The sequence below is a fragment of the Ziziphus jujuba genome, chromosome 7 (assembly GCF_031755915.1).
Source record: "Ziziphus jujuba cultivar Dongzao chromosome 7, ASM3175591v1".
Lineage (NCBI taxonomy): Eukaryota > Viridiplantae > Streptophyta > Magnoliopsida > Rosales > Rhamnaceae > Ziziphus > Ziziphus jujuba.
Window position 1 is genome coordinate 27,184,025 of NC_083385.1, and position 72,089 is coordinate 27,256,113.

General features: G+C 31.6%; 2 protein-coding genes across 2 annotated transcripts; both read left to right on the top strand.

The window, feature by feature from the left end:
• Window positions 1-3,047: 3,047 nt before the first annotated feature.
• On the top strand, window positions 3,048-22,337 carry LOC107407342 (DNA topoisomerase 3-alpha). The gene is made up of 24 exons (XM_048479740.2): window positions 3,048-3,419; window positions 3,544-3,722; window positions 3,917-3,989; window positions 4,129-4,251; window positions 4,347-4,468; window positions 4,560-4,632; window positions 4,710-4,826; window positions 5,480-5,563; window positions 6,761-6,940; window positions 7,078-7,206; window positions 9,242-9,316; window positions 10,464-10,553; window positions 10,692-10,796; window positions 11,767-11,801; window positions 13,057-13,186; window positions 13,841-13,893; window positions 14,253-14,352; window positions 15,329-15,367; window positions 16,196-16,274; window positions 17,698-17,769; window positions 18,540-18,611; window positions 19,159-19,410; window positions 20,717-20,837; window positions 21,736-22,337. The coding sequence occupies exons 1-24, from the start codon at window positions 3,123-3,125 to the stop codon at window positions 21,974-21,976; spliced, it is 2,841 nt and encodes a 946-aa protein (XP_048335697.2). The 5' UTR covers window positions 3,048-3,122; the 3' UTR covers window positions 21,977-22,337.
• Window positions 22,338-41,661: 19,324 nt separating this feature from the next.
• On the top strand, window positions 41,662-45,633 carry LOC107425669 (protein kinase STUNTED). Its single transcript, XM_016035687.4, has 10 exons — window positions 41,662-42,118; window positions 42,232-42,314; window positions 42,569-42,818; window positions 42,938-43,618; window positions 43,713-43,961; window positions 44,059-44,222; window positions 44,303-44,379; window positions 44,452-44,599; window positions 44,696-44,845; window positions 44,974-45,633. The coding sequence occupies exons 1-10, from the start codon at window positions 41,920-41,922 to the stop codon at window positions 45,211-45,213; spliced, it is 2,241 nt and encodes a 746-aa protein (XP_015891173.3). The 5' UTR covers window positions 41,662-41,919; the 3' UTR covers window positions 45,214-45,633.
• The last annotated feature ends 26,456 nt before the right edge of the window (window positions 45,634-72,089 follow it).

Here is a 72,089-nt window from a genome sequence, read left to right on the forward strand (position 1 = left end):
TCATTTTGTTTACATGGTCTTTTATCTCCTCATACTCCATATCCAAATATTTTGTACTGATCTCATAAGGGGTTGGAGGTTCTATACCTGGCCCTGCTTGTTGGCATCCTGCTACCAAATTCTTGAAATGATGGGATGATGCTTTATTTGTTGGTAAATCTTCATAAATAAAAAATTTACTTATTATTCTTCCTATACCTTCTTTTATTTTTCCTTCGGAAAATTTTTTTTTTTATATTTTTTTGCTTTGTTTGAAAGGACTTGTATAAGCTTGGTGCAACAAATCTTAATTGTGGATCTTTAAGACTCTGTGGTCGATGTACTGCAGGTTTAGCACGACTGCTAGATTCGCCTCCTTCAGCTTGATATCGAACTTTGTGGAGATGATTTCTTTCCCACTATGATTGTTTAGAAGCACGAATTGCCTCTCGATAATCATTTTTCTCATATGGATCCATCCCAGGTGGATATGCTATGTCATCATCATCCTCATCATCCACATCATATGTTTCAGCATGTAGTTATCCTCGTAAATCTGCATGAATCTCTTCCATTCTATTTGCTTTTTTGATCTTACATTGTTGTTTTCCTTTTAATAAATCTATTATGAATTTTTTAACTTCAGGAGGCACTTGATCACAAGGTTATACATTGTGTGAAGGATCAATACCACTAAGGTGGTATTTTAATCGTGTTACTCCACCACTCTTCATCATGCGATAACAATATTTTCATATTGTTCCACTTTTATTACCTTCAATTGGAAAACCATGTTCCCATGCAGGATCAAGTTTGCTTCCTCCACTAGCCATTATCCTATCATAATAATAATAATAAGAGTAACAGTACTAGTAACAATAACAATTTTAATATTTGTCTATGAATATATATATATATATATATATATTTGAATTTTTGATCGGAATTGGATAGAGATATTTGATTAAAATATTTTCTTATAACTATGAAAAATAATTTAGTATAACAAAAAAATCAAGATCTTTGAAATTAAATAATTCGTTTTTAATTAATGTACCTGGTACGAAAATGATTCCTTACAGATCTCCAATGCCTTGAGTATAGATGTTTACAATTGGAAAAGGGACAAAACACTACATAAAGAAATAACCAATAATTTCAAAGCAAAAAAAAAAATAACCAATATATTTAGGCAAATTTAATATACTTTAACAATGTATATTCTAGCCGACATATATATATATATATATATATGTATAAGATTTATTTTCTAATCATTGTAAATCTAATCATTTATGATTACTACATATAAAAAAAAAATATATATATATATATATCTATACATATATACATGTTACATTTTCACCATATATAATTAATTAGCTTACAATTAATAATTCAAATAACAATAATACAAGTGAATTAAAGAATTTAGATCTTAAAGTATAAAAGTAAATATAAACCTATTTTTTTTTAAAATAAATAAACTAACCTGTAAAAAGGATACCCAAAGAAATTGTATGAAAGAACTTGAAATTTTGTGAGAACCGAAAATATGTATAAGAAAAAATGTTAAGAACAAAGTATCAAACTTGCTCTTTAAATAAAATAATAATGTGAATTTTTTTTTTCATGGAATATTTTATAATCAAAAGCACACTCATGACTCATGAAGAATATGTATTGGCTCTGGTAAAATATAAAAGACACGTGAAATTATGCAAAGATAAGAGAGTGGACAACCAAGTGTAGTATATAGAGACAAGAAAGTGCCCAAGCAATGGCCAAACACACATTTATGAAGAATATTTTTTAATTTCAAAACTACATAATGATGTACTAATATAAAAGACACGTGAAATTATGCAAAGACAAGAGAGTGAACAAGCAAGTATAATATATAGAGGCAAGAAAGTGTCCAAGCAATGGTCAAACACACATTTATAAAGAATATTTTTTTAATTTCAAAACTATATAATGATATACTAATATAAAAGACACGTGAAATTATGCAAAAATAAGAAAATGGACAAGCAAGTGTAATATATAGAGACAAAAAAGTGCCCAAGCAATGGTCAAACACACATTTATGAAGAATATTTTTTAATTTCAAAACTCTATAATAATGTACTAAGATTCTCTAGCATAAAAATATTTTTTCTCTAGCATAAAAATATTTTTTCAAAACTATATAATAATGTACTAAGATTCTCTAACAAAAAAAATAATTTTTTAATTTTAAAACTATATAATACTATTGTAAGATACCCCATGGTATAAGAAATTCATGGAGAGTATTTGGTTGATTGATATAATTGAATGATATATTATCTTCTTCTTAAAAGAAAATAAAAAATAAAATTTATGAATTTTTAAAAAAATTATGAATTGTCTTCTTCAATAATATTTATGAATTTTTTTTTAAAAAAAATTTCATATATATTTTTGAAATTTCCATGGAAATTTTATGAAAATTTTGGAAATTTACATGAAAATTATAAATTTTTTAACCAAATTATTAAGGAGTTTATGTAGATATTTTATGGAAATATTCGTGAAATTTCAAAAATTTCCATGGATATTAAAGAAGTTTTATTAATTTCCATGTCGAATCTAAATTTTATATCAACCTCTTCAAAAAATAGAAATATCGAAAAAAATTTAAAAAAATATCAGATATTTTAAACTTTGGGTAAAATATTTTAACAATATGTCATCTTTTCTAAATACAGGCTTGTCATTTCAAATATTTCAAATATATAATAATTTAAAAAGAAAAAAGAAAAAAAGAAGTGTGCTAAATAAATCAAGATTGCTCGGATAATTGTTATTAATCATAGAGAGTACAATAATTAATAAATTACCATTGCCTTTAAAATAAGTCAAATTTTGAATTAAGGACAATTGATAAAAATTGATTAACTAATAAAAGAGGGAATCTGATTGTATTTATCCCTAATTCCTAATTCACCTAAAAAATAATAATAATAATAATTCCTAGTCCAGTTAAAAAAATAAAAAATAAAAAATTTATCTCCCAAAATATCCATGTGGGAGGTTTTGGGCGGGAAAACAAAATCCTCCTTTTGATCTAATATATCCACAGTCCACACCTCAGCAAAAAGCCCTAGGCTGAGCGAGCGATGTCGGGTGGTGGCCGGAGCATCAGAGTTCTGAACGTGGCGGAGAAACCGTCGGTGGCGAAGTCGGTGGCCACCATTCTATCTGGGAATCAAGGCCTCCGAATCAGGGAAGGTCGGTCTCGCTACAACAAGATCTTCGAGTTCAATTACTCCATCAACGGCCAACCTTCTCTCATGCTCCTCACCTCTGTCACCGGCCACCTTATGGAGGTCGAATTCGAAGACCGCTTCCGCAAATGGCACTCCTGCGACCCTGCCGATCTCTTCCACGCTCCTGTCCGCAAGTTCGTCCCCCAGGTCGCTCTCATTTCACTCATTTCTGTCTGTATATTAACTATACATGTATATGTATATATGTATAAATATATGTGGATGTTATACTGAATTTTACTGTTGCTTATTCGTGTTATGTGTAATTTAGGACAAGACTGATATAAAGAGAACGTTAGAGGAGGAAGCTAGGAAGTGTCAGTGGCTTGTGCTGTGGCTTGATTGTGATAGAGAAGGAGAGAATATTGCATTTGAAGTTATACAAGTTTGTACCGCTGTTAATCGGCATCTTACTATTAAGAGAGCTCGTTTCTCTGCATTGATTGATAGGTTCTCTCTTATCTTATGCATATAGCATATAATTTACACTAATTCTACGATAGGCATGAAAGCCTCACCATAATCCAGGCATTGATGCCCATCATAGAAAAATTATATATTATTTATATTATGTATGTTTCAAGTGGAGTATTTCTTGATATTTCTGATTTTTTTTTTTAATATAATTTTTCAATGGTTTTCAGGGAAATCCATGCTGCTGCACAGAACCTGGTTCAGCCGAATAAGGGGTTTGCTGATGCAGTAGATGCTAGACAAGTCAGTACCTTTCCTCAACTCATATTTTGCTATTTCTTCCATTGTGATTCTGCCGCTTTTTTTTTTTTTTATAATTTTCCTACCATTCCATTGTCGTGGGATTAAATTTTGTTTATTTATGTATACTTTCCGGATGTAGGAAATAGATCTTCGGATTGGTGCTTCTTTCACCAGGTTTCAAACTATGTTGTTGAGAGATGCATTTGTTATTGATGCTGCTACAGATGACAGAAATCTAGTTCTAAGTTATGGTCCTTGTCAGGTATATCATTGGTGTACACTAATGAAAAAGTTGATCTCAATTTCAAAAGTATGAGATGCTTATGCATCATTTTTCAACCTCCTTTTCCATTACAGTTCCCTACACTTGGCTTTATTGTCGAACGTTACTGGGAAGTACAGTCATATGTGCCGGAAGAATTTTGGACAATCAACTGTTCATATAAATCAGATGAAGGATTTGCTTCATTCAGTTGGATGTAAACTCCAAAGACATTGCTTTATAACTTTCTTCTTTTTTAAAACTTTGGGAGCCTCAAAGTTAGTTTGATGATATTTATAATTTTGTAGGCGTGGCCATTTGTTTGATTACACATGTGCTGTTGTAGTCTATGAGATGTGTGTTCAGGAACCCAATGCAACAGTGAGTGATGCTCAAAGGTTACATTTTCAATATTCCTGTTGCATTATTATGCTTTTAATATTTTCAATTGCATTCAGGTCACAAAGGTTAAAAAGCAGGAGAAACTGAAGTATCCTCCCTATCCCCTGAATACTGTTGAACTTGAAAAGCGGGCTTCACGATACTTCCGGATGAGCTCTGAACACACCATGAAAGTGAGTAATTGGACTGAAAACATTCTTTCGTACATTTCTTAGTCTAAGTCGGTTGCATCATTCATAATGCATTTCACAAATGTGTCTGCTTATTTGCTTTAAAGCAAAAGTGGATAAAAATATAAACTTCTGCCTAGCTATTGTCTTAAAAGACCAAGTTAGCTGTGGCAAAATATAATCAATTTTCAGTCATAATTGACTTGTGGTTCAGTTGCCTTAAAGTTCAATTAGTGCATGGAACTTTGGAACTCAATTACCATATATGGTGGAGGCAGAAATTAATTTCTTGTGGGGGCCAGACTATAATCTATATAATAAATGGCTTTGCAGTTGCTGGAGATTCTTCGTAATTTGTCTTTGGATGTATGGCATAGGTAATGTAGGTTGTTTATGCTAATTTTTAGTGTAAATAATAGGTCATCATTATTTTTCCTTTTTCAATCTCAATATCTGCCTCCCTTCGCTCCGCCCACTGGCTGCAAGGGGGAAAAATGTGGCAGTAAGAAATTGCCATTATGTATTACTATTGCTTTTGAAAATATCCAATTACTTAAAAAAGCTAATTTTTTAGACATCATAGCTGATACAGTCTTAATGGTTGAGCAATTTAAATTAAATTCCTAGCTTGAGGCTTGTTCACTTTTGGTGTATAGGTGGCAGAAGATCTTTATCAAGCTGGGTTCATCAGTTATCCTCGCACGGAGACTGACAGCTTTTCTGAGAGGACTAATTTGCATGTTGGTAACCTCTTTAGTTCACAATAAATAGTTCTTGAAATTTCCATGTACCATTACAATCCCAAAGAGTTTATTATTTTTTTACAACAGTTTTAGCAAATAACGTTGAATGATAGTTATAGAATAGATAAAGGAATGAAGTAAGTATTAGAAGACATGAAGCGATTGAAATGAAGAGAGAATAAATAGTGAGAGTATTTTTAGAATGAAATGGAAATATACAAAACAACTCTTTGAAATAAAACAATGTTAGATTAATAAATATATTAAAACCTGTATATATGAAACCTTTTATGAGACCTTTTTTCTGAGGTTTTAGAGGGGAAAAAAAAAAAAATTGAACAGGAACAACCAAATCTTAAGTATGAATTTACTTTAAAATATAAAATATTGTTTTAACTTGCTTTGATTTCCTTCTGGTTGGATTATATCTTCTTTTGAAGTGCATGGACTCATTTGCTTCTAATGGCCTTCTAATTCTGTTAAAACTTGACACTGAGAGTACAAACATTTTTTATTTATTTATTTATTTTTTTGATAATGAACAAATTTAGTAGAGAAGTTACAGAACATAAAAAGGTGGGGCTGGCTGTCCAACTTAATAGATCAAGATCAAGTACAAAAACAGTGAGGATACACTTAACAAAGAAAACCTAGACCAAACTAAACAACATTTTTCTGGTACTTTAAATGCAATCTCTGTAAATAAGATTGATGCCCTCACAGAAGCAGAAACTTATTTCTCTGCCAAAGGATATCAACATCCTCTTGTTATTTTTTTTTGAAAAAATTATTCAATACATGCCACCAAAAACAAGGCTATTACCATGCATCTTGATGGTATTTTGCTCTCTTGCTGCTTCCTTCAAAATATTATATAAGAAGTTTGGAAGATTGATTGGATATGAACAAAACTACCTCTGCAGAATATAGCTGGATTCTTACCAAACGTGATGCTATGATCTTTTGGGATTCATACTCATTATTGTCTCCACTTGTTTATTTGATTCATCAGTAAACTCTTCTGTTTATCACTTTATTACATGTTGGCAGGGGTTGTGCTTGTCAGAATATAGCTGAATTTTCACTGAATGTAATGTTGTTTATAGCTCTGTTTGTTGTTATCAGTTTTCACTTTCTTTTATGATGCTTATAGCTTTTGTCAAGTACTTCAACATTCACTTTGATTTGATGCAGGCAATTGTTTTGGAACAACAAGGGCATCCAGTCTGGGGACCATATGCACAGAGATTATTGGACCCTGGTTCTGGACTTTGGAGAAACCCTGGTAATGGTGGACATGATGACAAGGCCCATCCACCCATTCATCCGACAAAATTCTCTGCTGGAGAAGCAGGATGGAGTCAAGATCACCTTGTAGGTGTTTTCGACATTGTTGAAATGTTGTTTTCTTGACAACTACAAATCTTTAGTAAACTATTTGTGTCCTAGTTTAGATCGCTTACTGTTTTTCTTCCTCTCTTGAACATAATGTTATAACTTATTTCTGACAGAGATTGTATGAGTTGGTTGTTCGCCATTTCTTGGCATGTGTCTCACAGCCAGCTGTTGGGGCTGAAACTACTGTTGAAATTGATATTGCTGGTGAATTGTTTGCTGCATCAGGGAGGGAAATAATAGCGGTGAGTTTTCATTTGTCTAAAATTTTTCTTTACTATTGAAGTGCAAAATTGTTCTCATTTCTTTGTGGATTTCTATGTAACAATCTAATTTTAGGCAGATAGTATTGGCAGTCTTAAATACAACTTTTGGAGAAACTGTAACCTTTTACTATTTGGTTGAATTTTACCAAATGTAATGTTTGTCATCCATCCACAACCTGATGATATATTCTTCTTGTGAATCAATTTTTCAAATTCTACAGCCTAATAATCTTAGTCCTTCCCTCGATATACATGTTGAGGATAGAATAGAATTGCCATTTCTAAGATTTTGGTTGTGATCTCTCACATCTGCTCCATAACGTAGTTCTGCCAACACATTTTTATTTTGCTTGAATTTCTTCTTAAGAATCTTACATACCGGTTTATTGATCCTTTTGTTTCACTGTTTGAGTTTTGTTGATGTAGGACAGGTATAGAAGGGGGGGAGAAAGGAAATTATAAGATAATGCTCTATTATCACACTAGTACAATTTTAGGAATCACTCTTAAAATCCCTTGGCATCACACCTAGTTTTGTTCTTTTCACTAGGCATCCTAGCTTTGGTTTGCATCACACAAAACCAGAGCAAATAATCTCAGAAAAAAAAAAAATACTTGTATTATTATTAACTATATCATAGGTTATACAAATCCCTATTTATAATGAATCCACCTAACAACATAAGGAAACTAAAATAATAAGAAACCTAATTGAATAAGGAAACTAACTAATAAAAGTTCCTAAAAACATAAGGAAACTAAAATAATAAAATAACTCTGATTAAATAAGGAAACTAAATTAGACTAAGGCTACTGGGATCCTTGAAAGGTAAATAAGCCCATCTTCGTCCTCGATCATTCCAAATCAAAGTTTGGGCTTTAGAATCTTGTTTTCCTCTCCCTTTATAAGTTTCCAAAAGGTTGTTTCCATTTTGCAACAATTTCTTGTTTCCATCTTGCATCATTTGTACAACACTTAAAGTCCTGTTTTCCTAAATTTATTTAAGCCTTTACTCAATGCCTTCATGTGTGTTTTGTAGTGTGTTTGTAGAAATGGTTTTATGTTATAGTGCTTTTCATCCATAGTGCTTTTGTCAAGGAGCACTTCACCAAAAACCTATTATGTGTTTGGTTGAAAATTATAAAAATTAAAAAGCAAAATTTTGAGCATTTAATATTTTAATTAAAGCAAGAAGCAGTGCCTGTTTTGGAGCACCTAATGTGCTTCTTCAAAATAGTATTCCAAGTGCCTTTCTAATATAAAAAAAGCACTTCTATTTTTTCTACCAAACACCGTGTAATGTGTTTTTCCCCCTCTTCTGTTGGAAGTGCTTTTAGCCAATAAAACGCACTAAGTCGATCAACTTTATGAATCTAATGGTGAAATGAATTTTAACATATCAAGTATTTCTAACTTTAAATATGTTGACGATGATTATGGTGAAATTCAGGTTTTTAATAGGGATGATAATTATGTGCATTCCATGTCTCAATTCATTCCTTACTTCTGTAATCATCAAAAGCCTGCAACCTGCGCTGTTGATCTTTTTGCTAAATCACTTATTTTCCATCTAATGCTATACTTGTTGTATCTACAAATCTTACTGTTGATGCAGTTTTAATTGTGGTAGATATATGTTCTTACCAAAACACCTTTGAGTCTGTTATAGATGGAAAAGTAGAAAAGCAATCTCGCTACCTAAGACCTCTTGAGGCTTTAAATTTACCTCTAGGTTTTCCACAAAAATAAGAGAGAATTTTTTTTTTTTTTTCCCCTGATTGGTTGATATAAACATTTGGAGAAGCTTTTGATGGAAGCAATGTAACAGCATCTCAAGGGTGAAATCTATCTTGCTCTGCTTATTTCAATTAAGATATAATACACAATACGTGAGTTCTGACTTGTGTTTATTTTTCTTCTAAAACACCTCTAGATGTTAATTTCACATTAAGTTTGATATTATGATTTTTTTTTTTTTTTTATATTGGACTTACTTGCTTCTCCTTTTACCAGAAAAATTACTTAGATGTTTATCGTTTTGAATCATGGGGAGGTTCATTGATACCAACATATGTCGTTGGACAACAGGTGTGCTCCTAACCATCAAAGTATGCATTGCATTTAACTTCAAATTGGAGTTGATTTTTGGTTTTATACTTACCTGTATGTCAGTTGTATTCTGTTACTTATTTAACAAGTCATTTCTTTGTCTTATAGCATAGATGAATTTTAACCTATTATGACATATATCCTTTTTAGAATTAAATTAATTGATTTAATTGCTAGATATATGCCTGAAGAGAATAAGAGGTGCTTGCATTGTGCGTTTTTATCAAGTACTGTGTCAATATATTACAGAATTTGGAGTTTCGCGCAACTTCTGGTAATTCATGGTTGGAAAATATATCCAACACTTTATAATGGTCTCTAATAACTTTCATGATTGGCCTGCTTTAAAAATTTGATTGGGTTGTTCCTTAGGATTTCTCATACTGTGTTTGGTATGAATTTTTCTCTTGAAGATTTTGGCAAAATTTCTTCTTAGTGGTATCCATGATTTTCAGGTGTTGTTTCTTGCAAATGCTAAGTTTATAATCAGCCTGGTATAGCATTATGGTTATTTGAGTTTTGCCATAAAAAGTCCTGTATTGAGACTCTAAAATGTTATCTGCAATAAAGTCCATTGGAAATGAATTGTTCCACTGAGGTGACTCGAGACTCTAAAATGTTATTTGCAATAAAGTCCATTGAAATGAATTGTTCCACTGAGGTGACTCATTATATGTAGTTGGAAGAACCATTTCCCACAACAATTATGGGTATGGATTTGAGATTTCTGATGCAGCTTTCATTAGTCTTGTTTTTCGTTTGGAAGTTACCCACCCTTTAGCCATGGATCCTTGCAGTGACAAATTAAGTTAGGATTTTTGATAATATGAAGTATTGAGTACTAATAGCATGATGCAGTTTTTCGGACAGCATGGTGAAATGGTGGAATTTCAAAGAAAGTCTGAAATATAATTGAAACTATTACTTACGTTTAAATGAAGTTGGTTGAGTTATTGTATAACATAGTAAGTCCTCCCACCTTTCAAAAGAAATAAGACATATTAACTTCAATACAAGTTTAATGTTTTCAACCTGGAGTAAATGTTCATTTGAGTTTGTTGAAGCATCTCATAATGATAAAAGGGCAAATTTTGTGCATTTATTTATCTATTTATTATTCTTGCAGTTTGTTCCAACTACACTGACTCTTGATTCAGGAGTCACTAGGCCTCCACCACTTTTAAGTGAAGCGGATTTGCTGACTTGTATGGACAAGGTGATAAAACAGATACTCTTTTTCGATTAGTTTGACATTTATTCATCATTTTTATTTCTCCATTGAGTAGTTTCTTATAATGTGATGAGTTAAGGGTAAAGGTTTACTTAATTTCCTCTCTCTTTATTCATATTCTAGGAGGGCATTGGGACGGATGCAACTATGCATGATCACATAAAAAAGCTGCTTGACCGATTTTATGCAACTAAAGATGCAAACACTCGTTTCTCACCAACCAATCTTGTACGTTTACTCTTGCTGCTATTACTTATAATGGAAATTTTCTTGCTATTATTTTCAGCTTACGTTTAATCATCTTCTTGTCCTTCTAAGCACCATTTTATGTTTAATTTTCTTCTCCTTATTCTTTACTTTAGGCGTCACCTTTGAATTCCTACTTCATGTCTTGTTGAGCTTAGGGTGAAGGGACAGATAGAAAGGTTAAGAGAGAGATGTGAGAGAAGAGTTAATTTTTTGAATTTATTTAGTTTTCTAAACTTATATATTCTTTTTGACCGATCTAGTTTGGCTAGGTGGTTTTTTCTTTTTCTTTTTTTTCCCCCCTAATTTTGAAGAGGCACTTGACATCTATTAGATCACATAAATCTAAAATTGGATTCTTTGTAACAAATAATTTGCCTGATTTAGATCTATTGCTAAGGTAGATTATAGACTAGATACCTAAATTAGATATTTGACTAAATCTATACAAATTGCAAAGCATGGAAATCCTTAACCTTGGCACTTGAGTCAGTTAAAAGCATTTGATTGAAAAATTGAATTGTCATTTTTGAAATTAAGAAAAAAAAGTTGTTGAGTTTCAGCAGTACCTGGGTTTTGATCTCTTTTAGTAGGCCTTTTGCCGTTGCATTGCCTAAGAACCTTCTCAGAAGTTTACTTTGTCCATACACCAGAGCTAACTAGTTGACATGAGATCTTTATGAGATTATATCATGATCAAGTATAAGGATGTTCTAATGTGTATGATTTTCTAGGGTCGGAAGCACATGATGTAATTTATAATCTTATTGTTTTAAATACATGACTGCGGAGGAATAATTAACTGACCCACAAAGCTCAAAAATATCCTTTCATAATTACAATTATAAGCGACTCAAAACTAGGCAAAGTGGAGGGATATGAAACCGTTTCTCTATTGTGTCCTAACTGAAAGTCACTTTGAATCTTTATTGATTGATTGATATGATTTCAGGGTGAGGCACTGGTTATGGGATATGATGACATGGGGTAAGTATCCATTTTATATGCAACTTTTCAACCTATTATTGATTATTGTCTCAACCACCATGAAAAGTTTCTAATAAATGTGTGACCTGAAATCATATTAATTTGGTGGCACTTTTCCTTTAGACACAGTTATTTTTCCTGAAAGAAGAAGATAGGTTGGTGTCATGAGTGCGTGTTAGTGTGTATGTTTTCATGCAATGTCTGCTTTATATATGTACTTAAATATATATAATACAACATATATCTACGTTATATTGAAACATGGATGCTCTTATATTTTTGTGTAATATTTGCCCACCGTATTGGTTTGTATAAGTATTGAAATATGCTAAATTAGCACAATCCTGAGGTCAGTATATCAAAGGGTCTATAGGCACTAAGACAATCAAACTGTTTTTGTATTTAGTGTGGTTAACCCATACAACGTATACCGAGTAAAACTCATTAGGTATGTTTGTATGGACTAAAAGAGATTTGGGATTGACTAATTTGACAAACTTACTCCTGGAAAAGGCTCTTTATATAAATTAGTAATCAGAAATAATAAAAATAATGGTAATAATAAAAAGGACAATAATTAATGCTAAAATAAATAAATATATAATATAACAATTATAACACAATAATACCAGTAGATAATGATGATTATGATGACATCATTCATTGCATGGTGTAGTTACAGGAAGTCACCAATACTTTGAAAGTTTGTCAGTTGATTTCCCTATTGTCAAAATAAAATGTTTTAGTTTGTAATTTGAAACAAATTGTAGCCAGCAATAAAGAGGACCAATTATTCTTGATTTCCTATCAATGAAAGGTTGTTTCTTATAAAAATAATGGTAATAATAATAAGAGGACGAATTATTGAGTTTCAAAAGTATGAAGGAACCTGTTGATGGATTTTAAAAACAAGCAGTGGCTTCTAGTATTTATGCAAAAGCTTGGGAGAGAGCAACAACTGGAAACATCATGTTATTGTTATTGTTTTTATTTTTATATGGTTATGAGCATGAAGTTTCTGGTCTACAATTCAGTGTTGGAAACATCTTAATGGTTTGGAGATGGTAACTATTTTATGCCATTTTTTAGACATGGGTAGCTCACATGATTTTTGATGCCTTGGTATATAAATACTAAAAAAATTTTAGTTACTGATGTATATATTTTATATTATTAGTTCAACATATCTTTTTATTTTATTGTTTGATTTTCACAAGTTATATTGGTAAAGTTGGAATAGTTTTGCTTTTTTCAGATACAAACTATGGAAACCATACCTCAGAGCTGTAATGGAAAGGGACATGAAAGCAGTTAGTGAAGGTGCAAAGAGGAAAGCTGAAGTTTTAGAAACTTGCTTGCAGCAGATGAAAGCGTGTTTCTTGGATGTAAGTTTGTATCTATTGAGTTTTCTGTGACGTTCTGCTATTAATTTAATTTGCTTGATTGAGTATGTATCATTGTAAACTTGTTTTCTTGAGTTTGTGAAACTAAGCATGTAAAAGCAACCACAGAGGCCTAATGTTCTTTCTTGAAATTGGTTTTTTAGGTTAGCAACTCCCCCTCTTTTTTTTTTTCTTTTTTCTTTTTTTGAGGATTCGTTGATTTCATTATTGTGCAACATAAGAGCTACATTTTGACAAAAGGGAAAAGAACAATATTTGGTTAGAGGGAACAAGAACGGTAGCTCTAAGTTTGAGAGCTGCTGGCTAGAGTCCTAATTAGGGGTTTTGCTTTGATGCCATCTTGAATGTTAGTGTGTGTGTGTGTGTGTGTGTGTGTGTGAGAGAGAGAGAGAGAGAGAGAGAGAGAGAGAGAGAGAGAGAGAGAGAACATATAAATGATTAGAGCATGCACACATCTTCTAAGAACCAAGTCAGAAGATTATAAAATTTCTCTTTCATTAATATGCATAATAATAGTTTACACGTAACATCTACATGCATATATATAATATTTTTGTGTATGTAGATCTGTTATATATGTTTGTATATGTGTATGGATATGGTGACTACAAATTATTATATTCTGGACATTCGCAGGCAAGGTTGAACAAAGTTAAACTCTTCGAAGCCATGGCAATTTTCTTTGAAAGGTTAGTTTTTGCCTACCCCAATCTTGCACACAATATCCCCTGTTTGGCCATGTTTTCTATTTTCAGTTCTCAAAATATTATTTTAAAAATAGAAAATAGAAAACTGTTTTTATTTGTTTCATGAAAATAAGAGATGTTTGGTCAGTAGTGTTTGAAAACAGTTTTTAATCTAAAAAACAGACAACAGAAAGCATTATTTTATTGTTTTCTAAAACTGTTTTTGAAAATTGATGGCCAAACCGGTTTATTTTTGTTTTAAAAACAGTTTTCTATTTTGTAGAGCAGAAAACTGTTTTAAAACCAATTGGCCAAACAGGCTGTTTTTCAGCATCTTTATAGGTTCTCCATCTTTTATTCAGATCTAATAGATCCATTGGAGATGAGCAACATACATCTGGAGAAGTTGTTCGGCCTTGTGGACTTTGCCTGGAATCCGATATGGTCCTTAGGAAAAACCGGGTAATGATTTATGTAATAGATTTCCCTTATTCAAATTTCTTACTAGTAATGTTTTACTTTAAAATTAATTCAATTGTCTTGTTAAGTCCATATAAATATCTTGATTCAAAGTCGCTTATGTATTTTATTGTTGTACTTTCAAATGGACTAATCAGCTAAATATTTATATTTTTTGTTCTCACTTTCTGGTGATAATATCGGTCTTCCATATTTCTTGCCCCTTTTCTTTTATGATCTGTGAGTATCCTTGATAGTTCCTCGATGTTATCTAGGAGTCTTTCTTTGTTCAAGTCCAGGTAACCCCATTTTGATGGTTGCCTTTTCATTTTTTGACCTTTGATTCAAAATCAACGAGCATTCGATGCCCCATACACTGCAGCTTTTAGAACATCTGAAAAGTACTTCTGCTGCTCTGTAGAATGGCTTTTACTGCATATTTCCTGAAGCTTGGTTTTATTGTATTTGTTCCTACTTATTGCCGCATGAGATGTATTAGTTTAATTTAATTTTGAGGCATTACATTGCTGCGTTTTCCGTCTGGAAGGAATTTGAATTATATCCACAAGACAGTAGATCTTATCAAGATGTTAATAAAAAATAGAACTTGGTGGTTTGTAAAAATGTTTCATGATGTAACACAAATTAATTATATTTTACTGAGGTTGTATTTTTAGTTGTACTTTCGCTGGATCTATGTCTGTATCAATTAATTTCATATTTAATTAACATTTTTTAATCTAATATGCATACTGAGAACTGAATCTTTGAAGAGTTATTTTTATAGTCAATTATGCATACAGGGATGTGGTTTCTTTTTCTTTCTTTTATAGGTTGTGATTCATAGCAATCTAGATTCTAGTAATTAGTTCATTTATAGTAATCGCTATATATACAAATTCTTTATGAGTGCTTTTGTTTTATTTTATTTACTATTATTTTATTTTTCTTTTCAAACTGTTGTGCTTCGTTTATGCAGGATGGCAATTTCATGGTTGGATGCCTGGGATTTCCACAGGTTGGTTTATATATTTCTCTTTTGTAAATCCCATTTCATCCTTAAAATCTGTTATTTTTAATTTAAGAAAATTAAACAGTTTATTAAACCACAATGGGTAAGTTGGATGGTGAAGCTACTCATCGATTGACGCAGTCTATGGTTTTATTTACAATTGTTTTGAACTGAATACTTTTGAAAGACTAATTATAAGTCAAGATTATAGAAATATTACCTTATTTTCCACAGGAAGAAGTGACCATAGGATAAAGCAAAAATGCCTCTGCATTTGTAAGCATGAGCATAGTTTTGGGAGACACACATTACTAAACAAGCACTTTTTTCAACTTCTTGATGAAACATCTTCTTTCTGATCTTCTATATCCACTTTCTTATCCCTAAAATGCTAATTGGTTAAATATCTAGATGGTTGCATTATAGATCTCTCTCGTTCATGAACCAAATAAGGTTAGATATATTCTGCCAACCTGTGTCTATTTGATCTTTTGTTCAAGCAAGGTTCTTCCCAATTATGCTTTTTATAGTTTCCTCTTTATCTTTTTGTTTTATCTCTTTCCTCGATCATGGCATCACTCAAATTTTTTTCTTCCACTACATTAGTATCGTTACTTGGTGAAATCATCAGGTGGCTCATTTGAAGGTGAAAAGAAATTTAATCCACTTCATTGCCAATTTTTAATATTATATATATATATATATATATATTTTGGGTTTTCATTTTTCTATCTGAAATTTTAAAGTTGATGCTGCTTCAATTTGCCTTTGTCATGTTATCCGTTGTCGCTTGAGTTACCATGTTTGTAACACCTATTTGTTACACCTTTTCAGTGTAGGAATGTTGTATGGCTTCCTGGATCTGTATCAGAAGCAGTTGTAACAACCAATGTTTGCAACTCTTGTAATCCAGGTTATTTTTACTGATTTTTATGATCAAATTAACATCAACTTGTCTAGTTTTGATCTACTGAAATGTAGTTACTTCTAGTCTGTTACTGCAGACACAACATTTAGTCCTCCGTGAATCTTCAATATATATGGAGATTTTCTTTGTTTTTTACCTCATCATCTTTTTCCACTATTTCGATATTGTATTTCTTTATTTCTGGGTAGATTTTACTTTTCCTTTTCAGATTCTGGATTCTGCCATGGGTATTTCAAATTCTTGATATTCGTTTTGTACATCTTTCTTTATGTTTCAATGGTATCTTGTTTTTTCCATTGGGTTCTAGTCTTGGTTTTTCAGTAATCCAGTCTAGATTGTATTTATCTCTTAGTTTTCCTAGATTGTATCAATCTCTTTCTTGCTTATATGAGTGTAGTACACCTTTTGGCTGACTTGATCAAACAAATATTCATGTGACTATCCTTTATTCACTGTTATGTATCTAACTCCCAACACTTTTTACAAAACTTAATTGTAAAGTACCAACATTTACTTTTATGAAAAAATAATCAGCTAATATCTAGTAAGGACTATATCAAAAATTAGGTTTAATGTATGAAATATATTATTTATATTGATATTATAATTTTTATGCGATACACGATACACGATACATTAGGATACATGATAAACCTTTTTAGCAAAACAATACAAATTCTGATACGCGTTGTGACAACCATGCTTAAGATAGTTCGTGTTTTCTAATGAGAAAAGAGAATATATTCTGTTGGAAAATGAGAAAAAGTTTGTTGGGAAGATTTATGTCCATCGGGGCTTTTCTGTATGTTTGTTGTCCATGTAGAAACATCTCCCTCCATAGTGATGTAGCTCGCCACAACATGAGCAATGTTTCCCATCATTAGACGAGTAACAGCACCGGACAATTAATCTTCTACTGTGTGCATAGCATAGTAATTCAACTTATACATTTTACAGCATTTGTGTAAAATATATATCATGGTATATGGTACATATATATATAGTGGATAACAATATTATAAAAGAAATTCAATTACAAGTACTTTTACTGTCACATCAGTGACATATTAACCTCAAGTGGGGCTGTTTAGGCTGGGATTTTGACCACGTGACAAAAAATTGGCACAAGGCTTTCTTTACTTCCCTTTTGGCTCAAATATGATTACATGGTATTTATTTGGATGGTGTAAATCCTGGACTGTAGAATTGCTGGCACTTTCACATACTTTTCCTCATTTAATTCATGATCTCCCTTTGTGTGCCTTTTGTTTTGTCTGACTTGGGTACATCACCTCAAACTCCCTGCAAACTAACTTTCTGCAGTGTTACTTGCACCATTTACTAGTAACACGTGTGCCTTCATGTCTGGGATATCTTATCTGGTTTTATTTTTGCCATTCTTTTTTAGGTCCTGTCCGTAAGATTCAATTTACATTTCGCCGGCTGGAAATACCATTAGATTACAATTCTATCCATTTGGGTAAGCACAATTTCCATGGTAATATTGGGATTCTTGTAAAGTTAATTTTGCAGTTGGTTACTGCTGCCAAGATAAAACAGTCATTATAGATTTATTGTTCAAAGTTTTTCATTAATGTTGCAAACTTGTGACTGGTTATTAGATGTCCTCGTTTTTGTTAAGACTTATAACCATAATCTGTGAGCCCTTTATGATCTCTTTTTATTTATTAATTTTTATCTCCCACAACATCCATTTCTTTATTTTGAGTTGTATTTTTGTATATTAAGGACTAATAGACATAAACTGGCTTCAGTACACTGTATTTTATTCAATCATGCAGAGAAATATAATAATTTTTTTTTTCTCTTTGGTTAGTTATCACAGTTGATTTGGAGCTAGTTCTAATTAGTATCACTTAAGGTGTTTTACATCTGTTTAGTGTGACCTAAGGTTATTTAGTTGAATGTTAAAGATCATACTTTTTATCATGTGCATTGTAAACACACTTTATGTTGTAGATCTTTTATCATCTATGCTCTATTTAATGATGTTTATGAGTACAAGACAAATATATTTTTCATGGTTTAGCAATTGCTAAAGTTTGATTGAAAAAGTACTATATTTCAAACAAATGTTTGCCTTTTCTCTCACTTTTACCAAGATTTCTATAGACAACAAGACTTACAGTCAGTGACATTTGCTTGCATGATGCATGTACATTCAAATTTTTGAGTTGGTTAATCTGTAGTTTGAATGAACACTTAAATTTTGCACGTATTCACGATCAGGTTGCATCGGTGGCTGTGATGAGACTCTTAGAGAGTTAATTGAAATTTGTGGAACTGGTTCGCGCACATCAGGTTTGAATGCCTTCAGTAACTGCATTAGTATGTTAAGATTTTATTTTTTTATTTTTCTAAAGGAACCTGTTATGTTATATCAGATTTACATGAACATGTTGAAGTTGTCATTTCATTTATTTGTTTGTTTTTATCAGATTGATTGCTGTGGTTATTGTTGATTCAACTTTTTATATTATTTAGTAATCTTAGCTGGATTTTGAATTAATATATCACTTTCATATCATCTCTGTTTTGTCTTTTATGTGACATGTGGAAATCGAAATACCAGATAGAGTTTACAATGAGGAAAGTTTAAATTTTAGACCAGGCTTAAGGAAAAGAAAAACAAGACTAAGTACCCTGCACATCCTCTCCCATCTAAAATAAAAGACAAAGAAAAGAAGAAAAAAAAAAAAAAAAAAAAAAAAGCATGCTGTCTTGGAGAGAGTGAGAAAGAAACTGTCCTAGTATTCTTCTTCTTTTTTTTTTTTTTTTTTTCTCCTGTTTCTTGTGTTGCTACAAACTATCTTCTGACAGTCTGATTATCATCTTAATTGTTCTCCAGCAAGAGGGAGAGCAACACCTGTGGTGTCTGGTAGTGTTCAACGGAGCAACATGAGGCAGGGTGCTTGCATATACTGCCATCAAACAGGGCATTCTTCAAGTGGTTGCCCTTCCCAGTTTTCGGGCCCTCAAAGTGCAAGGTCTCGTGGAATGAATGGACAAAACAATAACACACAGAGTGTTTGCATATACTGCCATCAATTAGGGCATTCTTCAATTAATTGCCCTTCCCAGTCTTCAGCCACCCAAAGTGGTATGTCTTGCTGCGGAATCAATGTACAGAGTGGGATTACTGCTAAAATTCAATATTTATTATGACTTTTATATATTCTAATCTTATAATAGGAAGTGAGTCCAACCCTGACGTTATTTTTTTGCATTTGTTTAAAGAGCATCTTGAAAGTATTTACAATTCATTTTTAAATTCTCTTTAGAAAATTGGTTACTAGGTTTGGCCTCTTCTTAGCATGTCTGGATTTGGAAAATGACTACATGAAGCCATCATGATATCTGTCAATTATTTGCTAGCAACTTAAATCAGAGAAGAAAATCATTATTGAATTGCTTTGTTCTCTCCTTACCCATCCCTTCTTCCTCCCCTTCTAATTAGTTTCTTCAATTTTATCATGTTAAGTTGCCACTCCTCCCAAAAGTTTATGTTGTTAGGGAGTGTGTCCAATTAGGTATATCAAAGCTTGCACATACACTTTCCTTCACATGTAAGCCCACCCATTTATAGAGGATGAAAGTTGGACCTTACATGGGCAGAATAATTAATTAAATGAAAGAGGGATAGCAAGATTCGAAGACAAGATCCTTCAGATAACATAACTCTAATAAAATATTAAGTTGCCACTGTTTCCAAAAGTTTCAGTTTTTAGGAAATAGGTCTAACTATGCATGTGAAGCTTATACAGTAAAAACAAAGAGTAGATAACAGTTTTAAATTGACATTTTGTTTTCAAGGTTTGAATTACTTTATGAACCCCTCACTTTTTGCTTTCTTTCTTTTTCTTGTCTTGAAGCACATTTTACCCTCTGTGTTTGTACCTTCTCGAAGAAGCATATTCCCTTCACTCCAAGTTCAACTCATCTCTCTGTAAAGTAGTAGTGTAGTACACACGAGTGTAAAATGGAAGCAAGAAGTGTTCAGTTTTGGATTACTGCTTGGTTGTGTATTAAATGGCTATTATTATATTAATAAGTTTGGATTACTGCTTGGTTGTATATTAAATGGCTATTATTATATTAATATGACATGTTTCCTTGGGTCCTCAAGCAGATTCAGATTCATGACTAATGTTTTGCTCAATTTTTTATGATATGAGTATTTGCTGGGATAGATTGTGTTTCCTGCCACAGCATTTTGGTTGTACAAGGAGATGCTTGTTTACATTTTTGTGACCTACTAAGGCGAAGTCATGAATTGATGATCATCTGAGAATTTTGACCTTGAAGATTATGATTGTGCTTGATGATTTCAGTATTTATTTTGTTGCCAATCATGATCCACGGAAAGCAAAACTAATTTATGTTCTACCATTGTATGTAATATGCAGGAGAATTATCAATTCCATGTAATTCTTGTGGAGCGCCCTGTCCTTTGCGAACTGCTAACACAGCAAATAACAGAGGAAGAAAGTTCTACTCATGTCAGTTAAAGGAGTGCAACTTCTTTGTGTAAGTACTCGAAAATTTAAATTGCATATTTCTTCTTTTTCTTAATTAACATAGTTGAAAGAGCTGTCAAACATTCAAACTAGGGACTATGGAGCCTACTTTTATTTCCTTTTTCTGGTTCTTGTGATAGATCCGATTGAGTTATTCTCTTTTGTACTTCATTTCTCTTGTCCCTGTTCTTTTTTCCATATGTAATTTGTTTATGACATCTTTGTTACAAAATGATTGTTCTACTAAATCAATTAGGGCGGGGCAATGTGGCTGAAAGACTTACCTGTTTTAGTTGGTCAGTGTATTTCTGTATTTGTCAAGGCTATCTTATTCACCATTTATTCAGGCTGTAAAGGATAATCATGGTGATTATAATCACAGTGAAACGAATCAAACAGTGAACCTTACAGCATTTTTCCCCTTTATAAGGAAAGATAAGAGGATGGCGCCTACATGATGAAAAAATCTACTGTGTTCCCGAGAGCACTGGAAATGAGCTCCTACATGGCATGTTTCATGTGATGTACTACAGCTTCCCTTTGTGAAGCCTTAATATAATAAGCTTTTGTGAAGAGCCAAACGAAGGAGCTTGAAGTTTCCATCTCCAATGGAACAGAAACATTCTCACAAAACTATTAGGATTTTGCTACAAAAAGTGCCTGTATATGGGTGCCAAAAAAATTTACACATTGTTAAAAGGACATTCGTTTAAATTTGTTTTAATGCCTGTCCTATTTAAGGGTACGCTTGAAAATGTTTAGGCACACACGTTATGGAGTGGGACAAAAACTTCTTGGACCATTACCGTAAATTATGGTGCATATTTCTATCCAACAGCAAGTGAGGACCTACATGAAAACTTCTGCCTGGTAACAAGTTATAAAAAATCTTGTGGTTTCTTATGCAGATGGGAGGATAGCCTTAACAGTGGCACTGGAGGTAGAAGCATTCGTGCAAACAACACTATCTCATCATCTAATTCCAGCAGGAATAGTGGTGGTGGTGGCACTCGCAGAGTTGCCCGGGCTGCACCAAATGCTGCTTCTGTAACTTTTGTGTCAGCAACCGGTGATCCAGTATCTGGTAGAAGGTGCTTCGTTTGTGGTGACCCAGCGCACTTCGCGAATGTTTGCCCGAACCGTGGTTAGTAATTTATAACACAATAGCTACATCTATGTGCTTGAAGGTTAATGCCATCCTCAAATGTCAAATAATAGCAATTTTGGTCCTACAATTTTTGTAGTTGCATTATGGTATTAATCTGTTAATCAACTGAACTGCAATTGGAAAGTACTTAAAACTGCCATGCAGCTTAATCCTCCTCTTTAATTAACTTATTCAAGTATATATTTTGGGAGAAATATGTAAATAAAATTTGGTAAATTAAGTGTAATATATAGGTGTGTATTTAAATTTTGAGTTGATTTTGGACAAGGTTGAGCTTAGAGCCCTGCCGGATTTGATATGCCAAACTTAACACGAATTTCATTTTGATCAATTTGTAAGTCTTATTCTTCCTTTTCTTATTCCCTTGGGGGATAGGCAGATGATAATGACTATTGGTTTTAATCTCTAAATTATCGATTTGATCAGATCTGGAGCTAAAAAATCCGTCCAAAGATTGAATGTAAATAATAAAAATTCTCCCGTTTATTTATTTATTTCTTTATCTTGCTTTTGGGGTTTATGGGTTTTAACTCCAGAAAGGGCCAGCATAACGTGGTAGCCCAAACTAGAGCTTTATGCTTAACAAGATAAGGATAACTGTGGTGGATGGTTTAGGCTAATTCTGGTTGGTACCATATGATCTCTGATTTGTGGCTACCTACGCAAAAGTCCGTAAGTTAGAGGAAAATTGTCAGAAAGTTTGGTGGTGTCCACAGAGATGTACATGAGCAGGCATGAATAGACATGCAAAACAGGAGGTACGGTGAGAGAGTGGTAGGCAGAGAGGATAGACAACACATGGTTTGATTCTGAAATGTCAAGTTTGGTTTTACTTTATATCTTTCTATGCAGTAATAGACACTCAGTCACATGTGTTTCTAACGTGGCTTGTTTTGGGGAAGTTTCGTAGAAGCATAGCATCTCTATGTTTTGTCATTTATGGTATGTCAGCTTGCCAATTATATTAACCCTAATGACTACAAAACTATTGAATTTATCCATAATTGAGTACCAAACTATTGAATTAATCAATTTCTTGAACATATTTTCTTATTGTCTTTAGCAACCAAACTTGATTAAGAACAATAATATTTACATTGATAGTATTCATTTATAAATATATTTATATATTTATATATATATATATACACACACATTTATATATTTGTCTTGTTTGAAATGTGGGTTGGTCTCTGAAAACATATAAAGTATGTATTTGGTTTTATTTTATTTTATTTTTTAAATTTTTGAAGAAAATGGGATTTGGTTAAATAAAATCATTTACCGTATACACACACATTTTTTTATTTTATATTTTTCGGCTTGGTATACCGTATACTGGTAAAATCATTTATAGTACATTTTTAAATTTAGAGTTAAACGTTTAAATCCAAAGTTAAAATCATTTACCTACGAAATTCTCTCCTTCTAAATTGTAATAAATTTAGTTTTGCCTCCCAACAAAAAAAAAAAAAAAAGATCCTTACTAGCTAAACCGTAAGTGCATAAAATAAAAAAAGAGTAAACAAGCAAGTTTTGTAGTTTTTATTCTATTTTACTTTTTTGTAAATGTATATAAAAAATATATATATATATATATATATGTATATTTACCAAAATATTAACCAAATAAGATGGTAACATTTAATTGGTTTATTATTTTAATTTATTTATGCATCTAAATGTTTACTTTTTCATATTTAAATTATGTTAAGAAATCAAACAATAATATTTTATAGCATATCATTTAATAAATAAATTTTATAAACACCAATAGCAAATTAAAAATAAAATACTAACAAATAAGAAATTCTCCTTTTTTGATATTTGAGGTATGGGTATTCGGGGGCAAAAAAAAAAAATTATGACCCACTTTACCAGTTGATTTTTAAATTTTTTGTATTATTATGTATTGTTTATAACTTGTCGTGAAGTATTACTAATTGTAAAATAATTTTTGTGGTAGTTAGGATTTGACTTGAAAAAGAAAAAAAAGAAAAAAAAAATTCAAACTTTCTTCTGAAAGCAGAGCAATAAGTTACAAAAGTAAAACGTTGGATTGAATTTGAAAAGCTAACTTTGACTTGATGAGGTTAATGTTTTTAGTATTTTGTAAAAGGTTTTCGTGGACGTGTTTGTAACTGGCCAATGCTCTATATTTTTTATATTCTTTTATTTTTTAAATAATTTTTTTTCTTTTTTTTTTTTTGGGAAAAATTCAATAAGATGGTTTGAATGATGATTACATTTCTCACCTAGCTACAATATAATATAATATATATATATATAAAGTCATATTCATGAGAGTTTTAATATCAAATTTTTTTTATTAACTTTTCATCTTATCAAATATTAAAATTAAAAATTAAAAAAATTAAATATAAATTTAATAATATATTAAAATTTTATTTTAAAAAAATTAATTGATGATCAATAAATATAATTAAATAGATAAAAATGAAAGTTTGAAAGTTAATTTCAACAATAACAAAGTAATTTAAATTTGATTATATATATTCAATTTTGCTGTGGAGAGGATGAGGATGTGATCCTCTTTGTAATGTATGCATTCCACATCACGCAACATGACATATGACAAAAGCTTTCCGTAACATACATTCAATATGCATAATACTAAAAGGACAGCTCTCTGTGACAAAAGTAAGTATATATATATATATATATATAACCCTTTCAAAAATGTCTTATTGGGTGAAGATACCAGCTGGTGCAGAAAGAGTGGAAGTTTTGGGTCATAATTTAATTATAGTATTTCATATCTGACTTAAACAAATTGATAGTAAACCCTTAGATTTAGGTTCAAACTTCGAACTGACTGAAAAATCTTCCCAAACTTGTAATAAAAAATCCATTCAGAAATGTTTATCATGTAGTGTTTTATAGTCGTACATCCTAAAAAGAAAAACAAATACAAAAAGCAAAAAATAAAAAACAATAAACCTAAACATTACAAAACAGCCATAAAATTCTTTGCTGAAGTACCAAACAACTATAAATTAATTGAAAATTTTATAACTCTGAAATTAATTACATAAGAACTTCTGTTAAATCGTATTTACTCCCTTATGTGTCAACCCACTCGTTAATAGACCTGGTTATGTCGAAAGGGCCTTAGAACTTAAACGTCTCAACCAACCTAAAAAGTAAGTTGACAGACTACTAATTAAAGCACGAAACTATTTAACAAAAAGATGAAATAAAATATTCTGTGAAAATCCGACACATATATATATATATATATTTTATTTTTTTTCTGGAAAGACGACATTTCCTAGTGGTTCGTCGCGTTTTGTGAAGATATTAGTGGACCTGTGGATTGCTGTGAGTGGAGGTGATGGCTAATAATTAAAATGGGGTAAATTGTAGAGAATAATTGGGGTCCGTTGTATAAACATTCTTTTACTTTGCATACAGACCGACCAATCTCGTAAAAGTGTATTTTAAGGACTGGTGTTTATATGCCCTAACCAAAAGGCCAGATCGTGGTGGGCCCCATCACTAAGTCCTCTGCCTTACGATGCACCTCACTCAACAATCCTCACTTGTCCTACACTTTATGATGGTTGCTGGCATAAGCCTAAAGTCTGCGTTTGGAGTTTAGAAAATGTGGGAGGAAAAAAAAAAAAAAAAATGTGTGTAGGACAAACTAAAAGGAAAAAAAAAATTTGGGAAAAAATGCAAGGTTTCTTGTGTTTTGGTTGAACAATTTGCAAGAGGGAAAAAAAAAAAATCAATAATTTTCAAATACTGTGGATCTTGCATAAAATTGGGAGAGAGCGGAGAGAGATAGTAAGAGGAAAAAGATGAATTGTAATATTGAGAAAGAGAGAGAGAGAGTTACAGGAAAGAGCATGGAGAGTGAATTGCATGGAGAGTGAATTGGAATGGATAACTTTATAAAAAAAAATACAAACAGTATTTTTTTAAAGAATCAAACATTAGATTTTGGACCATTCTAATTTTTTTTTCTTTTTTTTTTTTTAATTCAAAGCAAAGTTATATGGATTCAAGTTTATATATTTTCACATAAAAAAATTAACGGATCGGATTTAGATTAATTAAATTCCACATAAATACGATTCAACATCATATGTTATCAAGTTTATATGTTATCTAATTCATTTTATAATATAATATATTGATGTGATACAAAATTATATATAGTAAAAAAGAAAATATATAAAATTTTCAATTTTTCTAAAAGAAAAATCTTAGTGTTAGTTGAACACTATGTAAGAATTTAATTAACTTACATTAAAGAGTTCATTTTCCTTATTAGGATTTTAGTATTAAAAGGTAAAATTAAATTAATATTGTTATATATGATTTATCAATTTTATCTTTAAATAAATAAAAATGAATTATAGTCTACTAAATTATTATTTTCTATAATATTATATATATAAGGAAATTTTACGGTGCGGACTTCAATATAGTTTTTGAACAAATTATTATCAATACTCATCTTTTGTATGATAGTATTAACGATAATTTATTCAAAAATCGTCGTCAATAATCTATAATAAAAATATATAAACATATGCACTATAAATAAATTATATATATATATATATATATATATATATATATATATATATATATATATATATATATATATATATATATATATATGTGTGTGTGTGTGTGTTTTGATGACATAAATTAAAGAAGATTCAATATTATCTACTTGTATATGACATAAATTAAAGAAGATTCAATATTATCTACTTGTATAGGTTTTCCTCATGTACTTCATGGATACAAACAAGACTTCAATAAATTGCATTTCATTTTGAGAGATAACATATATGCAAATAACAAGTTGGGGACTATGGTTTCTTACTTGAAATGGAAATAAACAACATATTAATATGTATTGATTATTTTAGGTCAACAATCAGTCCTTAACCGTACGCCATCTTTAAATTATAAAAAAATAAAAATAATATGCAAATCCAATTTCTAAACAAATGATTGCACTCAAAAATTTATAATTAATTTCTAACGAGTGCGTTTATTACCTTAACAATTAAAAGAACTACAAAAACAAAATTCAGCTAAAATAACGAATAACAAGTTGAAAAATTTGAAAGTCTAGAAAATCTGGAAACTTAGAATGCTTGAATGTTGATTTCTGTCCAGAGAATATATGTATGTCTACATGTCCGTATAGAGACCACATCTGATTTCTAATCTTTTATATAACTTTTATGATCTCCAATCCTAATAGTGCTAGAACTCTTTGCACATGCAATTTCACTGAGGCTACAATTCTCATCCCCAAAATTCCGAGCCAGTAATATTCCCCCATCAAATATAGAATAGAACTAGACTTCTGCTCCAATTTGATTTCTTTCCCAAAAAATAAAAAAAAATTCCATTTTGGTCTAGCATGACATTCTTCCATGTTTTAGGCTTGTACTTCTCTATTATGATGTTCAGTCATCTTCTCGGACATAAAAATATTTTTAGCCTTAAAGCATAATTAAAACAAATTGTCCTTTCATCCAACAAAACTTTATTTTCAGCCTTAAAACATAATTAAAACAAATTGTCCATTCATCCAACAAAACTTCAGCCGAAAAACACTTATAAATAATTAGGCCTTAACTTTTATCTTAAAATTTCATTTCTAGACTCTCTTCCTAATCTTTCTTCAAAAGGCCGAAAAGTCCATCTAGGCCTAAAAGTTAAAACATGGATAAATCAATATATATGTATATGAATATACATATATATATATATATATATATATATATATATATAGGATAAGACTCAAGTTGAAATGATTTGACTTTGTTTAAAATCAAATTTTAATTTTGACCTTTAATTTATTACAATTGGACTAGGTTTTTATATTTTTTAGTTTGAGTAATAAAATCAAAAATTAAGATTTAATATCAGATTTTTAAAAAAATCATGTTGTCCTAATCTAGGACTAATGTATGTATGTATATATATATAAATATATTTTTTTGATAGAATGAAAGATTCAAACTCAAGCTCTCAACAGAACACGTTGGACTATGTAGTATGTTGCCAAAGGAACGATTGTAAATTAATTCTGATTAACCTCTATCTTTTGAATATGAAATTTTTTTTTTTTAAGGAACATAATACTTATTATATTACATATATTAGTTTTCTCCCAATTTCAATCTACGCATTCAATTTTAAATTTTCAAGTATCTCAATTTTATTTTTGATGTTAATTAGGTTCTCAATTTTCAACTGTTTCGATTGGAATCCTTAATTTTAATAAAATTTACATCAATAGGTCATAAATTATGTATTTATTGGATATATTATTAGAAAATGTACATACTTAGAAGTTTTTAATGTTTGAATAAGGAAATTTTTTCCTTCACAAAAAAGAAAAAAAGAAAAAAGAAATCATTGAGAAAACTATCAGAATGGCTTGTTTTCTTGGATAAAAAAGGAAGATATATTGTTTACTTCACTTGCTCTCGAAGTTTTAGCAGGAAGAAAGATGTGAAGGGACACCTGCTAAACAACACATGATAAATGCAATTCTAAGACAATCAAAATGTCCAAATTCACAGCCAAATAAACGTAGCATCATTCAATGCAATTCCTTATTTTGTTTCGTAGCTAGTGACCAGATTACTCTTCTATTTGATCACCCATTCCTTCCTTGAATTTTTTTGTTTTTTTGTTTTTTTTTGTTTTTTGTGGGGGGGCAATCATTCCTTCCTTGAATAGTCAAAGATTGGCCATTGCAAATTAATTTATTTTCTTTTTACTTTTTTTTAGTGTCTTTATATGCTAATGGTTGGCTCAATAGGAACATGGCTATGAAACTCACAAACTCTTTAGAAAACAATGTTATCTTGAATACATGGTTTTGGGTGCATAATTTATTGAAGGCATTGCTTAAAAAAGGGTTTTAGTGGCTAAATTTATAATGGTCCAAAGTAAAAGGATTCTTTTGCTTTTCCATAGTTGTCCCTAACATTCATGTGAACAATTATCCCTAACAAGTAACAACAGTTTGACAAAATTGACTGACATTCAAATTAATAATTTATAAATATAATATATGTGTGAGTTTAAACTTTCTTTAGAATGCAATAAATAAAATGGAATGACAAATTCATATTCCATATTTTCTTTCTCCTTTTATCATTTTCGTTCAAAAAGTCCTCAATTTAAATATATATAATGTTATTCATTTCAATCTTAGGTCAATTTCATCTTATTTCAACAAAAGATGAGCTTAATTTTCACGTTAGTCTTGTAGCAATGGCAGATGGAATTGTCATGAATCCACATTTTACAAATAAAGCCAAGTGTTATTAGTCAATGAATACTTAATGTAGAGCCCACACTCAGCCATGAAAATCAGTGTGACAGTGTGTGTAAGGCATGAAATTTTAGGTCAAAATCATAATCTTTCAAGATATTGTTGGCTTGGAAAGTTTTAGTGTAACGGGTCAGCAGGGTGGAGTTGTTAGAATAATAGAATTAGCAGTTGCAGTCAGCATCCTAAAATTCTAATCATCGACCAATATGGCATTTACCTGACTTTTTTTTAACATCATTTTCTCCCTTTAGACTATTATGGTTCCTGGGAATTACGAAATAACAGGTGGAAAGGAAAAAAACAAAAAAAGTATATATATATATATATATATATATAGTTTATTGTTTTTATATGATTAAATACATAACTTTGCTATTTTACCCAAAAAAAAAAAATACATAACTTTACTAGAAGATTAAATACAAATAAAACTTTATCTTTTATGAAAATAAATAAAAATTATTTTTCTTCAGTTTGTCCCAAAAAAATGAAGAATTTTTTCCTTTTTTTTTTATTCCAACAATAATATTAGAGATATAATTGTTTATCAAAATTAATGTTGTGATTAAAGATTTTTTTATTAATTTATATTTAAAATTTACTAATCCATATCTATGTTGTATTATTTTTTTAATTAATAATAAAGATTTATAAATTATTTTGATCATCATTTAATAAAAAAATTTATACGTATAGCCGTATTGATAATTTAAAGTCTAAACACAATATTAATGAATGATTTAAAAAATCAATCAATGACATAAAATTAAACCGACCAAAATTCATGATTGAGTTCAAGTCATGTATCTTCAATGACAGCCTAGATAATTATTCCTTTTCTTGTTCAACCTCTAGCTAGGTCCTATTTTGATCATGACAGTCACATAAAAAAGATCATATATTAATGAAAATCATTGCTTATTTCCATATTTTTTCCGAATGGGCCCCTAGAAGTTTTTTTCTTCTTTCTATGTCATCTACTTTATGCATTTACATAATTTTATTAATAATAATATTTTATCCTTGAAGTATTATATGTTTTGCATGCTATCTTATACGCCAGAGAAACTCTTACATATATATATATATATATATATACAGTCCGTTTATGATGCGGATAGTTCTCATGCAGACCACAGTGTTGGTGACGATTTTTCATAGTATTGGTGATGATTTTCTAAAAAACCGTCGTTAATAGTATAAAAAACCGTCACTAATACTGCAGTCCTCATGCGGACTGTCCTCACCATAGAATTTCCATATATATATATATATATATATGTATATATATATTTTGGGACAAATATCTTATATATGTGGTTTCAAGATTTTAAATTTCTGTATAGATAAAAATATCGAAAATTTAAAATATGAATATTTCCATAAAAATATTGGAAAATATCGAATATCGATAAAAATTCATAAAAAATAATAAAAATTTATTTTAAAAAATAAAAATTTTTGTTAAAATTTTAGCATTAGTTTATTTAAACAATCAATTATCAAATTTATTATAAAAATTACAAAAATAATGAATAGATATTATATTTTTTTTAATCAATCTAATTTATAGTAAGTTGCAACAATCATAAATAAATTATTATTAATAAAAATATGCCCCAAAAAAAATATATATTTAATAAATTGTTTATTAGTTAAGATAAAACAATCATTACAATTACATTATATTCCATAAACATTATCTTAATACTCATAAAACTCTTAGATAATTGAAAATTATTAGTATTTTTCTTATTTTCATTTTGAGATGTGAAATTAAAAAGTAATTATTAAAATATGTATTTCCTTGCTAATTTTTCATCTAATTATTAATATGTCAACTATAAGGATCTTGAATTAAATATAGCTGTCCTTGATATTTAGTATAATATATTCTATCATCTTTTTATTTTTATTTGCTTAATATTATTAATTTAAATGTTATCAATATCAATTCTACATAATATTATATTTTCATATTATTATTTTTCATTTTTATTTAATCAATTATTAACTTATAATTATAGGATTCTAATGAATCCCTCTTATACAAAATGTATAGCAATTATATATATATATATATATATTTATATATATATATATATATATATATATATATTATCAATGAATAGAACTTATTAAGGTTATTGAATTCAATTCATTTTATTTTATTTATATTATTAAATATTTTAAAAACAATTAAAGTGTTTTAAAAAAAAAACTATCACTAAAGTTAATTTAGTAAAATAATTTACTAAACATCAATAATATTTTTGAATTATTTATAAAAAAATCTAAAAATTTTTATAAATATTTCCAAAATTTCCATGGAAATTTTCAAAAATCTATATGGAAATTTTCAAAATTTTGATAGATATTATGAATTTTTTAACCGAATTATTAAGCATTTTATGTATATATTTTGACGGAAATTTCCATGGAAATTGTGTCAAAATTTTAGAAATTTCAATAGATATTATGGAAATTCTATCCGTTTCCATTTGAAACCTAAATTTGATTTCGATCCCTTAAAAAAATGAAAATCTAGAGGAAAATTTAGAAAATTTTTGGATATTTTAAACCTTAAGTGGTTTAACTATTGTTTTGCCGTCTGATTAGTCCAATTACATATTTCAACAAATGAATTTATACAATTTTAATGTAAACTATATTGTATTATTTTATATTGTTGAAGTAAGATTGTATTGTATTATAAATTTTTATTAAAATAAATATTTTTAAGCAAATAAAAATTGATTATTATTATTCATATAATTTTATATAAATAATTGCGTTATAATTAATAAGATTTAAATTATCATTAATGTTTAATATTATAATCATTTTCTTAAATAATTAAATTATATTTAATATATTAAATTGAATTTTAGTCATTATAATAATAAGAATAATAATTACACTACCTATACTATATTAAAAAATTAAGAAAAAAGATTAAAAAAAAAAAGTAATTACAAAGAAATAAGTTAACCTAAAAAATTACAGTGTGTTATTCAAAAAAAAAATAAAAAAAGGAAAGAAAGAAAGAAATGTAGAGCCAAAAAAAGAAGCTTTTAAAATATAAATATATATATATGTATGTATGCAGTCCGTCTACGGTGCGGACGGTCCTCATGCGGACCACAATATTGGTGACAGTTTTTCATAGTATTGATGACGATTTTATAAAAAATCATCGTTAATACTATGAAAAACCGTCACTAATACTGCGGTCCTCATGCAGACCGTTCTCACCATAGAATTTACATGTTTGTATGTATGTATGTATATATGGATTTATTTAATAAAAAAATTCATTGTACCCAAAAAAACAAGAAAGAAAAGAAAAGAAGAGGTATATTAGATGATGTGTTCCATACTATTTTATGCACTTCAATAAACGCATTAGTCCTAACCAAATATTGAAAAAAGGTTCCTCATACAATTTTATCCTTTTTTTAATACATGGTACAAAATACGTCCGATGTTTGTAACTGTTTCATTCTTCTTAAAATGTGTATGTCTAGCTCATCCTTCATTACATAAAATTTATATGATTGGATTACTTAGAAAATGAAACAATAATTTATGAGAAAATGTGAGCATTTATAAAATTTAAGATTTAAAATACAAAACTCAAAATAATTATATAGTTAGGTGAGTAACAATCTTTGTTATTTATTACGTTACTCTCCCTCACAATATAAACTCTTAACATAGTTTCCAAAAGAACAAATCAAGTCTTTTTATTGAGCTGAAAGTATAATGAAGAAAGTGAAGAAACTATTCTTTGCTTTTAGTATATTAAAGTGTCTAATATTCCTTTTGTGTAGGCCATTATAGTATGGTCAAAAGAAAAAAGTTAAATAAAAGAATCATTACGATTGATTAGCTGTAAATGTATTCCTCTTGATGTCTTCAATTTTTAAGTGGGGAAAACAACTTTAATTTGTTTATTTTAAATACTTTTTTTTTCACTTTTATTTTATTATCCATCTTTGGTCTCTCAATCATAATAATAATAATAATAATAATAATAACAATAATAATCTATTTCCGCACACCATCATGGATTTTTTTATCATTTATGTTTTCCCAAGCTGTCAACTCCAAAATTTATCTTAGAAGTAATTAGTTTTCTATTTTCAAATTAATAAAAAGAAAAATGGTGCTTTACTATTCAGGAGAAAGCATATGTATATAAAATTGTAATTCTGAAATAAAGAAAAACATAAAAATTACGAGAAAACTTTAATAATAATTATTTATGACTTAAAAATAAAAATAATAATTAAAATGTATACAAAATTTATTTTTCATGATAATTAACAAGTGTGTAAATTCATTTCTCTTTTTCATTTTTTTTTTCTTGCAAATTAAAATCTTTTTATTATTACTCAAGCATAAAAGTAATAAAAATCAATTATAATCAAAATTTAATCATGATTCCGAAACTAATGCATGTAATTAGAAGCAAAGAAGAGACAAAGACCCACAAGAGCAGACATAAACATACAAACTAATTTAGGGCAAGTTGTAATCAAACAAGCTGTCCAAGTTAATGCAAAAGCTGTCTAATTAATTAGTTAATTAATAATGTTACTGAAATATATTAAATCCATGAAAGAAATATATAGCAGCTCTCCTCTTCATCATTTATTGATTTTCTGTTTCTTTTTTATTGTAATTAATAGATTCTTCTTGTTTACGTTTATACTTTTATGAACTTGTCATCAACTTTTATTAAATTTGTTTGATCCATTTGTATCTTTGTGCGGATTGGAACTTTCTTCTGTCCTTCATTTTTATAGATGAATCCTAAGATTTCAAGCAAAAAACAAAAAGAAAAATAAAATAAAATAAAAGAAAGAAAGACAATACTAAGAGCACACCATCTATTTAGAAATGATCGATATTCTAGGTATATACAATATAAAAGCATGCATCGATTATGGATAAATAATAATTAAATTATTGTTAATTAATTTATTAAATATGTTACCTATAGTAGTGAGTCAAGGCAAGGTAATATTTAAGATTTTTTTTTTTTTTTTTTTTGGTTCAGAAGGTAATTTTTAAGTTAGAAATATTTATCCCCTTAAAAAAAAAATAAAAGAAGTCCAAAGTGAGAAGTATTTACAATTTCCCAGGAAAAAAAAGAAAAAAGATTACAAATATTTAGATAGCATAAATTTGTAGGCTTTGATATGACATTTTGTGATTGATGCCTCAATTGATAAAATGATCTTCTTTTAATTGTAATTAATATCTTTTATTATGTGATATGATTGTTTCTTACAAATGCAGATACCCAATATTATAATTGAAGAATATTTAATAAATTTTTGGAAAGTCACTTTATATTATGCTTATGATTAAAAATGCTTTTGCATACTTAAACTATACGGTATTTTCCTACTACTGTATTTAGAAAACTTTTACATTGCACTTTAAGATATCCTTTCTTAATGCGTTTTTTTTTTTTTTTCAAATTATGTATAGTTTATTTATTTTAATAGTCAACACCTAAACTTTCATTTTATTTTTATTTTAGCATAATTTATAATAGAAAATATTAGCTATCAACAATGATGATGAAGAATTAGTAGATTCCATATACCATATAATAATTTAATTGATTACTTTTAAAATGTTCACTTTCTTACACTATCTTTTTATATAAAAAATAATATATAATTAAATACATCTAATTATCATTTACTGTAGCAATATAATTTTCATTAGTGTTTATCATCAATGGTGACAAATATTAACAATATTTAAAATTAAGATGCATCAGGTATGCAAATACGTGGAGAAGGAGAAAAGCAACATTTTCATATAAAAGCATTTTTAAAATGAATGAAATTGAAAGGTTTAATAATAATAAAAATGAATAATGTATAAACAAATGAGAAAGTTTGCTTTATTGAGGAATGGGTATCATGATCGTTCCAATAATAAAAAACAAATTTAATTTTTTTTTTTTTTTGGTCTAATCTTCTTTGACCCTAACATTCATTCGGATAAATTTTATTATAACCCTTCTATTTTGCATTTTTTTTTTCAATAAATACATCTTTACTTTAGGAAATTTTATTGTTGTCCATCACAAATTATTTTTGTTTCCTTGTAACTATTAATAAACTTTATTTTATTCAAAATAACTTTTTTTTTTAGTGTATACTCTTTTAGTCTTTTTGCTTTCAAATGTGCAAACAATTAATCTATGATCAATCATTATAATTCTATCTACTTGGTGATTAAGCATAATTTTTTACAAAATGCTTGTCTAAAAATTTTATAAAATGAAAAAAGTATATATCATTTGTCACTAATAGTGATGGAACATCAATGAACCTATTTATTGTATGATAATTTATTTAGTTGATTTAAAACTTTCTCATATTAAGTTTTTAGTATAAAAATTAATACATAATTAAATGTATCAAGTTACCATTTGTAATTTCATCATAAATTCTATTAATGTTTTTCACAAGTGATGACAAATATTTCATCATATATTTTATTAATGGTTATCACTAATAATAACAAATAGTAAAATTCAAAATAATATTACAGTTGTTGTTTGGAAATAAGTGTAAAAAAATATAAAAATAAAATAAAATAAAATAATACGTTATGTGTGTGTGTTATGTGTGTGTGTGTGTGTAATGCAAAGGATAGGAAAAAAAAATGTATCAAAATATATACCAAATATCATGTATTAATATTCTATTGATTAATATATTATTAAAACCAAGTTATAGACAAATCAACCTTTTAAGGAATAAATATAAACCGATTAAATATTGACATCTAGTACTTAAGATAGATAGAATGTAGAATGAAGCAAAAATGAAATATGATGAAACTAACGAGCTATAATAAAACTTTTCAAAATGGAGATGCATTATGCTATATATATATATATATATATGAAAGAAGAATAAAAAAATCATTTATCCATTTAACAGCTTCTTTATTCACATTTAAATTATATTAATATTAATTAATTAATAATATATTTAATATATATCATTTAGTTAATAATTTTAGTAAAGAATTTGGTGCTTGTAGCACTATTTTTTTTTCTTTTTTAAATATATGTAATTTCCTTTCTAAATTTTGTCAAAGACTTTCCTTAATTTTTTTTTTATGTAATTTAACCAAATTGATCGACAAGCTAATATTAAAATATATTGTTATTTATATAAATTACAAACTTGTCCAAAATAATTATTTAAAAAAATAAAATTGGTAAAAAAAAAAATGCAAACTAAAATATATATATATATATATATATTGTAGTTGTTGTTGTTTTATTAAAAATAAGTTATAATTTAGAGATATATTTGTTTTTGAAAGTAATTAATTTCAATATTTGATGATTAATTTCACAGTACTCTGAAAAATTTTTAAAAGGTGGCAATCGTACGCAAACAGTATTCTATACCTTAGGGGGAAATTGCTTTGATAAAAAGTTTAGAGATTAAATTGAAACATAAATGAAAATTGAGGAAGAATTCTATATTTTTTCATATATAAAAAACATTTACGACCAAATAGAGATACAACTCAACGGTACAGGTATTCATAGGCTAGGTTATATGGTAAAATTGCTGAAAGTATACCATCATGTATTGGGTTTGATAAAATTTAGGTAAAATCTCCTTCCCTTGCTTTAGTTTATAATATGTTGTATTGCATGATTAATTTATAATATATATATATATATGTTTATATATAATTTCAAAGGTACAAGAGTGGCCCTTAGGGAACAATACATGATAAAGTTATTGGTTTTGAAGCCAATTATCTTCAATTGGACTCTCCGTCCCCTCCCAATATAAAGTAGGAAGGAAAGAAGAAGGTATAAGAATGTTATTTATCACACATACGCACTCAATTTTGTTTTTTAAAAGACCAAATAGTTTTGCTAAATAAATATATCAAGCAAAATCACGATCCATACCTTCAAATGACAACTGATGTCATGGCATTTTAATGAATAGCAAATTAATGTAACTTATATTATTTATTTATTTATTTTTGTTTGGGAATGATTGTCTAAAGAAACATAACTTTATTAGAAAAACCAATTAGTATATCTTAAATATATGGATATTATATTAATTACCGATTTACCGTTTCATTTGGTAAATTAGTGGATTAGGGTATGAATGCTCCAGCTCATTAATTAATTTCCTTTTTTATTTAAATTTCTATCTCTTTTCAGTAAAGTAATGGTTAATGAATAAAAATAAAAAGTAATGGCCATGGTAACAATAATTTATTAAATGGAGATGAAAAGTGACGGATAATAATAATAATGCCTCCATAGAAAATTATTTTTTTAACATTCTAACTATATTCACTAATAAAATATCATAATTAGCTTCAATACTTATATATATATATATATATATATATTATAGGTTTACTACATAACCTTATCCTTTTTTACAATTAGATCTATATCTATATATATATATATATTTTACAATTGAGGAAAAGTATAATTCTTAAATATATTTGATGATTTAAGAAAAGAATATAAACCCTGACAGGTTCTCAATAATAAAGACGACAAAAGTAGAAGAGAAAGATTTCAATACATCCATTTCATTCATAAGAATATAAGTATCTAGGTGTTTGGTTTTCTCAAAATCAGTTTTTTATTTGATTATGTTTTTTGCGTTCTTAGCATTTTCGAAGAGTTTTCCAGCGTTTTTACATCCTTTGCATTTTTCAATGTACAACAACACACTCATAATGATTGATAATAACATAAGTTTGTATTGCATAAACTGAATGAAAATAAGTTATAGAGTTAATATATATCAAGTGAACTAATATCATCCAACTTATATATGTCAAATACTCTTAATGAGAGATGGAAATATAATTCCGTATTGCATTATTTTGACAACTTATTACATCCAATAAATATTTATCGTATAGACCACCATTGTCTAACTTATATATATATATATATATATATATATCAAGTTACTGTAGATTAACTTGAAAACATAAGAACATACGCCAGATTGTATAAACTGGACAAATCTATGCCACGCATACCACAATTGTCCAACTTATGTTTACCATGCTTTTGGACATAAATTTGAAAACATAAGAACAAACGTTTTTGATTATATAAACCGGATGAATCCAGGTGCACTATTACTGCTTACGTTATGTTTACATTGCTGTTGGAGATTAATTTGAAAACATAACAACATACGTTTGGACTATATAAATTAAACGAGTCTATCTAATTTGATAAAATACAATGCAGATCATTATTGTCTAATTTATGTATAATGTGTTATTTTAAATTAAATTCAAAACATAAAAAGATATGTTCGAGTATAAAATGGATGAAAGTTCTATATCTTGTAAACATATATCATATAATTCTATATCATCGAATTTACATATAACACATAACTAGAGAATTTTTCAAATTTTTGTTTGGATACAGTAAATTTCAATGTAGGTCGTCATGCTGAAAGCATTCATATTCTTCTTTTCCTCTTACATTCTGTAACGTAAAAAATGCCACATGAGTGGGGAAAGGAAAGAGATGAAAATTTGAGCCCATGGGTATTTGATGGAGTTTACAGTTTTTTGATTACGAGCGAATTGATTGTATAAAAGAACATCGGCAGCTTTTCAATTTGATTTGATTGGAAACCCTAACCCTAAACCAAAGAGTCGTTTGGCTTCTTTGTTTTCAATTTGTTAAGGGTATTTAATAAAAATTGCATGTTTTAGTGTATTTAGGTTTATTTTAAGTCATTAAGAGTAAAATAAACATAAATGATTTATGTAAGTACCAAAAATAAGTTTTAATGTCAATGTGTGTAAAATGTAGTGTACCAGCTTAGTATGAATAAAAAGTCCAAAATTTTAGGTGATTCATTTTCCTTCTTTTCCCAAAAAAGTGGTTTTATTATGAAATTTTCTTTTTCTTTTTTGGGTAAAATATTGATGAAATTTCCTAAAAATTTATAACACTAGTTACTTCACTTGTTTTTTTTTTTCTTTCATTGCCGCTATAAAAACATGAATAGTGAACTAAAAAAGAAAAAAAGAAGAAGAAGAAAGATTTGTCAAGAAAATTGGAAAAGCAAACAAATATATTCCTTAATGCAGTGGCTTAGTGGACTTCACGTAGGGATTTGAGAGGCAGTTGAGAAATATAATGATGATGTTGGATATGAACTCGGGATTATTATGCGGAAAATCTCCTCAAAGATAATAGAACGATGAATTTTTAAAACATAATCCAAGTATTGAAAACAAGAAAAAAGAAATTTAGTCACAACCGATTGGAATAAGTTATAAACAAAATTTCAGTTTTTTAACAATTGTTAAATAATAAAATTTAGGAATTCTAAATTATCCATAGCAGTTGGCAAAAATAAATGAAAAGTGAGATTATAAATAAATTATTAGCGAGGAGAGTAAAGAAATTGCCACACATTTTTGTTTAGTTCATAAACGAAAATTAAGAGTGCCCTACAAAGTTTATAAGACCACCAACGTCAATTGATGTGTTTTTTTTTTTCATATTAAATAAATAAAAATTGATTTAGTTTTGAATAGTCTACTGAAAGTGCCTGCTTTTTAGCATTTAGTAACAAGGCACAAAAAAAAGAAAAAAAAAAAAGAAAAAAAAAAAGCAAAGCAAAAAGTAAGAGAATATTGATGCTTGGCAGAAAAGAAAGGAAAAAGGTTGTGATTGAGAACCACTTTCATCAATAAACAAAGAAAAGTGGTTGGCTGCTACGCATGGCCTAATTACATGGTCTCTATTGGGTCATTGAATTACTGTACATAGTATGACTTCGTAGGACAACCCTATTGGGTCATTTAATTACTGTACATAGTATGACTTCGTAGGACAATCCACCTAAATAATTTGTTACATTACACAACCAATTCATATATATATATATATATATATATATTTTCCTGAAAAGAAAGTATGAATTCATATTCAATTTAAGTCTATAAAAAATACTCTTGCATAAAATAAAATAAAAACCCTAAATAAAAAAAATATTAAAAAACTATATAAAATAAAAAGAAATTTGAAACTTCAATTTTTTATTTTTTTTTGGGGGCTATGGAAAATAATACACTGTAGTATATTTGGATAGGCAATCAATATGAGGAAGTCCTTCATGAATTAATTTCCCGAGTTAAATGCAATCAATGTGTTTCTAAAAAACAAGTAAACATTAATTTTTTATATAATGTCGTGGAAGGATAAGTTATATATATATATATATATTACATAAAATATATAAAGATGCTTCTGTTTTCATTTTTATGCTCAAACAACTAAAACCATTTTTTCTCAAAAAAAAAAAAAAAAAAAACTCAATCACTTCGATTTTATAATCAATCTCTCTCCAATTTTCTCTGTTTTTGTTTTTGTTCATAATCCCTCTCTTTCTTATTCAATTCTTAAAAACATCAACGTTTATAGATTTCTACATTTTAATTTTATACTTTTCATAGTTTCCTAAGATGATAGTTTTCTCTTCATTTTTTATCACCTTTTTTTTTCTTTTAAATTGGATGGATTTTTTGTTGTCATTATTTGTTATTTTAAAGTAGATGTATTTTTCATTATATGCTTTTTATTTTTTTTGTTATGGTTTAAAATATCAAAAGTCATTTATTATTTATTATTATTAAATTGGCTCTGACAACTTTTTAGATGAGAATGATTCTTCTTAAGTATTTATATATATATATATATATATGGACAGTTCTTAAGTATATTTAACTAACAATTAAAATATATTACCAAAAAAAAAGCTAAAAATTAAAATAGTAAAAACGTTACACTTTATTTAAAACTTTAATATTATTGCACTCTTTTAGCTAGGGCATTTTAGCAAATTTATAATTAATTTTCACTACTGGTTTTTATGGATATTAAAATTTTTAACCAAATTGACTTTGAAACTTAAAAAAAATTTTTTTACATGATTTTACAATCTCTCTCTCTCTCTCTTTTTTTTTTTTTTTGGTTTTAAAAACAAAACTTTCATATAATTTTATTTTCCTTTTTTTTTTGTTAATTACACTTCAATAGTTTGAAAAAAATTGAAATTAAAAAGGGCAAAATTGAAACAATCTAGATTTAATGGTCAAAAATATAATTTTCACAGACTATAACGTATTAAAATATAAATAGTCTTTCTGTTGTAATTAAAAATATATATATATATATATATATCTAAATGGAGGAGGAGAAAGAGAGTACAGGATAAAAAGAAGTGAAAGAGAAGCAGCGTAACATTTCTCTAAAGGACAGTTTATTTCGATGAGTCACGTTGGATCCATAAAACAAATACACAAAAACCAAAAAACCAAAACAAAACAAAACAAAACCCAGTCTCAGGCCACAACCAGGATTCGATTTCCCAATTCCCAACCAAATCAAACAAACAAACATCGCCTTCCTCTTCTCTCTCTCTCTTCTAATGCCTTAAACCACGACAGCACGACGTCGTTTCAGGTTCCGGTTCCGGTTCCGGCTCCGTTTTAGCGATGTTGATCCAGGAATGTACAGCAGGAAAGCCAGAAGATGCCGGTCACCCCGACCCCGTCGCCGGTGGCAACCGGACTACGGTGGTCGTGGGAGTCAAGTTGGACTCGCAGAGCCGGGAGTTGCTGACATGGGCTCTTGTCAAAGTGGCTGAGCCTGGGGACCAAGTCATTGCCCTCCATGTGCTCGACACCATTACTGGTTTTTTCTTTTTTAACTTTCTCTCACTCTTCTACTTTCTCTGATTTATTACTGTAATTGGGTTTTCGATTTATTTATGGGATTTCTTTTTGGTAATTTTTTTTTTTGGTCAGAAAGTACGTCTTCGTTGCTCTCTCTTGTAAAGACATTCGAATCGGTGCTCTCTGTCTATGAAGGTTTTTGCAATTTAAAGCAGGTACGGTTTAACATTTCGGTCTTGGGTTTTATTTTTTATTTACTGTTCAGTTTTCTGTTTGGATGATGAGAAAGTGTGGGAAAAGCTGAGACTGTTCTTTCTCTGCCATATATTTATTTATTTTTTCTTTAAAGTTTATCTTTTTTTTTTTGTTTTGTTTTTTTTTTTTTTGGGTGTAGGTTCGTTTGAAATTATTCCTTTTTTTCCTCTTTGGGTTGTTGAAAGATATTGAAAGTGGGTGAATCCGTGAACAGGTTGATCTAAAGCTTAAAGTCTGTAAGGGAAAGTCAGTCCGGAAAATCCTAGTACGGGAAGTGAAATCTCACCCTGGAGCTACTGTGGTGGTAGGAACTTCCAAAACCCACCACAGAATCCGGTCATCGGCCTCGGTAGCTAAGCATTGTGCAAGACACCTGTCAAGGTGTTTCTCTGTTTTTGCTGTTGATAATGGCAAAGTTGTGTTCAAGAGGGAAGGAGCCGGTTCTAGTGCTGATCAATTTCAAGGTTTTTAGTCATTTCTTTTTGACTTGGGGAGAGCATCTGGATTTGGTTTTGTTTTTATATGAATTTGATTTGGGTGTTAGCATTATGCTTATACCTGTTTTTCTTTTTTGGTCAAACAGATACTAATTCATCTAATCGGAATAAGAATAATGTCGGCTCTGTTCATAAGTCTTTGGTCAAGAACGTTAACTTACAAAATGATACAAAATCTAGTAAATGCCACCATCGTATACGGAAATCCTGTTCGAAGTGTAGAAACAAGAGTGACTGGATGAGTTCTATATCGGATTCTCAGTTTTCGTATAATTCTGGAAGCCAATTTGAGGATGAGTTGCCTGATGATGATGTTGAGAACAATTCCTTGGCTTTGGTACCATTTCAAAGATCTGAGATTGCTTCCAATTCCATGGTGAGTCAAGATTCAAAAGGCTTGAAATCCGGCTGGCCATTTCTCCGTCGTGTATTTTTGCCGAAGCAGCAATATGTAGAGAAATCAGTGAAAAAGTCTTCTGTGTTTCAACGGGTACTGAAGCTACCCAGCTGGCATTCTTCAGCTGTAGTCTATCCCGATCAGAAACAAAGTAATTCCGATCAGGATGAAGATCATTGTTCTTCTCTTGATGGAGAAAGTGGAGCAATTGTTCCTTTTGGATCTAATATGGTCCGCCATCCTCTTTCTCCTAACCATGGCATGGAGAGCTTCCCTGAAGAGTTGTTGAATTTGCATGAGAAGTACTCGTCCACCTGCAGATTATTTAGTTTTCAGGAACTTTCGCTGGCAACATCTAACTTTTCACATGGTTAGTTTTCTCCACCTAACTTTTTATGGTCGTCTATTTGAGCTTGGTTCAAACATGGAAGTTATTCTAACAAGGTTCAAATTTTGATTTTCAGAGAATATGGCTGGGAAAGGTGGTAGCAGTCATGTTTATAGGGGTTGTCTTCCAGATGGAAAGGAATTGGCAGTGAAAATCTTGAAGCCATCTGAGGATGTGGTGAAAGAGTTCATTCAGGAGATTGAGATTATTACCACCTTGAACCACAAGAACATAATTTCCCTATTTGGATTCTGCTTTGAGGGTGGCAATTTACTCTTGGTTTATGATTTTCTATCGAGAGGAAGCCTAGAAGAGAACCTTCATGGTGATTAATTGTTTATATTCAGTGTTTTAGATTGAATAAAATTACAATTATTCCTATTTTGTATTTCTTAACTTATAGTGAGTACTTCCTGATCAAGGTAATAAGAGGGATGGTAATGTGTTTGGTTGCCAAGAGAGATATTATGTGGCTGTTGGTGTAGCTGAGGCGCTGGACTATCTACACAGTGGCATAGAAGAACCCGTGATTCACAAGGATGTCAAATCATCGAATGTCCTTCTTTCTGATGATTTTGAGCCACAAGTGCTTTTCTTTAATTTATATCTTTCTCTGCTTAATTTTTAGAAGCTTCCCAGTTTTATAACCATTCTGTTGTTTTTCAGCTCTCAGATTTTGGACTTGCTAGTTGGGCATCAGCTTCATCGCAGATCACTTGCACTGATGTTGCAGGAACCTTTGGGTGTGTAATTTATTTCTTTCTGTTTTTCTTTCTTGCATCAGATATTATAGCTAACATTCCCTTCTGTTGCAGTTACTTGGCTCCAGAATACTTCATGCATGGTAAAGTAAGTGACAAAGTTGATGTCTATGCATTTGGCGTCGTACTCCTTGAGCTTCTTTCAGGTAAAAAACCAATCAATAATGAATCTCCAAAGGGTCAGGAAAGCCTCGTAATGTGGGTAAGTTCTTGAAACTGTATCTTTATGTGTTCTATTGGCTTAACTCTGTATTTTCTTGTTGGTTTTCAATATCACAAGGGTTTACAATAACTACAGGCAAAGCCAATATTGAAGAGTGGGAAAGTTTCCCAACTGCTAGATCCAAGCCTTGGCAGGGATTATGACCATGATCAGATTGAGAGAATGATATTGGCAGCTACCCTTTGCATTAGACGTGCACCTAAATTACGGCCTCAGATAAGTCTTGTGAGTTTTCTTCTTCTTTTAGTCCAATGCGGCTTGGTTGTTGTTATTATAATGATAATTATTATTATTTTCCAAGTTTTACATGTATTTCATTTATATATTTTGTTATTGCTCTTTGATCTCTGCAGGTTTTGAAGCTACTCAAAGGTGATGAGGAAGTTATGAGATGGGCAAGGCAACAAGTGATTGAGTCTGAAGAACTTGATGTTGTGGATGAAGAAATGATTTCAACTAACATTCAGTCCCATCTTAACCTTGCATTGCTAGATTTGGAGGATGATTCTCTTTCTATTAGCAGCGGTGAGCAAAGCATCTCAGTAGAGGATTACTTACAAGGGAGATGGAGCCGTTCATCAAGCTTTGACTAGCTGAGTTTTTATATCGAATGCAGTTGTGCAAGTAAACATTCCTCCTAAACGTTGTTGTCTGTTTAGTTTTTTGTATATTCCTTCTTGTGTTTGTTGTTTTAAACATTTGGTTCACTCACTTAACAACCGGTGTCTCGGAAGTGAGGTTGTTATGAAGAGTTTTGACCCCCTCCTTGACTTCCTTGACTTGTAGTTATTTTCCCAGTCCAAATATCGTAGGGCTGGCTTTGTATTCAATCCTACGATTCTTGTGTATGATTCGAATCTTCTCTGGGGTGAATGAGGTCGAGAGGAAATGGGATTTGATGCTAAGGTCATATGTTGTGTCAAGCTCATTAATTTATAGTTTCCACATGGTGTATATGAAGGGTGTTGAACATAATGAATCAAGCCCTGCAGGTATCCTTTCTGATATAATCAGCAGTTATTGTTTTTCTGGATTAATAACACAATTGTAGTAAATTGAGACGAAAAAAATATAGACACCAATACATTGTGCTAATCATGCAGTCAACAACCCCATAATCCTCGTCCCTTTGTGAGCAGTCTGGTTGTCAGTGATCACTATTGTTAAATCCCATATTTTGACTTCGATTAGGTTTGGAGCTAAGAAATCCCCTCCCCTAATATATATAAGAGGTTCAAATAAAGAACGGGCCCCCAAAGCCTTTCATTCAGAAATGAAAGACTTGTTAAGTTTAGCTGAAACTAGGATGAGAACAATGGTAATTTGAGCTTTGGAAGATGGGTTTTGCTTTGTCGTTTGAATTCATGATCATAAAAACGAAAAAGAAAAGAAAACGAAAAGCAAAAGTAAAAGAGAACGAACGCTGTCAGTTTGTTAAAGCATGTTTTTTGGGTCTATAAGTTGGAAATTTATTTTCTTATATAAAGTTCATTTTTAATGGTTAATAATATGGTATTCAAAATTTTAAATGGTAAGGTATGCAAAATTTTAAGGGTAAAAAGAAACAGAAACAATATGGTAGGCAAAATGGAAAAAATTAATGGTGTTTAAACAACAAAGAAGATTTTGCGCTGCCTAGTAAAAATCCAAACTATATATATATATATATATAGTTGGTTCGTTTCTCATCGGGTCACCCTGATGGAATTGATGCACACTTCAACATCTCATAACATGTTGCAGAAAACTTTGTTAACTAACATGTTGCATGATGTTAGAATCCGCACCAAATTTTATCAGGGTGTTTTTGATGAGAAACTGACTCTCTCTCTCTCTCTCTCTCTCTCTCTATATATATATCTATCTATATATATAATAATAATAATAATAACAATAATAATTTTCACTACCTGTGCAATCTAATAACAAAATAAAAAAGAAAAAAAGGGACAATTTTTTATTTTTTATTTTTAAATTAGAAAACTTTTTGTTAAGAACTTAGTAAATCATTTTGAAAACTTGAGCTAGCCACTCAGTATTCGCAATTTTCATTTTATCCTTTCAGCGCATATCTAGCTAAACAATGAACAACTCTGTTTCCTTACAATTAAAAGAAGACCTAAAACATCTAAAAGAACTAAGACTTAATATGTCTTCAACAAGAAAACAATTAAACCCTAAAACACATCTAAGCTCTTAATAATAGAAATAGCCAATTGTGAGTCACTCACAATTTCTTCATCACTTTTACCAACTTGCTTGCAAAAAAGAAAAGCTTCTTTTATTGCTATCAATTCCACACTTAGAGGGCTACAAAAAAACTTGATGGATGCCACCATATTCATATCTACAACAATACAAATACCTGTTTTTGTAATTCTCTAACTTCAAAAAACGCAAAAAAACAAACATAAAAAACAAAAATAGAAATTGAGAAGAAAAATAATGTATTATCTCTCATAAATCAATATAAAAAAAACAAAACCCTTCTATTAAACTCTCCTTGCAAAAGTGTCAAATTTATATAAGATTATAAAATTCTATATTGCTTGTGATACAAGATTGAAAAGCTTAAGACGTATTTATAAGCTTATAAGGTAGCATTTTTTACAAAATAACTTAACTACCAAGTAAACTTAGAGAATAAGTAAAAACTATAATGCATTGGGCTTTAATAAAAGGTTGAACCTCATAATTCTTGTTTTCCAACTGCATTTCAAAACTGATGGTCATTTACTATTCATTCTAGCTATGTCTTGTGCGACAATCTTTGTAAACATGCATGCTAAATTATGAATCTTCATCAATTCGATTAGTTTATACTCTATCACATGGTGTATCCAATGATAGTGAATATCTATGTACTTGGTATGAGAATGATATATTGAGTTTTTGCTCAAACCATGACACTTTGACAGTCACAGTGTATCTTATAGTCCTTTTGTTTGATAACCAGTTCATTAAGTAAACATTTAATCACAACATTTCCTTATTAGCTTCTGCTGCAGTAATATACTCTGCTTCAGTCATAGATAAGTTACACAGTTCTGCATTCCTGATTGCCATGATATAACTCCTTAAAAAAAAAGTATAAAAATAACTTGAAGTAGATTTCCTACTATCAAAATCCTCGACTATATCTGCATCTATATAATCTTCTAGAATTGGATTACCTTTCCCATAACACAAGCATACCTTTGATGCATAATTACTATACCTAAGAATCTACTTAACTGCTTGCTAATTTTATTTCCAAGATTTGAAAGAAAGCTACTCACGATACCCATTGTATAGCAATGTCTGCTTTGGTATGTACCATTGCATACATAAAACTTCCTAACGCGAATCTGCCTATGCCCGCATAACTGACAATCCTCTGGGATGCTGACCCTATACAAATGAAGACCGGACCAATCACTAGGGCTCAAGCTAAGATGTTTAGGGACAACATTGATGCTTTTATCCAGGGGGTAATTCATTCTCAAGAGGGCTTGTCCATACCCGAAGATCCAAGACCTGTTTTGGGCATACAAGTGGTGGAAGCCGATACGGACCCAGGTAGCGGTTTTGGTGCATTTATGGATTCTGGACAGCGGGAAACAGGGTCAAATCTTATTGAATTCACTTGATACCACTAAGAAGTCATGGGAACTGGTTAAGGCTGAAGTTAAGCTGTTCATTTAAGTGGTGTGCGGATGAGAGAGAAATTGGCCGGGTTTTGCTGTATTTTTCCTCTGGCTTTACAGTATTTTGCTGGGTTGGCTTTTGCTCTTTCCTCCAAGAAAGGACAACGTGTGAGACTTCATGATCAGCCTATTTAGCATCCTAAAAAGCATATGGAAGCTGATTTGGAGCCTAATTGGTCAAAGATTGATCAAAGTCAACTTAGTAAAAAATATAGTATTTTAGTTTCCTAATTTGGTTTCTACTTTTTGTTTTAGGAAATTACCTTTACTTTTTGGTTTTCATTTATTTATTTTCCGGATAAATAGGTTTTGAAAAGTTATTACTTATTATTTTCATTGTAAATTAATTAATTTCTAATTCAAAATAAAAGAATTAATTAATCAAAATTAGATTAGGAAAGAAGGAGACTTTCGGCCATATTAGGAATCTTCATTGCATGGTCGGTTTTACCTATTGTAATTAGGGTTTTTTTGTTTCCTCTTAGCCTATAAAAGGGCTTATTTTTTAGCAAGAATACATCATTAATAATATTCAAAATTTATTTTGTGAGATTGAATTTCTCTTTGTTCTTTTGAACACCTAAAATACCATTGGTGAATGAGTGTTTTAGCTTAACTTATCAATAGGACTTCCATCACCTATTGTGGCATCTTCATTATATACCAAGGTTTCTAATCACAGGTTGGTTAGGGGTCAAGGTGACCATTAGAACTTGAACATAATTAGATCTGGGCTAATATAATACAGGTTTAGACGCAGGTCATCCTAGATTCGTATCATTTGGTATCAGAGCCAAATTTTATTCAAGTTTGATCTATCTTTATTTGTTTTATTTGTTTTTATGTTAATCTGAAATTTTAGCATTACGTTAAGGTTGCATCCATCTCATAAACGTTCATCACCTTAAAAAAAAAAAAAAATGGAACTCATTCCTAGTTAAAATAGGCTTTCCTAGTTTTACTGTATTTTTTGTTTCCTAGTTTGTTGGTTGTTTCATCATCTTTGTTCTTGTTCATTTTGTTATTTTTGATTTTCCTTTTCAGTTTAGTCTTAACTATTTGCATTCATATATTCAAAAAAAAAAAAAAAAGTGTGTGTGCAGCAACATATAAAAAAAAAAAAAAAACTGCACAATTTGTATTTTGTTTTGGAGGTCACAGGTTTGGTGATTATTTGGTGTTGGAATTGCAATTTTGGTGTTGATTCTTGCTACTACAGTTGTCTTATGTTCTATGGGTTAAAAAAAAAAAAAAAGAAGAAGAAGAAGAAAAAAAGCCGAATTAAAAAAAAAATCGGTTTGTTGAGTTTGGTGTTGAAATTTGGTGCTAGAAATTTCTTGGAGCTGTTGATTTGTTAATTATTTATTCAATATTTGGAGTTTATTTTTGTCGCTGGATATTTGAATTTTGGATGCTTAAATTATTAGGATTAAAATTACTTAAAGGACTTGATAAAAACTTGAATTACAAGAACAACAACCAACACTATTCTTTAATTTTGTTCGAATTGATTCTTGTTTGCGTTTGAAATTTTTTTCCTAAAATTTTATTTTAGAATCCTTAATTTCTTACCATATGGTCCAGTTCTTATTGATTCCAAAATTTTATTTGTTAATTTGCCTTATTTTGCCTAGAAAAGCCGAAAACTAGGTTTCGCCAATTCATTCGGTATTGCTTGCTTTTGCTACTGTTTTTTTAATAAGTTAAATTAAAATATACTTGTGATCTAATTGCTGTTTTGTGGGTATTTTAATTAGAACTTTGAGAGAATTCATTAAGTGGGAAAAAGCAAGAGTATGTGAGCTTCAAAGAGGGTAAAAGCAGAAACTAGTGTGCAAACACGAGTGTTAAGACCTTGTTTGAGTGAAACACGTGAGGCAGTGATTTTTGGTGAGAATTTATTTTATTTTGCATTATTTATAGTAACATGGCAGATTCAAGGTTGAGGAGAGGAGATCCATTACTAAGAATTAATGAAGAAGAATACGTAGGATTCCATGGTGATTGACGAGCTATGGGGAGTGGTGAGCAAACAGATGTGTGGGCTGTCTTGGAACAATTGCAGCGGATCAATGCTCAATTTGACCACATAAATCAAAGGATGGATAGAATAGAAACATCTCATGGTGGACCAAATTTGAGGCAAGAGTTCCATGGAGGTCGAGGAGGCCGTGGACGACCTAGAGAGGAGTTTGAAGAGGAAAATTTTGGAGATGATTTCGAGGAAGGAATGGATGAAACACTTGCTTCCCAAGAGAGGCTAGGTCATGGGTGGCATAGGAGAGAGGAGATAGATGATGATATTGGCAACATCAAGGTAAACATACCACTTTCATAGGGAAAAGTGATCCGGAGGCTTACTTGGAATGGGAGGAATGAATGGAGATGATCTTTGATTGCCATAACTATTCGGAAGCTAAGAAGGTGAAATTGGCAGCAATGGAGTTTGGACATTATGCATCCCATTGGTGGACTAATGAGCAGAACACCTAAAGGAGAGTAGGTGAAGAATTGATCACTACATGGAGACAAATGAAAGGAGCCATGAGGAAGCAATTTGTACCATCACACTATCATAGGTTGCTGTATCAAAGGCTTCAATCTTTATCTCAAGGATGTTGGTCCGTGGAGGATTATTACAAGGATATGGAGATGCTTATGATGAGGTTAAGCATGAATGAAGATAAAGAAGCAACCATGGCAAGGTTTCTTGGTGGGTTGAATTGTGTAATAGCTAATCAACTAGAATTGCAACAATATGTGGAATTGCAGGAGATGTTGCATGTGGCTATTAAATTAGAGCATCAATTCAAGAGGAAGGGTGTAGGCTCATGGTTTGGAAGTGTTTCCAACAGCGGAAGATCAAATCCAAGTGGCTGAAGAAACAATCCTACCTTTGAAAACAAGCCAAAGCCGAAAGTTGGAAAGGAAAGTTCAAATCGGCCAAAGAGAGAAGCTAGAACCGAATCTGTCCATGCACCAAGGAATGAGGTAAAATCTAATCCTAAACCTTCAAGATCTAGAAAAATTATTTATTTTAAGTACCAGGGATGAGAACACATTGCTAGTCAATGCCCGAATAGAAGAATCATGGTGTTAAAGGGTAAGGTGAGCTAGAATCGGAAAGTGGAGATGAAACCGAGCAAGAAGAGGAAGACTTTGAGGATGAAGCCGAAACCTTGCATGCATCCAATGCCAAATTAAACTTGGTTTCTAGGATAGTACTTGCTGTGTACAAGGATGAGGACCAAGTTCAAAAAGAAAATATCTTCCACACCCGATGTGAAATCCAAGGTAAGATTTGTGGCATGATAATTGATAGTGAAAATTGTACAAATGTAATTTGTAACATTGTGGTTGATAAATTAGGCTTAACAACTATTAAACATCCCGAACCATATAGATTATAATGGCTTAATGATGGTGGTGAAATGAAAGTGAATAAACAAGCCAAGGTAAAATTTAGCATAGATAAATATGTGGATGTTGTTTTGTGTGATATTGTGCCTATGTATGCCGAACATATTCTATTAGGTAGACCATGACAATTTGATAAAGATGCTATTCATTTTGGTCGAGAAAATTGTATTGTTTTTAGGTTTAAAGGAAAGAAGGTCAACCTGGAGCCATTGACTCCCAGGGAAGTATATAGAGACCAATTAAAAATACAACAAAGGAGAGAAGCCGAAAAGATCAAGAAGAAAGCTAGTATGGCACCAACGACTTCACCATCCATCCAAGAAGGTAAGTCCAAGCTTGATGTCCAAGGTAAGCATTCTAAAACAAAAATTGAGTGGAAAAATCATGAGAAAGCCGAATGTAGGGTGAGAAAAATGGAGAAACCTAAAAGCCATTGTGAAAAACCCGAGAGAGAGGGGAGTTGTGCGGTGGCCGAGAGAGAGAAAGGAAAAGGAAGAAAAGAAATTAAAAATAAAAATTTTTATTTGAGTTTTGGGGATGTTAATAAAGCTATCTTGAGTGAGAAACCATTGCTGATCATGATTTATAATGATAATTATTTTAATGATCAAGCTAACTTTGAAGATTTTGAATTGCCAAGTTCAATTCTTTCTCTTTTGCAAGATTTTGGATATGTCTTTTTGGATGAAATTCCAAATGGATTACCACCTATTAGAGGGATTGAACATCAAATTGACTTTGTTCCAGGGGCTGCCATACCAAATAGACCTGCATATAGAAGTAATCCCGAAAAAACAAAGAAGCTACAAAAGCAGGTAAGTGAATTACTTGATAAAGGGTACATTTGTGAGAGTATGAGTCCATGTGCTGTTCCTGTTTTATTAGTGCCTAAAAGAGATGGTTCTTAGAGAATATGTGTTGATTGTAGGGCTATAAATAATATCACCATTAAATATAGACATCCAATTCTTAGATTAGATGATATGCTTGATGAATTGCGTGGTGCTTGCATGTTTACTAAAATTGATTTTAGAAGTGGATACCATCAAATTTGGATAAAAGAAGGTGATGAATGGAAGACCGCATTTAAGACTAAATATGGGCTGTATGAATGGTTGGTCATGCCTTTTGGTTTAACTAATGCACCTAGTACTTTCATGAGGCTTATGGATCATGTTATGCATCCATTTATTGGTTAATTTGTGGTTGTGTACTTTGATGATATTTTGGTATATAGCCGAAACTTAGATGAGCATGTAGAACATCTTAGGCAAGTTTTAAATATTCTTAGAAAAGAAAGGTTGTTTGCTAGCATGAAAAAGTGTGACTTTTGCAAAGAAGAGCTTGTTTTTCTAGGATAAGTGTGACTTTTGCAAAGAAGAGCTTGTTTTTCTAGGATAAGTGTGACTTTTGCAAAGAAGAGCTTGTTTTTCTAGGATTTGTAGTAAGTGCTACAGGAATCAAAGTTGATCAATCTAAAGTTTAAGCAATCAAGGAGTGGTTGACACCAATCTCTATCACTCAAGTGAGGAGCTTTCATGGTTTGGTAAGTTTCTATCGAAGATTCTTCAAGGACTTTAGCACCATCGCATCACTTTTGAATGAATTGGTAAAGAAGAATGTTGGCTTTAAATGGGGGGAAGTACAAGAAAAATCTTTAATTTGTTGAAAGAACAATTATGTAATGCACCTTTACTAGTTTTGCCAAATTTTTGTAAGACTTGAAATTGAATGTGATGCTTCGGGTGTAGGTATTGGAGCTATATTAATACAATAAGGAAGGCCCATAGCTTACTTTAGTGAGAAATTAAATGGAACTGCACTAAACTACCCAATGTATGACAATGAGATGTATGCTTTGGTTGGGGCTTTGGAAATGTGGTAGCACTATCTCATGCCAAAAGAATTTGTGATTCATACGGATCATGAATCTTTAAAGCATATTAAAGTCAAGGAAAGCTCAACTGAAGACATGCCAAGTGGATTTAATTTATTGAGACCTTTCCCTATGTGTTCCGCTATAAGAAAGGTAAGGAAAATGTGGTTGCTGATGCATTATCCCGAAGGTATGTTCTCTTTTCTACCTTTGATGCTAGATTGCTTGGTTTTAAACAATTAAAGGAACTTTATGAGCATGATGTGATTTGGAGAAATATTTAGAACCTGTTTGAAACATGGATTTGATAAATTTTACATATTTGAGGGGTATTTGTTTAGGGAAAACAAACTTTGTGTGCCTAATTGTAGCATTCGGGAGTTCCTAGTTCGAGAAGGTCATGGAGGTGGTTTAATGGGTCATTTTGGTGTTTTTAAAACTTTATCCTTGCTGCAAGAACATTTTTATTGGCCTAACATGAAGAGAGACGTTGAGAGAATATGTGAAAGATGCTTGAAATGCCGAAAGACCAAGTCCACATTGAAACCGCACGAGTTGTACCATCCTTTGCCGATTCTCTCTCATCATTAGGTAGATTTGTCTATGGATTTTATTCTTGGTTTTCCTAGGTCAAGGATAGGTAAGGATTCAATATTTGTCGTTGTGGATAGATTTTCTAACATGGCAAATTTTATTGCATGTAATAAAACTGATGATGCATCTAATGTTGCTAATTTATTTTTCAAGGAAATTGTGAGATTGCATGGAATGCCTAGGACTATTGTTTCAGATAAGGATGCTAAGTTCTTAAGTTATTTTTGAAAAACTTTGTGAGCTAAGTTAAGTACTAAGCTTATATTTTGAACTACTTGTCATCCACAAACTGATGGACACACCGAAGTAGTGAATAGAACTTTGTTTGCATTGTTGAGAGCATTAATTCGTAAAAATTTGAGAACTTAGGAGGAATGTTTGCCACATATTGAATTTGCTTATAATAGGTCTTTCCATTCAGCAACTAAATATGCACCTTTTGAAATTGTTTATGGGTTTAATCCTTTGACTCCATTAGATTTAACACCTTTACCTTTAAGTGAGCATGCTAATCTAGATGGAAAACAAAAAGCTGATTTTGTGAAGCAGATTCATGAAAGGACTAAGGCAAATATTGAGAGGAGGATTGAGCAATATGCAAGGAATGCTAATCAAGGCCGAAAACAAGTAGTCTTTGAACCTGGAGATTGGGTTTGGTTGCATCTAAGAAAGGAGAAGTTTCTCGAGTAAAGGAAGTCCAAGCTTATGCCACGTGGCGATGGACCTATCCAAGTTTTGGAGCGGATAAATGACAATGCTTACAAACTTGATTTGCTGGGTAAGTACAATGTTAGTGCTACATTTAATGTTGCTGATTTGTCTCCTTTTTCTGCAGGTGATGATTTTGATTTGAGGGAAAATCCTTTTCAAGAGGAGGAGAATGATGCGAATCCGCCCGTGCCAGCACAACCGACAATCTGCTGGGGTGTTGACTCGATACGGATGAAGACTGGGCCGATCACTAGGGCTAAAGCTAAGAGTTTTAGGGAAAAAAAATTGCTGCTTTTATCCAGGTGGTAATTCATTCTCAAGAGGGTTTGTCCATACCTGTAGATCCAAGGCCTGTTTTGGGCATACAAGTGGTGGAAGCCGATACGGACCCAGGTAGCGGTTTTGGTCCATTTATGAATTCTGGACGGTGGGAAATGGGGTCAAATCTTCTTGAATTCACTTGATATCACTACTAAGTCATGGGAACTGGTCAATGTCGAAGCTAAGCTGGTCATTTAAGTGGTGTGCGCATGAGAGAGAAATTGGCGGGTTTTGCTGTATTTTTCCACTATCTTTACTGTATTTTGTGGGGTTAGCTTTTTATCTTTCCTCCAAGCAAGGTTGGCATCCTAAAAAGCATATGGAAGCTGATTTGGAGCCTAAATTGGTCAAAGATTGATCAAAGTCAACTTAGTCAAAAAGATAGTATTTTAGTTTCCTAATTTGGTTTCTACTTTTTGTTTTTGGAAATTACCTTTACTTTTTGGTTTTTATTTATTTATTTGTTGGAAAAATAAGTTTAGGAAAGTTATTATTTTATTATTTTCATTGTAAATTAATCGATTCCTAATTCAAAATAAAGAAATTAATTAATCAACATTAGACTAGAAAAGGAGGAGACTTTTGGCCATATTAGGAATCTTCATTGCATGGCCAGTTTTACCTATTGTCATTAGGGTTTATTTTGTTTCCTCTTAGTCTATAAAAGGGCCTATTTTTTAGGAAGAACACATCGTTAATCATATTCAGAATTTATTTTGTGAGATTGAATTTCTCTTTGTTCTTTTGAACACCTAAAACACCATTGGTGAATGAGCATTTTAGCTTGACTTATCAATAGAACTTTCATCATCTATTGTGGCGTCTTCATTATATACCAAGGTTTCTAATCACAGGTTGGTTGAGGGTCAAGGTGACCATTAGAACTTTGACATAATTAGATCCGGGCTAATATAATATGGGTTTAGACGCGGGTCGTCCTAGGTTCGTATCACTTTCCCTCGCTGAAAAATAAGGCACTGAAGCCATCTCTTTTACCCTCTTCTTTGGATGAGGGACACAATATCTTGCTTAACCCAAAAAAAGATTTGTAGCGGAAAATTGACTAGTTTGGCTTTATCCATGCTGAATCTCTTTGTTACTCGTTCAACATTTTTTTTCCCTTAAATAACCATAACCTATGAATCTTCATATCTTCAACTATAGTCTATCCTAATAAGAAATAGAGCAATTTTGATAAGGATGAATATCATTGTTTTTCGCTTGATGGAGAAAGTGGAGCAATTGTTCATTTTGGATCTAATACAGTTTGCTGTCCTCTTGATCCTAACCATGGCATGGAGAGCTTCATTGAAGAATTGTTGAATTGAATGAGAAGTACTTGTCCACTTGTAGATTATTTAATTTTCAGGAACTTTTGCTAGCAACATCTAACTTTTCACATGGTTAGTTTTCTCCATCTACCCTTTTATGGTTGTCTATATGAGCTTGATTCAAACATGGATGTTATACTAACAAAGTTCAAATTTTGATTTTAAGAGAATATGGCTGGGAAAGGTGGTAGCAGTAATGTTTATAAGGGTTGTCTTCCCAATTGAAAGGAATTGGCAGTGAAAATTTTGAAGCCATCTAAGGACGCAGTGAAAGAGTTCGTCTAGGAAATTGAGGTTATTACCACCTTAAACCACAAGATCATAATTTCCCTATTTGGGTTATGCTTTGAGGGTGGCAATTTACTCTTGGTCTATGATTTTCTACCAAGAAGAAGCCTAAAAGAGAAACTTCATGGTGACTAATTATTTATATTCAGTGTTCTAGATTGAATAAAATTACAATATTATTCCTATTTTGTATTTTCATTGGGTGTGTAATGTTATATAAATGAGGTTTTTATTGCAAAATACATAAACACCAAATACACCCACATAAGAAAAAGATGATAGAAAAACCTGTTAAATTTTAGTCGAGGCAACAATTTCATTCTTTGGCCTTAAGACATTTTTGCCCTACATTTGGTGCTCAATGGTCTAATATATGGCGAATGTCGCCCAAAATACAACAACTATTTTCTGAGAATAGTAGAAACAATGAAAAACTTTTATGCTTCTCTCTCTATTTTATATGAATGAATGGTAAAAAGTATGATAAAGAAATTTTTTTCTTATATTTTAGTCGTAGAAATCATTGATATTTATAGAAAAAATTATACCTATTATGAAGAAACTCAATGCTTCAGAATATACGAAGCGTTAAAAGTTGTTTCGTTCTCAACAATAAATACCTCTACACACTGAAGTAGTAGTCTTTCACTAAAACACTAGTTCTTATTTATTATTATTATTATTATTAAATAAAATTCCAAGTTTTTTAATTAATTTGGCAACCAAATAAATAAATATTTTTTATAATTTCTATTCACAAAATTCCTACAATCCCCACATGAATAGAAATTAATGCAAAATGATTATGTTAACACTAGAGAAAGTTTAGCGAAAGGAAACTACATCAAGATAGATACCTTTCGACCTTGAATCTTTCGTAGTGAATAGTTATTTAGTTTACTAGTCGATCAATATGCATATTGATTTAAGTTGTCAATTGTTGATGTAAACTGAGACAACAACCAACACACAATCCCTTTTCTGTACAAAATTTGTTCTCATTGTTGTGTTCATTTTGACCTTGAACAACCTGGTTTTTATAAATGCTTTTTAGAGAATTGTGCCTTTTATAATTCTCATAGAAGCGGCCCCACTTCTACATTTATATAGTTGACTGTCTATAAGAAATATCTTGCCATATTTAACTTGGATTTTCAAGATATAGACATCATTAAAAGCATAGTTATCTTTGTAACACATATTGTTTCACCTTAAAAATGGGAAGAAGTATTTTCTCTTTTAATACTTCACGGTATTACTTGTGAATCACACATACTTATGTTGTTCCATTGAACGTAGACCCTCGGATCTCCATTTAGCTAGGTTGGGTTTCGTTTATGATGATTCGTTAGATTTAGGCCTTGATCCCATTCTCCTCGATGATTTATAAACTTGCTCTCTAGATAAGCTTTAGTAAATGGATCTACTAGGTTGTATTTTGATTTTACATATTCAATATTTATGATTCCATTAGAGAGAAGTTGTTGAACAATATTATTTCTTCGACATATATGTCGAGATTTACCATTATACATATTATTTTGTGCTTTACCAATTGCTGATTGACTATCACAATGAATACATATAGCAGACATAGGCTTTGACCAATTCAGAATATCTTCTAATAAATTTCTAAGCCATCCAGCTTCTTCTTCAACTTTATCTAAAGCTATAAATTCAGATTTCATAGTTGACCTTGCATTACAAGTTTGTTTTGAAGACTTCCTTAACACAGCAGCACCTCCAAGTGTAAACACATATCCACTTGTAGACTTTGAGTCTTTTATGTCTGATAGCCAGTTAGCATCACAATATCCTTCTAACACAGTAGGATATCTTGTATAGTGTAATCCAAATGTCATGGTATGTCTTAAGTATTTCAAAACTCTAATCAATGCTTTCTAATGATCTTTATTGGGGCTACTAGTAAATCTACTTAACTTATTAACATTTGATGTCTTAGTAATCTTAATATCTAAAATCACATCAGCTTCACCTAGATCTTTCATATCAAACTTATTAGTCAACATCTTTTTAGTAGTTTTAATGATTTCCATATTGCTACCTATTAGTAGTATGTCATCTACATATAAGCAAATAATGACATACCCTTTTTGAGTGCTTTTATAATATACACATTTATCACACTCATCAATTTTGAAGCCATTTGTCATCATTACATTATCAAATTTCTCATACCATTGTTTTGGTGCTTGTTTTAATCGATACAATTACTTAACTAGTTTGTATACTTTCTTCTATTTTCTTGGAACTATAAACCCCTTTGGTTGTTCCATATAGATATCTTCTTTTAGATCTCTATTTAAAAAGGCAGTTTTTACATCCATTTGATGTATTTCAAGATTTATACAAAGCTGTTATTCCAATTAAAATTCGAATTGATGTAATTCTAGTTACTAGTGAATAAGTATCAAAATAGCCTAAGCCTTCCTTTTTCTTGTAACCTTTAGCCATCAATATAGCTTTGTATTTATTTATCAATTGTATCATATGATTTTAATTTCCTTTTAAAAATCCATTTATAACCCAACGGTTTAGTACCAGGTGGATGATCTACCAACTTCCATGTATGATTTTGCATTATGGAATCAATTTCATTATCAACTGCTTCCTTCCAAAACGGAGCTTCAGGAGTTGACATTGTTTCTTTGAAAGTTTAAGGTTCATTTTCCAACAAATAAGTCATAAAATCAAGACCAAATGACTTAAATGTTTTAGTTCTCGTATAATGTCTTAGTTCATCCTCTTTCCCTTCATTTGTGTCTCTTTGAGTTTGATTACTAGTAACCATATCCTCATGAGACTTCTTTAGTAAACTATCTATGTTTCCTATTTTGCAACCAAAAATATTTTCAAAACAAGATGCATTTCTTGATTCTATAATGGTGTTGACATGTATGTCAGGAATATCATATTTATACACCAAAAATTGATATGCACTACTAATTTGTGCATAGCCAATGAAAATGTAGTCAATAGTTTTAGGTCCTATTTTGACCATTTTGGGAAAAGGTACTGCAATTTTAGCAAGACATTCCCATATTTTCACGTACTTATATATAGGTTTTCGACCATTCCATAGCTCATATGGTGTTTTATCTAATTTCTTATGAGGTAAATTATTTAGAATTCGATTAGAAATCAATAAAGCTTCTCCCCACAAATTTTATGGGAAACCAAAACATAAGCAATAAGGAATTCATCATTTTTTTTAAAGTATGATTTTTCCATTCAGCTACACCATTTTGTTATGGTGAATAAGGAGTAGTAATTTGGTGTATAATAGATGTTCTAAACAGAATTCCTCAAAAGGTGATTCATACTCTCCTTCTCTATCACTCAAAGTTTTTATTTTCTTGCTTAGTTGGTTTTCCACCTTGTTTTTATAATGTTTAAACATTTCAATTGCAGAAAGAGATAGGGTTAGAAACATCAAGAAGGACGAACCGGTAATGGAGACAAACAGGTCTATATCTTTACAGAAACCCATTCAACCCTTTCAATCTCGGACAAAAGCAATAAAGGCCAATAGGAGAAGACAAGATGAGATTAGTGATCCTTTCAAATACTATTCTCTAACAGTCTTTCCTGAACGCCTAGTCGAACACCTAGAAGGAAAGAAATATGTAAAATGGCTAAAGAAAATGACAACAGATCCACGTAACCAAGATGCAGGAAAATTTTCTGCTTTTCACAATGATTATGGTCACCTAACCGCAGAATGCAGGCAGTTAAAATGAGAAATTGAAGCGATAATCAAACGAGGTTACTTGAAGGAGTTCATGCCAAAAGGGAAAAAGCCAGACATAGATGAAGAAGAACCTCGAAAGAAGTACAATAACTTTATAAATACCATCCATGGCGGATTTGCTTGTGGTGGAACCTCAATGAGAGAAAGAGCAAAACACATCAAACTGGTAGAAGTAGCGTCGGTAAGTACCCTTAATCAAAAAATGCCCAGATTAGAATCAACTCCTTCAATTGTATTCATAGATTATGATACAAAAGGATTGCACATACTGCACGATGATGCACTGATAATTAAGACACACATAGTAAACAATTAGATCTCAAGAATCATGGTAGACAACGATAGCTCAATCGACATCATTTTCTTGTCAATGCTAAACAGAATGGATTGGAATAGAGATGATATAGAGAAGTCGACACCATGAATCATATTAGATTCAATGGTGAGACAAGATGAGTTATGGGAAAGATGACTGTACCCATCCTGACAAATTGCAAAATAGTGCTTTCCAAAATGATGGTGATTGACACAGACTCTGCATACAATGCTAATCTAGGGAGACCTTAGATCCATTCCATGGGAGCTGCCCTGTCTTCCTATCATCAGGTTTTGAAATCCCTCATCAGAGATCGGATTGCGACCCTAAGGAGTGTCCAAGTCAATGCCCAAAGTTGCTATGTGGCAACCATAAAAGGAAAAACTCATGGTGACAAATAGTAATGACAAAGCCTCGGATTTCAACTATGAAGGTGAATGAAGTTAAGAGTCCCGAGATCGTTGTAGAAATAGCTTTGGATGAGGAGAAGTTGGGCCTACAAGTAAAAAGCAAGATTATATGAGGAAATGAAGAAATAGCTTTTGAATTTTTTGAGAGGAAGAAATCATTGCTTCACTTGGGATGTTTCGAACATGGAAGGAATAGATCCAAAAATAGTCATTCACCAACTGAACATAGATCTGAATCATAAGCAGTAAAGTAGAAAAGAAGGAAATTTGCACCCAAAAAAAGTCGAATCATCAATGAAAAAAATACAGAAATTGGAAGATAGTGGACTCATTCGTGTAGTACACTACCTAGAATGGCTTGCAAATGTGGTGGTAGTAATGAAGAAAAATGGGAAGCCATGGGTTTGCATTGATTTTATAGACCTAAACAAAACTTGCCTGAAGGACAGTTTTCCTCTCCCAATGATCGAAACCTTAGTGGATGCAATAGCTGGACATGAGATGTTAAGCTTTTTAGATGCATATTTAAGATATAACCAAATCCTGAGGCATCCAGAAGATCAAGAGAAGACCTCATTCATGAATAATCGAGAAATATATTGCTACAAGGTAATTCCTTTCGGACTTAAGAATGCAGGGCAATTTACCAAAAGTTGGTAAATAAAATATTTAGGTATCATATCGGGAAAACAATGGAGGTCTATATAGATGATATGCTTGTAAACTCAGCTAAAATGGAGGATCATCTGAATCATTTGGGATAAACTTTCCACGTGTTGGAGAAATACAGGATGAAGTTGAACCCAACAAAGTGTACTTTTGGAGTTCTAAGGGGAATGTTTCTCAAACAAGTAGTTACTCAGAGGGGAATCGAAGCAAACCCAAATCAGATCAAAGCATTGATTGATATGCCCTCTCCTTAAACTAAAAAAGAAGTAATGAAACTAAATGGTAGAATCACAGCTTTAAGCCAATTCATATCAAGGTCCTCAGACAAAAGCGACAAATTCTTTAACGTCCTCAAAGGATGTAAAGATTTCGTTTGGACTGATGAATGTGATGTAGCATTTCAAGAGCTGAAAGTGTATGTTGGTTCACCTCCCCTCCTTGTAAAATCAAATCCCAAAGATGTACTCCAGTTGTATCTCGCAATGTTAGACAAGGCAATCAGTTCAGTTTTGACAAAAACTAAAGGTAGAAGACAACATCCAATCTTCTATGTAAGCAAAATTTTGTTAGATGCTGAAATCAGATACACAAATATGGAGAAACTAGTTTTGGCACTAGTAGTAATAGTTCGAAAGATCAAGTCGTATTTTCTAAGCAACAAAGTAGAGGCTGTATCAGCATATCCCATACAATCTCTATTACATAAGCCTGATCTAACAAGAAGAATGGCGATCTAGGCAGCAGAATTAGCAGATCATGGAATTGAATACGTCCTAAAATTAGCCATTAAATCCCAAGTACTGGTAGATTTCATAGCTGAATTTGTAGTATCGGAAGGTGAATCACAAGAAGGATCCTCACAAGGAAGCTCCAGATCATGGGAGCAGGAATTCTACTGAAAGCTCCAACTGGAGAACTTGTTGAACATTCTTTTCGATTCGAATTTCAAGCTTCAAACAATGAAGAAGAGTATGAGGCATTAATCACAAGATTAAGTCTAGCCTACAAATTCGAAGCGAAGAGGTTGAAGATACACAACAATTCGACACTTGTAGTAAACCAGGTAAGTGTAAATTTTATGGCTACCAACTCAGTAATGGTAGCTTATTTGCAAAAGGTGAAGCAGTTATTGGAAAATTTTGAATAAGCTAAAATAAAACAACTGTCGAGAGATGAAAATAGTCATGTAGATGCTTTGGAAAATATAGCTTCCTCGGTCAAGTCCAATAAAAAAAGGACCATTCCCATAGAGTACCTTCCAAGCAAAAGTATAATTGAGGAAGAGAATCCCTCAGTTAACAATTAGGTTAATATGGAAAATTGGATGACTCCAATTACAGAATATATAAATAATGGTATTTAGCGAGGAAGTTAACAACAAAGTCAGCCAAATATTGCATCCTTATCAAAGGCCTTTATTGAAGTGCTTGGGACCAACTGCAACCTTAAAAGTCATGGCCAAAGTACAGGAAGGCTATTGTGGCAATCACTTTGGAGGGAGTGTGCTATCTTAGAAAATAATACTACACGGTTTCTATTGGTTGACTCTAATTAAAGATTATGAAAGGTACGTGAGATAATGTGATAAATGCCAAAGGTTTGCACCTTTCCACCACGTACCAACAAATAAACTCACAAGTGTATTGAGTCCTTATCCTTTCATACAGTGGGGATTTGATATCATGGGACCATTTCCTACGGCTTCAAGGCAAAGGAGGTTCATTCTTGTAGCGACTGATTATTTCTCAAAATGGATTGTGGCAATCACTCTGGAGGGAGAGTGCTATCTCAAAAAATATTGCTACACAGTTTCTATTGGCTGACTCTAATTAAAGATTACGAAAGGTACGTGAGATAATGTGATAAATGCTAAAGGTTTGCACCTTTCCACCACGTACCAACACATAAACTCACAAGTGATTGGCCCAATCTTCATCCATATCAGATCGGTACCCCAGCGGGCTGTCGTTTGTGCGAGCTCGCGGATTCACATCACTTAACACACACCTTGAAAGTAGAGAAGCAAATCACACCGTACACGTAAGTAACACCCTTTCATGTTCTTATTTACTTGCATCTTTTCGTATCTAGATAATGATATCTATTTTCATGACTATCGTCCAAATGAGATAAATGAAATTAAATGGTCCTCGAAAATCGTAACGCAATGCCGTTATTGAAAAGATTTGAAACGCCACATGCAAGGAGTGTTTCAAAATTCACATGGAGACTTTGTTTAACCTAAATAGTAGACGAAGATAAACTTTGTAATAGCTAAAAAATAGTCTCGGACTAGACCGAACTAAAGATAGCTTGGTATGCTCACATCGATTGAAAGATAATTCAGTCCACGTCGAATAAAAGCAACAAGCAGTCTCGGACTGAACAACAAAAATCATAAAAAGCTTGGTTTGGTATTTAACCCGAAGGGTTTAATCAGACATAGTTAAGCAACAAAAAGAGTTACAACATATGTTCCATAGAAAGGACAAGTAACCAAACACAAACGCTATAAAATGTTGGGAAGTAACATTGCGTAAATCATTTCTTCCAAGTAAGGGAATGCAAACTAACAAGTTTAAACCTTAGCAAATGGAAGTACAAAAACAATAAACAAATAACTCAACCATTGTTATTCCAACCTTCCGACTTAAGTTAAAGATCAGAAGGATTAGGGATGGGGCACAAATTAGATGAGTTCACAACACGATATCAAATCAAATTCATTTTCAACAACATGAAATTTTATTCTATTTATGAATAAATCAATTACAAAATAAGCTCGGATACTAAATTACAATAGTAAGATTGAGTACTTCCTATAAGCTACAAAGTATACAAAGTGGAGATAAGTTCTAAGCAGAGAGCTACAAAATTGCAGAAACTTTGGTGTCATACAATTTCACCAGCTGCTATAATCATTTTTGAAAGTCAAAAGACAAAAGTTCTCTACCTTTCCACCCTAAAGCAGATGAACGAATCGACTCTTTAGTTGGATCCTTTCTCACCGAAGAACTGAAATGCTTAGAACTTCGAAGCCTTCTTTAAAAGATACCTATGAAACTTGAAGAAGGGCCATTCGAAACTGAAGCATTGATCTTCAAAAGAACATTGCGACAATATTTTTATTATCCAGTCAAGCTTTGGAAAAACTATGCAAAAGCAACAACTTGAAAACCATTGACTCATTTAAAATTGCAAATCGAAAGATCTGGCTCTCATTTTATTATCCAAACAAGCACAAGAGTAAAAGATGGAACTTTTTAGGTTCCACCTGATACGAACCTAGGACGACCTGCTCCTAAACCCGTATTATATTAGCCCGGATCTTTAATTAAGTTCAAGTTCTAATGGAATGGACCTCAACCCCTAACCAACCTGTGGTTAGAAACCTTGGTATAATGTAGACGCCACAATAGGGGATGAAAAACCTATTGATAAGTCAAGCTAAAACAGCCAATTCTCTAATGGTGTTTTAGGTGTTCTCAGAGAACAAAGAGATAATTAATCTCACAAGTATTTTCCCAATCAAATCAAAGTTCTAAAGTTATCTTATTAATGAAAAGTAGGCCTTTAAATAGGCTTTGAAAGAAACAAAATAAACCCTAAAAACCCTAGGAAAAACCGGCCACACAAAGAAGAATTCTACCTTGGCCGAAACTTTCCTATTCCTAAACTAATTTGGATTAATTAATTCCTTTATGTTGAATTTAGGAATTAATTAATTTACAATGGAAATAATAAAATAATAACTTTCCTAATCTTATTTGTCCAGAAAATAAATAAATAGAAACTAAAAATAGTGGTAGTTTCCTAAAACAAAAAGTAGAATAAAATTAGGAAACTAAAATACTAGCTTTTTGACTATTTTGACTTTGACCATTCTTTGACCAAAGTGAGCTCCAAATTAGCTTCAATATGCTTTGTAGGATGCCAAATAAGCTTATTGTGAAGTTCCCCACGTTGCCCTTGCTTGGAAGTTTGAGAAAAGGTTAATACAGTAAAATACAGTAAAACCCGTGGATAATACAGCAAATCCGGCCCTTTCCTTCTCCTTGTGCGCAAACCACCTTGTTGGTCGGCTTTGAAGCTGCTTTGGCTGGTTTCTATGACTCATCCTCCATATGAATTGAACCCATAAAGATGGGGTTCCAATTCATACAACCCGGCCTCCTTATTAGCACCAAAAACGTCACCCGACCCTGTTTTGGCTTCTATTGCTTGTATGAGTAAAACAGGCCTTGGTTCTTTAGATGTGGCCAACCCCTCTTGGATATGACTTATTCCTTGTATGAAGACAGCAAGATTGTCCTTGAACCTCTTGGCTTGGGCCCTAGGGATCGGTCCCACCTTCATTTGTATTGGGTCAGCACCCCAGCGGGTTGTTGGTCGAGCAGTCTCGGGTGGATTCGCATCATTCCCCTCCTCTTGAAAAGGATTTGTCCTCAAATCGAAGTCATCACCTGCAGAAAAAGGAGATAAATCAGCAACATTAAAAGAGGCACTAACATTATACTCACCCGGTAGATCAAGTTTGTAGGCATTGTCGTTTATCCTCTCCAAAACTTGAAAAGGTCCATCACCCCTCGGCATGAGTTTTGATTTCCTTTGTTCGGGGAATCTTTCTTTCCTTAAGTGCAGCCACACCCAATCTCCAGGTTCAAACACCACTGATTTTCGGCCTTGATTAGCCACCCTTGCATATTGCTCGGTCTTTCTCTCAATGTTTGCTCGAGTCTTCTCATGAATCTGCTTTACAAAATCAGCTTTTTCTTTTCCATCTAGATTAGCACGCTCACTTAAAGGCAAAGGTGTTAAATCTAATGGAGTCAAAGGATTAAAACCATAAACAATTTCAAATGGAGTAAATTTAGTTGCTGAATGTAAAGACCTATTATATGCAAATTCAAGATGTGGCAAACATTCTTCCCAAGTCCTTAAATTCCTACTAATTAATGCTCTCAACAATGCAGACAAGGTTCTATTTACTACTTCGGTTTGTCCATCAGTTTGTGGATGACAAGTAGTTGAAAATAAAAGCTTAGTACCTAATTTAGCCCACAATGTTTTCCAAAAATAGCTTAAGAACTTAGCATCCCTATCCGACACAATAGTTTTTGGCATACCATGCAATCTCACAATTTCCTTGAAAAATAAGTTAGCAATATTGGATGCATCATCAGTTTTGTTACATGCAATAAAATGTGCCATCTTAGAAAACCTATCTACTACAACAAATATTGAATCCTTACCTGTCCTAGACCTAGGCAACCCAAGAATAAAATCCATAGACAAATCTATCCAAGGATAGGTAGGAATCGGCAAAGGCTTATACAATCCATGCGGTTTCAATGTTGATTTTGTTTTTCGGCACTTCACACATCTTTCACAAATTCTCTCAACATCTCTCCTCATGTTAGGCCAATAAAAATGTTCTTGCAGCAAGGATAAAGTCTTTAAAATACCAAAATGACCCATTAAACCACCCCCATGTCCTTCCCGAACCAATAATTCCCTTATACTACAATTAGGCACACAAAGTTTGTTTTCCTTAAACAAATATCCCTTAAATATGTAAAATTTATTAAATCCATGTTTCAAACAGGTTCTAAAAATTTCTCCAAAGTCACTATCATGCTCATAAAGTTCTTTCAATTGTTCAAATTGAAGCAATCTAGCATCTAAAGTAGAAAAGAGCACATACCTTCGGGATAATGCATCGGCAACCACATTTTCCTTACCTTTTTTGTAGCGGATCACATATGGAAATGTTTCAATAAACTCAATCCACTTAGCATGCCTTCGGTTGAGCTTTCCTTGTCCCTTGATATGCTTCAAAGACTCATGATCCGTATGAATCACAAACTCCTTTGGCATAAGATAATGCTGCCACGTCTCCAAAGCCCTCACCAAAGCATACATCTCCTTGTCATAAGTCGGGTAGTTTAGGGCAGCTCCATTCAATTTTTCACTAAAGTAGGCTATGGGCCTTCCTTCTTGCATTAAAACAGCTCCAATACCTACACCCGAAGCATCACACTCAATTTCAAAAGTCTTAGAAAAATTTGGCAAAACTAACAAAGGTGCATTACACAATTTTTCTTTCAACAAATTAAAAGATTTTTCTTGTACTTCCCCCCATTTGAAGCCAACATTCTTCTTGACAACTTCATTCAATGGTGCTGCTATGGTACTAAAATCCTTGACAAATCTTCGGTAAAAGCTTGCCAAGCCATGAAAGCTCCTCACTTGGGTAATGGATGTAGGAACCGGCCACTCTTGGATTGCCTTCACTTTAGCTTGGTCAACTTTGATTCCTGCAGCACTTACTACAAAACCTAGAAATACAAGTTCTTCTTTGCAAAAGTCACATTTTTTAATGTTAGCAAATAATATTTCCTTTCTAAGAACTTGCAAAACTTGCCTAAGTTGATCCACATGGTCATCCAAATTTCAGCTATATATTAAAATGTCATCAAAATAAACAACCACAAATTTACCAATAAATGGACACATTACATGATTCATAAGCCTCATGAAAGTACTAGGTGCATTAGATAATCCAAAAGGCATAACTAACCATTCATACAGCCCATATTTAGTTTTGAATGCGGTTTTCCATTCATCACCTTCTTTCATCCTAATTTGGTGATAACCACTCCTAAGATCAATTTTTGTAAACATGCAAGCACCATGCAATTCATCAAGCATATCATCTAATCTAGGAATGGGATATCTATATTTGATGGTAATATTATTTATAGCCCTACAATCAACACACATTCTCCAAGAACCATCCTTTTTAGGTACCAACAAAACAGGAACAGCACAAGGACTTAAACTCTCACGAATATATCCTTTATCAAGCAAATCACTTACCTGTTTTTGCAGCTCCTTTGTTTCTTCGGGATTGCTCCTATAAGCTGGTCTATTTGGTATGGCAGCCCCTGGAACAAAGTCAATTTGATGTTCTATCCCTCGAATAGGTGGTAAACCACTTGGAATCTCATTTGGGAAGACATCTCCAAATTCCTTCAAAAGAGAAATCATTGAACTTGGCAATTCAAGTTCTTCAAAGTTAGTTTGATCATTTAAATAATTTTCTTTGTAAAGCATGACCAGCAAGGGTTTCTTACACTCAATAACCTTATTAATATCCCCTAAACTCAAATAAAAATTCTGGTTTTTCCTCTCTTTTCTTTCTTTTCTTTTTCTTTTGGCTCTCATTGGCGGAAATTTCCGGATTTTGTAGGCTCTCGGGTTTGTTCTCTTTTCTCACCTCTCTCTCGGCTTTTTCTTGGTCTTTCCACTCAATATGAACCTTAGAAACCTTACCTTGGTCAGCAACCTCAACCTTACCTTCTTGAATGGATGGTGAAGCCGTTGGTGCCATGCTTGCTTTTTCCTTGAGCTTTTCGGCTTCTCTCCGTTGTTGCATTTGTAATTGATCCTTGTAAACCTCTTTAGGAGATAATGGTTCCAGCTTGATCTTCTTCCCTTTAAACCTGAAAACAATACTATTTTCTCGACCAAAATGAGTAGCATCTTTATCAAATTGCCATGGTCTACCTAATAGTATATGTCCGGCAATCATAGGCACAATATCACATAAAACTACATCCTCATATCTACCTATATTAAATTTTACTTTGGCTTGTTTGTTTACTTTCATCTCACCACTATCATTAAGCCATTGTAATCTATAAGGTTCTGGATGTTTAATTGTTTTCAAGCCTAATTTATCAACTACAAGATTACTTATCACATTAGTACAACTCCCACTATCTATAATCATGCTACAAATTTTACCTTGTATTTCGCAGCGAGTGTGGAAGATGTTTTCCCTTTGTATCTGCTCTTCATCTTTGTAGACAGCAAGTACTCTCCTTGAAACCAAGCTCAACTCGACATTAGATGTATCCACAGGTTCGGATTCATCTTCATTGCGATCCTCCTCTTGCTCGGTTTCAGCCCCACTTTCTTCACTTGCGGATTCCAGCTCACCATCACCCTTTAATACCATGATTCTTCTATTTGGGCATTGGCTGGCTATGTGTCCTCTTCCTTGGCACTTAAAACAAATTATTTCTCTGGATTTTTGAGGTTTAGGATCAGATTTTACCTCACCTCTAAGTGCTTGGACAGATTCGGTCTTGACCTCCCTTCTTGGCCGGTTGGTAGATTCTTCTCCTAATTTCGGCCTCAACTTGTTTTCATAAGTGGAATTGTTTTTCCAGCCACTTGAACTTGTCCTTACACTGCTAGAAACTCCTCCAAATCGTGTACTAACACCCCTCCTCTTGAATTGGTTCTCAAGTTTAATGGCTACATGCAACATCTCCTCCAATTCCAAGTATTGTTGTAATTCAAGTTGGTTAGCAATGTCACGGTTTAACCCTCCAAGAAATCTTGCCATTGTTGCCTCTCTATCCTCCCTCATGTTTAACCTCATCATTAACATCTCCATCTCTTTGTAATAATCCTCCACGGACCTACTTCCTTGAGACAAAGATTGAAGCCTTTGATGCAGCAACCTTTGGTAATGGGATGGCACAAACCGCTTCCTCATGACTCCTTTCATTTGTCGCCATGTTGTAATTATGTCTTCACCAACCCTCCTTCGGGTGCTTTGCTCATTTATCCACCATTGGAGTGCATAATGGCCAAACTCCATTGCTGCCATCTTCACCTTCTTACCTTCCGAATAGTTGTGGCAGTAAAAAATCATCTCCATTTTCTCTTCCCACTCCGAATAAGCTTCAGGATCACTTTTACCCATAAAAGGTGGGATATTAACCTTGATATTTCCCAAATCTTCATCTGTATCCTCCCTCCTATATCTCCCACGGCCAGCTCTATCTTGGACAGCAAAGGTTTCGTCCATACCTTCCTCAAAGTCACCGTCCAATGGCTCCTCATCAAATTCCTCTCTCGGCCTCTCGCGACCTCCTCGTCCTCGGCCTCGTCCTCCATGGAATTCTTGCCTATTTCTTGTATTCGGCCTTCCTTGTGAGGCTTCTAATCTTCCCACTCTTTGGTTTACATGCTCAAATTGAGTACTCATCCGCTGTATTGATTCCAAAATAGTTCTCAAGTCCACTTGGTCTCCACTACCGGTAGCTCGGTCATCGCCATGAAATGCTACGGACTCTTCCTCATTGATCCTTAGGGGTGGATCCCCTCTTCTTATTCTAGAATCTGCCATGTTAGTGAAATACTACAAAAATAAAATAAATCCTCACAATATTCACTCCCTCACGTGTTTCACTCAAACAAGGTCTCGACACTCGTGTTTGCACACTAGTTTCGGCTTTTACCCTCTTTTAAGCTCACACACTCTTGCCTTTTTCCACTCAATGAATTATCTCAAAGTTCTAATTAAAACACCCACAAAACAGCAATTAGATAACTAGTATGTTTTAATTAAACTTATCAACAAAGCAGTAGCAAAAAGTAGGCAATACCGAAAGAATCCAACAAATCCTAATTTTTCGGCTTTCTAGACAAGAAAACACAAAATAATGGGAAAACGCTTGAATTTTTGGAAACTGCACCAGATGGTAGTAGATTATGAGTTCAAGAATAAAATTCCAGAAAAAGAAATTCAAATACGAACAAGAATCAAAGAGAACAAAATTATAGAAAAGTGTTGGTTGTTGTTCTTGTAATTCAAGTTTTGTATCAATTCCTTTAACTAATTTTAATCCAAAAAATTTAACACTCAAACTCAAATATCCAACAGCAAAAATAACTCTCCAGAAACTCCAAATATGGAATAAATAATTAGCAAAGCAGCAGTTACAAAAAATTTCCAGCAACAAACTTCAACACCAATTTTCAACAAATCGATATATAATTTTTATTTTTTTTTTTATATTCGGCTTTCTTTTTCTTTTTCTCTTTTTTTTTTCTTTTTTTCTTCACTCACTGAATATCAGACACAACTGCAGTAGCAAGAATAAATAACAAATTTGCAATTCCAACTCCAAAAATTCACCAAACCCGTGACCTCCAAATAAACAAAATGTGCAGTTTTTTTTTTTTTTTTTTTTTTAAATGATGCCGCAAACTTCTT

Bases quoted from the DNA above. Each gene is read 5' to 3' on its own strand.
- LOC107425669 (XM_016035687.4), top strand. From the start codon at position 41,920: ATGTTGATCCAGGAATGTACAGCAGGAAAGCCAGAAGATGCCGGTCAC. The intron at 42,119-42,231 runs GTTTTTTCTTTT...TTTTTTGGTCAG, and splicing joins TGTGCTCGACACCATTACTG to AAAGTACGTCTTCGTTGCTC. The intron at 44,223-44,302 runs GTGCTTTTCTTT...GTTGTTTTTCAG, and splicing joins CTGATGATTTTGAGCCACAA to CTCTCAGATTTTGGACTTGC.
- LOC107407342 (XM_048479740.2), top strand. From the start codon at position 3,123: ATGTCGGGTGGTGGCCGGAGCATCAGAGTTCTGAACGTGGCGGAGAAA. The intron at 10,797-11,766 runs GTACGTTTACTC...ATATGATTTCAG, and splicing joins GTTTCTCACCAACCAATCTT to GGTGAGGCACTGGTTATGGG. The intron at 11,802-13,056 runs GTAAGTATCCAT...TGCTTTTTTCAG, and splicing joins ATGGGATATGATGACATGGG to ATACAAACTATGGAAACCAT.